The 72,089-nt window shown below is 37.0% G+C and overlaps 1 long non-coding RNA gene across 1 annotated transcript; it reads right to left on the bottom strand.

Moving 5' to 3' along the window:
- Positions 1 to 49,144: 49,144 nt before the first annotated feature.
- On the bottom strand, positions 49,145 to 51,967 carry LOC122836812. Its single transcript, XR_006371615.1, has 3 exons — positions 51,855 to 51,967; positions 51,490 to 51,596; positions 49,145 to 49,550 (listed from the first exon to the last, which is right to left on the bottom strand). It is a non-coding gene; the product is annotated as an uncharacterized LOC122836812 (long non-coding RNA).
- Positions 51,968 to 72,089: the final 20,122 nt, after the last annotated feature.

The following is a 72,089-nucleotide window of genomic DNA, read 5'->3' as shown; positions in this document are numbered from 1 at the left end:
TTGGGTTTTTTTTCAATTATTTATATTTATCATGTAATTTGAACATTGCTTCAAAAAAAGACTCGAAAGCGCTTAAAATTCCAAGTTTTGATTTTGGGACTTGACTTGAGACTTGACTCTGACTTGAGGATAAAGAATTTGGACTTTGACTTGGTCCCACCTCTGCTGTAACGACAAAACCATGAATTCTCTGCAAGAAAACTCTTGGAGAATGCCAAATGATATATCTGGGCATGTCAGTTTGCCAGGAGGTTAAAGGTTCGGGAGTATGTGGGTTAAAGTCAAGTTTTAAATCTCATTGAGTTGCTTAGGCATGGCATTAAAAAGGCAATTTATTCTCAGACACCCTGTTGCCCCTCACTGCTCCATGAGTCTGAATTAATGGAAAGCAAAGAAGAATACAGCAAATTAATCTACAGTGATGTAAAAGACTCATTACAAGATATTATAAATAATGGATGGGTAGCTGTTGCTGCCAAGACTGGCAAAACCATCTAGTATGTTTGAAGGTCAAGTAGTTTTAAAATATTTTTCCCCTTCATGAATGATATCATTAAAACATATTAAATTATACAGAAAAGCAAAAAAACAACACAGCGCAGCAGAAGTTGCACTGTACAACTTTTCTTTTGTTCTACTCCTATAGACAGGATATAGAGCTTTATAATCCAATGCTCTCTAAACAAGATATATAAATGGATCTTCACCAAACAAGAAGCGGGTAAAATGATCTTAGTCTTTCTCTGTGTTGAGTGCTGACTCTATGTTAAAGACTATGAACACCAGCTTTTTTTGTGACTTTATTCAGACAAACTGAGCACCACAATCGAAATTACAACATAATTGACTCAAATAAGTGGTGGCAGGGATTTAAAGGAAACCAAACAGAACTCACCTTATCGTTTTAATGCTTTGCTCTGCTGGCCTTTGTCAAAAAAGGGATTTAAGTGCTTTGGTTCGATGCGCTGTTGCAAAACTGTGCAATTTCTCATGAAAAATGAATTCCCAGCACTCCACCGCAGTCCTTTCAGTTTCCATTCAACTTTTACCATCTCTTTGTGCAGCAAACAGTTCACCCCGATGCTTTCTGAACCAAAACACTTTGCTCACCCATCGACTCGGCCTCTTCTCTTTTCTCCTCCAATTCCGTAACCTCCACTCTCACTCCACCCTCTCCATCCCATCAATTGGAAATCGCACCTTAGACACCCAATCCCAGGCAGACAACTCCACAGAGTATTAAACAAACATAAGCAAAGAATGGAGTGGCTGCTGGAGAGGGAGATGGTCAGAGTGATAGGATTGCCAGACAGAGGGAGCAGAGAATGACGAGTGCTCCAAATTGTAGGTCTGGAAGTGCTAGAAGAGAAAAAAAACAGCTCCAGGTGATGACACTGAATTGTTGAGACACCTTCTGAGTGTGAACAAAATAATTATGGTAGAAATTGAAAACAAAAAAGTGAGGGGGGATGATGGAGGGAAGGAAGGACATACAGGACAGGTCCTCTGATCCATTTAAGGGAAACTGGAATTACTAAATCATGAAAGGACTTAATTGAAAACATTCTCCCACTGTTGCTGGATGATGAAAATGTTTCAGTAACTTAACATCATTGGCGTTAAGCCGATGTTGTTCCCCTGCGGTTCATTGCGTTTACCTTCAGATGGACTCGGCTGGACGATCGACACGGCAGGATTTATGTGGAAACCCAAGATATCAAAGGCGGACTGGGTGTAAATAATGGAGATTTAAAGTCCAAAATGTTCTCTGGCAGAGACTGCCACATACTACTCCCCTCATTATAGGAGCTGAATTCATTTTCTGAGAGGTCTTTTTGAGTCTCTGTTGATGAAATTGTTCTCACGAGGGTCCATACTGAGGCAGACATGAAGCTTTTAACCACATACCGCTAACCTTCCACCCTGGGAATTTCTCTTAGGCTTCACCGACAAATTTCTTTTCTTGTGCATTTCAGTGAAAGACTTTAAGCTGCAGCACGAAAGAGTTTCAAGTTTAAGATTTGCAGTTTTGTGGTCTTTGCAGCGCACTACACTGTGCAGAGTGTAGAAGGAGGTCAGCGCACCTTTTCTTTTGTTAAACCAAAATAAGGCTGCTTGCAGTACTTCGGTCAAAAAGGTTGGACATTTTTTCTGGTTTGACCAAGGAAGCAGAAGGCTCTACAAATGCATTTTTCCTCCATACATCGAGTCTCGGCTTTTCTGAAACATTGGTGTAAAAGTTCCAGAAAGAAATTCCAGACATCTCTCTTTTCCAGGAAAATATAAAACGAGTCAAAAAAAGAATCGTCATTATTCATTTTTGTTATTACTGAAAAATCAATTAGGTTCCAGGCTTCTTTGAAAATCTAGCAACTGACAAAGAAGCTTCAAAGGATCTTTATTTTCTTCACTCCTTGTTTATTTATTTTTTATCATAAATTTCCAAGGTTTGAAGTGTGTTTGTTTAGTTGACAGATGCATTATTTTTCTAAAAGATGACTTAGCCATTAGTAAACTTGTCTTCCATTGATGAAATGAGGACAGTGACCACCAAATCTTCTTATGTCAAAACAATGACAGCATCCATCTCCGTCTACATTACTTGCAATCTACTATTCAGTAAAACTTACATCACACTTAACATAAAAAAACTAGCAAGTGCAACATCTCCTTGACTAGTCATCATTGTTGTGTCATAGGTCAATAATCCAACAAATATTGGAATAGACAAATGCCCAGTTACCTCACTTTACCCTTTAGTTTTCCCGTTTGAAACATGGAAATAAGTCCATCATCTGTTTTGGCTGCAGAATTTGACAACCTAAAAAAAAGCAAAGATAATGTACCCCGCCATCATACCAATAGGCTCTTTCAATAGAGGCATGCTCCAGACTTTGAAAAGTAATGTATTAAAGGAAAGATTATGGTTGAGTCTTCTTGAGTAGTGCACACATGTTTTCTGCTTAGCAAACAATAACAGAGAAATACACTATTTTATTGACTTTAAAGGGCTCCCTCTGCATCGATTTGTTACACAACCAGTTCTGTCAAACAGCAGTTTGCAACAATGTTGACTGAGAATAGGCAGTTGTATCATGTCGGCTTTTTCAAGACTGTACAGCTTTATCTGCCACAACATTTTGGAGAGGTCTGACAGGAAGCCATTCAGACCATAAGCAGGCACTGCTTTAGGCCATAGAAAGAAAAATTAAAATGAACTTTTATCCAAGATTTGAATGGTTGATCTTGTTGTTATGATCTGTTTAAGTGTGGTAAGACCATGTGTTCATAATTTCATCATGAAGTTTGTTAAACTGAGTGAATAAACTGAATTTCTTCTTCATGCTCAAGAGAAGCACAAAGTTGCAGATAGTTGCAATGTGGAAGGCAAAATATGTTATTTTTTATTTTTTTTTACAAGTAAAAATCTGAAAAGTGTCACATTTATGGTAACCTTGCTCTGCTGATACCACTTGCTATAAGGGTCAAAGGTCACCAAACAAAACTGTGGAAAGTTCCTTAATTATTTATCTCGTAAAAATAAAGTTACAATCTAAATTTTCCACCTATGAGTGTGAAGGTAGGTGAATTCAGTGGTCTATGATGTGCATGAGTGAAGAATGTTTAAGTGCTATTTTGTGCAAACAAAATGCAAGTGACAGAAATCCTATAAAAGAGAACAGAGAGAAGTTATTTTGTAGTCAAATTTTAAACTGAGAACCTCTCTAGCTCCTTGGTTGTTCTAAATCACAATAAGTAATACGATGTGTGTTTGAGTGTTACAGAGCAAAAGTAGATTCTCAAACCTACTATAAGATAACCTGCTAGACTTGTAGCAACCTTAAGTAAAATCCAGTGCAATTAGTTGCAGTTATGTCAGATAACCATAATATATTCAGATGATATCACTGCTCTCTGAGCTGTGGTTATCATCTGAAAGCCCAACAAGACATATCTGTCCTTCTAAACTGATGAGTCGAGTGTTGATCAGAGAAGCAGCCAGGAGGCCTGTTTTTCAAAGAAGAGTAGATACAAAATTCAGTCTAGATGTGCAAAGGTGCTAGAGCCATACCACAGTTTGGTAGGGAAAAAAATGAGTAGAAATTCAAGCTTATTAGAATTCTTTCAATGCACTAAACTGACCACCAAAAGTAGATCAACTGAAATTCTGGGGGAAAAAAAAAAAAGAAATTGCATTGTTGGTACATTTTAGCAGATGAAGCAAGCATGTGCACTCTGCAAGAATGTGTTGTTCTCCATATACTGCAGTGCTCCACAGAGGCTGGCTGGGAAAAATGACAGTGAGAGCATGCTGAGAGATTTTCCAGGCGTATGGGTCCATTTTCTGGTTCAGATCAGGTTAGCGCTGTTGTAAAATTGAGTTTATTTGGGCGTAAAAACCTCCAAACATGAGCCTGAGAAGGCAGCTCATCCCTCTGCTGTTATTCTGAGCAGTTCTCGTCTTCTCATCTACTGTTCGACCTTCAATGATTTCTTTAGATATTGCTCATGTTTAGAATAATCAAGTGAAGCAACCTCAGAAAGGCCGACAGCGTATGCAGATTCTTAAAACAGATCATCTATGTGTCCAAGATCACCAGCGGTAGCACTTTCATTCTTATTATGTTTTCCTTTGCATATCACTCTAAATAGTTTCTAAGTGCAATCTGAGACGGGGCCTCTAAATGTTTTATGAGTTAAACCTCTATATAGTTCCCATCCCGGCACTGGCTAATATGAATTTGCACAGAGTTGTCAGAGTGCCGGCACTTAACTCCGGGTCAGCCTCCTGCTAACATGGCTACATCTCTCAAAGATGGTGCAAATAATAAAAGGAAAGACTTGGCCTTCTTTCAAAGAGCACTTCAGAACTTTATAATTTTTTTTTCTACCAAAGTGGCTCTTTCTAACTCTTGGCTGAATATAATTGCTTCTGGGGGTACAATAAAAATGTTCTTTCCCCAGCAGCAGGGACCTTGTTCGCTTTGCATTTACGTTCCAGTGAAAACGTCTTTCATACAAGCTTTATCAATACTTTAAGAAATCCTCTTCAAAATAAATAATAAACCAGACCCTCAACTGTCCTTCAGTGCTTTTATTCTTCACAGACGCAAACTCAATCAGATGAATAAGACTGTTTGGCTTTTTCACCAATGCAGAGGAAATCTTGAGCAGTTTGTTTGTCTATTATGCCAGTAATGACTAAATTACCAGGTTAGGTTGAATAAACAATTTCATTCTGCTTTCAGAAATGCTTAGTCAAGATGGATGGATAAACAGCAGAAAAAAAGTAAAATGGTTTTGAATAAAAATGTACACAATTCATGTCATGTTTACTAACACTGTTTCTTTTAGATCCTCTGGAGTTCAGATTTTAATTCTGGTAATCTTAATACCTTCTTTATATTGATGCCGCAAATTTGTCTTGCACATTCAATTTCATTTATTATTTCTTTACACCTGATTCCATGAACCCATTGAAACACACCTGCTTAATATCATTGTTCACTATCCTCATATCAGGTACTGATGGGTTCACTGTATCATTTTCAACATAAAGAGAACTAAAAGGTGAATGGGGAAGTGTATCTGAACTTGTCATTTAAAACAACATGCACAATTTGCTTTGATAAAATTTTGAACAAGTTTGGACTTGATAATCTTTAGTTGTTTTAGTTACCTTGGCTATATTTTCCAGAGGCTACATGGCACAATTCGGCTAATGTTTAATGTCTGAACATTGCTTTTATTGGAATAACAGGAGCTACTAGTGCATTATGCAATGGAATGGAAAAGAAGCAAACAAAGTAAAAAAAAAATAAAAAAGAAAACTGAAAGAAAAATTGAAAACCCATGACATGACTCAAACGTAGCAATCATGGCAGACAGGGACGACTGTTACAAGTTCACAAGTTCAGAGGAGGAAAAAAATGACTGACAACCAGCAATATCTTATTTTACTTTCCATGTTATCATCAAAAACAGAATGAAAGAGACTGGTGGGATGTTTGCCTGCTGAATTGGACCAGGACTGAGAAGGGGGAGTTCAGTGTATCCATCAACAGTACATATTTCCTCACAGCTTCGTACAATTGGTCCTCAAATTCTATCCATCCAGTTGACTGAGTGAGATGATATTTAGCTATGATTCCTTTATTAACAGAAGTAAAAAAATGTCATCCTATATAATAACTTACTATAAAAATAACATATTAAGCCTTAATGTTTTCAAGTTTTGCATTTATAGGGGCAATATTGAAGCTCTTTGTACATTGGGTCCCAGAATATCCCAGCATTGATGTAATCATCAGGGTAAGCTCAGGGAAGGTTATTGGATTTCTACTAAAAATAGGTAAATAATCTCTTTATTTTCTCACTCAATTTAAATAGATAAGAGATATTTAGTATTTCAGAAATGATTAAATGTCTCAGAAAAATGGTAATTTTCTCTGGACTGTGCTCCGAGGCAGCTCGTCCTTTTCCCCATTTTCCATCTTTTCTACCCAATAATCCTCCATTTGCCCATCAGCCTTTGCACAAACCACAAAAAGGAGACCCACTGCTGTTTAATTTCAACCCACGATCAATCTCCAATCAAGAGGACTATATAGGTAATCACCAGAATCTTCTGAAAGAGAAGAAAGCCAATTTTCACAGCCTATATATCTGTGTGTGGGATCCCCTCATTGATTGCTGTGTGAATATGGGCCTGAAGCAGAAGCAGGAGCAGCAGCAGCCCCAAGAAGCGAAGGCAGGGCAAGTTTGTTTATGAGAATCAGGTATTTTCAGCAGCAGATGGCAAACAGAGGGGCTAAATTTCACATTAGTCTTCATGTTCAGAGCCATCGTGTTCAGGGGAAGGTGTCTGACTGCATCATCATCATCGTCAGTATCGATACATCAGAGCTGCTCGCCACACTGCAAGCAGACAGCAAACGCCTAATTAAAGGAGCAGGCTGACATTTTGGGAGACGCTGTTGTTTGCTGTCCGGCTCAGAGTCGGAGGAGAAGGTCAATATTGGGTTCATCTGTGCCCAGTGTGGCGATGATCTCACAGCTTTGTAATTACTGTAAATCTTTAAACAAACACTTCTCTTGTAATTCATTAAAGACTCCATTAAAAGTGTTGTATCTATTTGTTTTGGCAGCTGTGCATCTTCAATTAACAAGCTGCTGATTGACTGGGGAAGAAATGAAAGAGAAACAGTAATAGAGCAGAGAAAAAAAAATGCTAAACTTTCAGCCTCAGTTTCCCGATTAAGTGTACTCAGAAAGCTACATTTCTTATCAGATCAGCAAATAGCCACTCCAATGCCAGTTCTATTTGCACAAGTTAATCTTCACCTTTTCATTAGTGAGAAACTGTTAATTTCAGCTTTATTTAAGTGTCGCATGTTGATCTTCCATTCAGCAGTTTCAAATGCACCTAAAGTAGCTTTAGCACCGGCTGAGAGAACATTTAAATTACTGACTTTGTTTACAACTCCACCCTTACAGACCCATTTGGGTTCAAAGGTCAAGTGAGAATTTTGTACAGCAAATTTCAACAAAGCAGTTCCATTTGCTTTGAACCAAAAACAATATTATAACCAACTGTGAAAAGAAGCAATAAACATTACATTTTGTCAAATGCCATCATCAAAATCATCAAGCAAATATATTGATCAATGTTCCAATTATTAATCAAAGGCAGAATCCTTCAGGAAGGTAAAAAAAAAAAAAAAACTAAGCCTCAAACTCAGAAAATTATCATGTAATGTGCACAATCAAGGCATAATATAATGACCAAATGTGGGTTAAAAGAACAGCAATTGTGTCTTTATCATTGCACATGTTAGTATCAGATATGTTTGGCATTAATTAAACATTTTTTCCATCACAGACATAATGTAAGAATCTGGCCTGGAATCTACCAGCAGGATAATGATTGCTGGAACAAAGCAAAATACAGTTCAGAAATGATTTGGGGAGGTCATTTGATTTTCAACCAACAGAAAAAAAACAGGAATGAATAGCTGACAAATGCCTTATATATTGTTAGAATATTTAGAAACATGTAATAAGCCTATAAGTGAACAAACAGCATTTTACAGTTTTACAAGATTTGAACTGCAGCCAGAGTCACCACACATTAGCAATGGGTCGCTCGTGAATGTTTCGGACTCTTTAAAGTGAACAGGTGTTGCCTCCTCACTAAGAGCCCTTGATTTTTTGGTTTGGTTTTGGGGTTTTTGTGAAAGTTTTATGATAATGTGTGGGAGCATAAAGGGTGAAACAGCTGCTGATGTCTGCACTGAGTGGGAGGGGAATGGCTACAGTGCAACCAGCACTCAATCAGCAGCAGCACACTGCACCATAGTGGCAGGGCAAGACTCCAGGTATGAGAGAGAGAAGTACACTCCATCTTAAAAGCCACACTGCTGAATCTCACACTTTCACAACATTTCAAATAATTTTGTTTATTTCATCAATAATTCATTTTAAGCTTATTTTAATAATTTGTGCAACAAAATCTGAGGAGCTGTTTGGGAGCCAAATGAGCCGGCTCTTTTCAGTGAGCTGATCCAAAAGAATTGGCTCTCTTAAAAGAGACAGAATTCTCATCATTACCACTCAAACATGTATAACTTTCACTTTTCTCGAGATAATCCACCACTGAAGGAAAGAAAATGTTAGAACCATATTAATTAGATACAAAAAGGACATGACTGTTGCTTATTGGTCTCATACAATTATTAGTATGTGCAGAATATGAATACGCCTACAGTACATTACATGGACACGTTTCTCAGAAAACAGATATTGATGGTTTATTGAAAAATTGTTTTTAATTGATCTTACACAGGTGGGTAGTGATTAATTACACTGTTGCAATTATTTGAGGAAATGTTTTGAAAAAAAAAACAAAACATACTTTTAGGAGTAGTTTTAATACACTGTACTTTTTACTTTTACTTGACTAATTGTCACTGTGAGGCGTCACTGCTCTCGTTTGAGGAAAATTTATGGCTACTCTGCCAACTGTCAGTAACTTACAAAGCAATAAATGAAGAACAAACATGTTTTAACTATGACTTCGGCATAGTTCAGTTTGTGAGAGTGAGAATTCTTGTTTAAACACAGGCTTTGTTGACATCTGCTGAGCCTGCTGAGACATTTGAAGTTGAAAAAGATGCACTAGACATTATGCATTGTTGATGGAAGCACTTTACCCTGTTGTACATACATATGGGTACCTTTTCCTACTGTAAAAGGTATGTACAAAGTATCTTCTTCACCATGCACAGAACTGTTGTTATGTAGGATGAATAGTGGAGTTTTCATGTTTTCCCTGTAGGTGCTTGGGTTTTTTTCCAGATACTCCAGGTTCATTACACAGTTGAAATACATGACAGTTAAGGTAACTGTTCTCTGTATATTGTCCTTAGGTGTGAGTGTGTGGGTGAATGGTTGTTTGTCTCTGTGCTGCCTTGTGATAGACTGGCGACCTGTCCATGATGTCCAATGACTTGTAAAATGGCACCCCGAACCTCAAAGGATAATTGGATTTATGTATTGGATGAATGGAGGGTTTCTCTGCCTTAATTTGTAATTGTGTTATTTGTACTTATTTTATTTTTATTTCATGTATTTATTTTAGCTTTTAAAATAGCAAACTTTGCTTTATAGGCTCTTGTGCAGAGCCTATAAAGGGACATTGAAGGACAAAAAACAAAATAAACTTTCTTGTGCGCACCAGATAATATGTGGTGCATACCAGATAGTATGAAGTTGCACTACATACCATAAGGTGAACAAAATAAGTTTTTTTTTTTTTTTTTATTCTTTGTCCCTTAAGAGGCTGAGTATTTTTGTCTAACATAATTTTATTAAATCAGACTTTCTGATCAATTACTCTGCTTGAGTAGCATTTGTACCAAATACTTTTTTTTACTATGGTATTATTTTTACTCAACAACATTTTGTGGGTACTCTGCCCACTTTTGATTTTAAATAACATTCTATATCTTTAATAAATTGATATATATTTTATAAGGTTTTCAATGATATTGCAACTTATTGAGATGCACATAGTCTATATATTTGGAAAGATAAGATGTTCCATTTTAATCGAGGATATTTTTTTATTGAGTTGAGCCTTTAGTTATTTATTTAATTTTTTCTTTATTTTTTGCACATTAGGGTACTTTTTTTTTGTTTTACTCAAACGGAATCTGAATAAAATAATTTAGTTTGGCATAAACTAATTAATTCCCTTTGCACAGACTGACTCCATTACAGTCCTGGAAGTGATAAAATCTGTAGTGCATGTTCAAAGAACTGACTGCAGTTTTTTTTCTTTGTGAGTACGAACAAAGTGGAAATACATTTATAGAGTTGTTACCGGCACGGTTGTTAATTAAGAGTGCAAACTCAGAAAGATGCTTCATTAAAACTTCTATGAATGAAATGAACCGAACCTGTCCCACGTGAGGTGCCTTTTTTTTTTCTTTTTTTCTAAGACTAGGCAGGATTAACTAGATATCCCTGCTCCACACAGCATTGCAATAACAAAAGAGACTGAGTTATGTTATAATAAATTACACAAGGAGAATGAATATGACAGTTGCCCCTGATGCCACCTAAATAGCAAAATAAATTACCTTCTTCTAGAAGCTTCCAGCTCTGTGAACACAAGGCTGGAACTCTGACTGTCGCTCTGAGTCTGACTCATTAACCCCTCTATAACAGATAGCATAAAACCAAGCAGCAGGCTCCCTTTTGAAACCATCCCAAGCACACACTGAACACACACATACTCGGTAAGCTTCCTCCATGAATTAGAGATGGGCTTATGAACTTATAATGTGAACAGTGACAGCCGAGCCCCACGGATGGTGTTTCTCTTCGTTAATGAGGGGGTTGAATCACGACTGGGCCATGTACTACAGCATCGACACCATGCTCGTGTTGCTCTGTGAAACACAAAGAGTTTGGGAGGATTTGTGTTAGAAAGAAAAAAAACAATAAAAACTGTTATTAGCAGCTTTGGCTCGGATGTGACACAGTTGGACAAGATGACGCCTTGTTAGCAGCTAAAAAAAGTCCCAGATTTTGCATAGTTAGCTGTGCAGAGACAAAGCAGGGGAGGAAGAAGGTCCCAGCTCCAATCTTTACATTCTGTCTCCATGTAGGGACAACATTCTGCACTTTTTAGCCAAATTAGCTCATAGAATTTTGACAGTTTGTCAAAAAACTTGCACCAATTCCCAAGGGGAAGTTAAACTAAAAGAATTTTTGTCAACCCCCAGTTTTTTTTTTCTCTCTAGCCAAAACACAGGTGAAAAAAATACTGATATAAAAATATGTTTAAGGCAGAATACCTTCAAAACTTTAACTAATTTGTGACTGCAACCAAGAATATGTTCATGCTAATCAAGCTGTGGATAAAATACTACTTGGCCTCATGTTGGAACCCCAAACTGTTTACAACCAAATAAAGTTTTTTAAAAACCCATCTACACTGTCTCAAGATGATGGAAAGAATCAGGATCACATGATACACACAGGGAGAAAGCCTTTCAACTTCTGTTTTAGATTTAGAATTTAATAATCAGAATGTTGTGCTAAAAGGCTAAAATGATTTTGCACACAAAGAAAGGGTGTGGCTCAGGAAAACTAGTCATCCAAAACATGGATGTGCATCTTGCCAAACCAATGCACATTTTTTCATTTAAACAGAGTTCAGATTCTTGATAAAATTTCAAGTGTAGGATCAGACCTTGTTCATATGGATCAATACTCAGATTAAAATAGAGTAAATGTTAACCATTTCAGTGCTACAGTCCAGAGACTCTAATTAAACGTAATATTGTATATTGAAAGTCAATGGCATCTCCTAAGAAAGTTCATGTTTTTATTACTATTACATAGAAGTGAAGTATTCTTTAGCGGTGCTCTTTTGATTATCATTTGATTTCTTTAGTCAGCATCCATATTCACATTTATTATTAATAAATAAGTCATTAGTGGGTTATGCTGCCAAGTAGGTCACATGCACATGTGCCAAGGCGTCTTCTGGTCCCCATTTTGGTGAAAACTGAGAGCTCAAAGTATATTTTTCTGTTTGTTTTGTGTCCAATTAACATACTTTTATCCCTGAATGATGTGTTTGGGCCCAGAGAAGTCTCAATGAGGAGATTTTTTTTCCACATTTTATTTTGGTAGGTCTTTAGCAGTGATGCACCATACAAGACCTCAGGTAGTGGGGAATTCCTCAGAGATCCCAAGTAATTAACTAATGCGTCCGACATATGTACAACACAGAAAGTGACAGTACACTGTAATTTAAGGTAATGATCCCTCTGTTAAGAGGATTTATTATTCATCACATTATAAGTCAGTCTAAGAGTAGATGTTGTATAACACAATTTCCAGACTGATGTAACATTAATGAAATCAAGGCTGTCAAAGGTTGACCTTTATTAGAAATGGTGGTTTTAAAATATATTTTACATACATGGATATTGACAAACTTAGATGTCTTTTTATTAGAATTACTGGTATATAAAATTCAATGTTCGGAACATTGAGGTTATAAATAGAGTTTGACATAAAAGTAACTTCAAATGCAGTTTGTGATATTCTGAGGTTTTGTATCTAGCTGCTGTATTTGCTGATGCTTCATCAAATTGCTTGGGTAATGAGCATAATAACTGTTGGCTTTCCACAAATACTTATTTTAAATTGGTAGCTAAATTATAATAGGGTGCATCATTTAACCTAATTAATTTTGTTTTCGTCTGCTCAAAAAACTAAATTAAATTTTAGACTGTTTTGGTGTTCTGTTCTAAACTAAATGCTGACTACTGTTTTGACATTAAATTAAACAATACTTTCCAAAGGCATCAGTTTCTAAATCTGTTTAGCGAAGACAAACAGGTCGTTGATTTTGATGAATCATCTTGCATGATCAAAAGACACATCAAGGCAAAACGTGCGGCTCCAGAAATATTCGGCCCAGAAAGAAACAGACGCTCACTGTGTGCGTGCACCCTTAATGTGACGTGCATCAAGGAAGGAAGCCTGAGCTGCTGAGGTAATGTGGTGTGCTGGATCTTCCCCGTCTCAAACAGGGCCAGGCGAGCCCTCCTGGGATGCGGGTTCGGTCCCTGGTAATAAAAGGGTAATTAGCTGTCCCCCCTTCCCTCCACCCTCTCATCACGGAGCCTCACCCCTAGAGTCTGCCTCCCGTCTAATACCATCATTTCCCCCGATGGATGTCGCAGCCCGATGAGTGCCTGTCAGGGGATGCTGCAGTATTCATGATGGAAATTACCAATGCACATGGTAATGATGTGAAAAAAGATATACCACAGACCTCTCAATAGACTGTTCATTCATTTGGATGTGTCAATCAAGCAACACATTGCTACCAAATGGCGACTCTCGACAAAAGAGATTCTAAAAAGATTGCTTAAGAACAGTGCAATTTTCTCCTCTCATTTAAGATGTTTAGCTTAATGACTGGTTAGATCACAATGAACCGAGTTGCACCTGAAAACTCTCTGAAAACTGACTGATAAGAGCACTGAGTAACTGAAAAACTCAAAGAAGCTCATTAAATATACCCAGATTCACCCTTTTAAAAGTGGCTCATACAGTTAAAAGAAGATGTTTGCGTACACTGTATAAAGATTGAAGATTTGCTGCTTTGGGATACAAAGCGGTGCAAACCTAAGACAAACTAAACAATCCAGCATTCCAGTTTTATTTTCAGAAATTTTGTTTGATGATCTGCTATATGCACAGAGTGCCACTAGATAAAATATTTCTTCTTTTAAAGGTTTTATTGGCCTCATTTGAGAGTGGTCAGACTCTCACATAAAGAGCCTGACCATTCTTTACTTGGTCAGCGCACAAGCGCTTGTGAGAAAGCAAAACATGTGGATGAATACTAAGAAAGTGAGAAATGGGAAAATAAAGATGGAGCAGGGGTCAGTTATAAAAATGGTTTCAAACAGGTGCCGTAGAGCAACAACAATACTACTATGCATCATTTTTTATATGTTTGTTCCTTGCATGGCTAGTAACAGTCACTTTTACAAAAATTATTTAATTACGGCTGTATTTATTTTTATATATTTTTTATCAAAATAAAACTTTTGGTTATCACTCAAGATAAGAGTCAGTATGGAGTTCATAGAATCTGAATGTAGGACATGAATTTATTAAACTGTTTTTTGTAAGACATGATTTTCATACAGTTGTACTTTTTAGTAGGTTAAAACATGTAATTTTATTAAAAAAAATACAAACGAAAGAAAAACTTTTAAAAAGTTGAGAATTTCTTTATGCCATCTGTAGTCATGTTGGTGGCAGAGAGTGAGGCTTCTGTAGCCTTTTGTAATATTTGTGTCATCTGTGGTCACCTCTGTGCCGACAAACAAAATAATTACATCGAAAGCATTGTCTGTTGTATGAATGGTGTTGTAACTCAAATCTTGGAGATAACAGATGCATCATTATTTTTTGTTTTGCTGCACAGCTTTGAGGCCTGAAACGGAGGCGGCAGAATTACAGAGAGGAGGGTGACGCAATTTGGAAAACTTTATCTGGGCCTGAGCAGACAAGACGGAGGAAAACAAGATAAATCTGAGGAAGTAAAATGAATTAAAGAAAGTGTGTGCGCGTGTGTCTGTCTTTGCACACGCGCGCGAACTGCGTGCGTGTGTGTGTTTGTGAGCTTTATCAGTAGGCAGTGAACCCTCAGATCTCACACTCCATCTCAGACTCAATCTTCACCCAACACCCAATTGCTGCTACGAAACACATAATACACTGCAGAAGAAAAAGGCTCAACCAAAGTTCAACCTTAAGGTTTTTCAAGTAGTGCAGGGACACATCTAAAATTTACGGGACACCAGACCTCAAAGTCTGCATTGGAAGATCTCAGGAGTAGCGTCTCTTATATTTTTGGATTTGGTTCTCTATTTTTCTGTCAAGAAAGCTGTTTTAGTTAGGCTTCAGCAAGAGAGGAGGCAATTGTGCTAGGTGTCCCACTCTCATGGTGGATGGGCAAAAACTGGGCTCTCTGACTATCAAATTATGGTCAATGTCGATTCCTTGTGATAATATATATATTATAAAATTTCAGTATTAAAAATACTTTTCTTATTGGCTCTATGTATGATCTCATTCATCTCTTTTTATGTAAAAAAAAAAAAAAAAAACTTATTTTCTGCAGGTTATTGACTTTTTAATGATATTCTGCTTTACTAGAAAGTAAAGCAGAACACTTGTCTGCTTTACTTTATGTTTTTTTTTGACTGTGAATGTACAATGGAAAAAGCAAAAAAACATGAGAAAACAAACTTTTTTCCAAACTCATACCAAGACTCAAAACAAGGACCGAAGGCTGAAATCAATTTCTTCTTTTAGGCAGAGATTACCTGGTCCACATTTGTTTGTATAAAACTTTCTTCAATTGATCACTGCTTTGAGTGTGGGTTTTCTTTGTTTTCGGTCATTATTATTCCATTCACTATAAGGCTATATTGATTATTTTGAACATATAATATTTGGGTTACAGGGCAAATCAACACTTTTGTTGTTCTTTTTCTTTTTTCTTGTGAATTTCTCAGTTCTTCATTTTATCTGTAACATTTCTGATTTTGCTGCAGTGCATATAAAAGGTCAAGATCTAAGAAATATTCAGGTAAATTGCAGCTTTGCTAAAGCTTGGTAAACTTTACAACTTCGTCAGTAAACAAAAGCAGAAACAGATTTAATGTTATTATGTAGAGGAGATTTTGGATATGCAGAAAAGTGATTCATAGCACCAGGGTGCAAGGAGTTATTCTGATATGCTAAAGACTCTGTTGGGCTGTCAGGGCTAACATGACTTGTGATCACTTCCTGCCCTGAGTGACCTCGAAAGTTCTAAAAACTCTAAAAAAAAAAACTGTATGACCTACAGCTACATTTATTCTAGAGAAGACTAAATCACTTAAACAAATCGTGTCGAATTTAACACTTTGAAAACTTCAACCTTCATTGTACTTTATTGGAAGTAGTGAATGGTTGGAAGTAGAAATAAAGTGCTAAATGTAATATACTTGTTTTTTTGAAAAGTGCATTTGCATTTAGTCTTTGATGTATGAATAGACTAATAGACTACAAAAATGTGGTTGCAACATCACAAAAATACAAAAGAAGTTTAATATGTATAAATTTTCAGTATTTTTCAGTGTCAGCTAATAATTTATCAAAAAAAAATTTTACTCTTCACTTGCTTTCATTTATGTCCTTTGATATTTCAAATATTAAAATAAATAGTTTGGTGGGATTTTTTCTCGAATGTGTTGGCGGGGGGGAGGGAAAGGACTGAAAACCTTCATGCTCAGAACTCTAATTTTCAAAAATGCAAATCTTTCAAGTTTGTAAAAAGCTTAGGCCTCATACATATGCATGTTTATGTAGGCTGCGTGAATTCATACACGTTATAAACAATCTCTTTCACTCACTGAGTATATACAAGCATATGCACAGTTGAGCATTAGCATGCGGTTTTGGGAGGCGCGCCCACGGAGCCACTCAGCTGCGTCAATCTCCCGTTGAAGCTTTTCAATTTCGTCTGATCTCAAAGATTTACGAATATGGAAGTCAGGAGATAACACATCCACGCATCTCACCGCTAAGCCTGTCACAGCATGGCGTTGGAAGGGTGGGGGAATATTCTGCTCCCCTCACAAGCACTGATATGCAGCGGTGACTGGAGGACGAGTCTATCAACCAATGAGATGCAACATAGTTACAAGCAAATAACTATGTGGCTCAAGACTGTTAAATTTTCAAATTTTTCCCCAGCCTTTTTACTTTTATTAATTTTATTTTAATCATGCTACTTTCCATTTATACATTAACTGCAATCATTCCTTCGAGTGTTTTAATGTTCTTTCTCATTTTCTTTCTCTTCATTGAAGCTACATGTGATAAAGTATTTCTGTGTTTTGAAGCGGCAATTGGCTAAGCTATTACAACCAGTATCTTCATCATTTCTCTCTACACTAAGACCAGCTTTTCTGTGTCCACTGTCATTGTATTTCTTGACAGAACCATTGAGGGAGTTAAAAAGAGGCTACTTGCTTCTTCAGGAGAGATTTCTTCAAAGTCAAAGACTTGACCAATCCAGCTGCGCTTTCCTTAGAAATACCCTTCTACCACTTTAGAATAATAAACTGTGCTCAACAGTTAAGTGTTATTAGTAGGATCAAAATGTATATAACTTTGAGTCACTTAGTGTGAATATGTATGACTACTTTTTAAATATATGTTAAATAAATATAAATATATATATATTATATAAATATATAATTTTCTTAAACTCTTACTGTTTCCTCTATATGGCTTGTGTAATACTGCAAATGGGACATCATGTAGCTTTCTTTGAACAATGTTCTGATATTACTATTCCAAAAACAACAGGGATCTCATTTATAAAGGATTGCATAGGATTCATACTTAAAGTGAGCATCCACTCAAAAGGCAGAATTGGAGTGCACAGCTAATTGATGTCTTGTTGGTGGATTAGACTCCTGATCTGTGCAGATCTTCCACCATGGGCCTTTGGCTGCTCCTGTGCATAATGCTCACAGATAAAAGATAGCATCTTAGGGAAAAGGTAGTAGAAAAAAAAAGATTAATAAAGTCGTATCGGTGCTATGGTTACAGTCACCCTGAATATATTACATTTTTGCAGTGATCTGCTCAGGTTTTGAAACATGTAGATCATGCAACCATTGCAGTGCGATAATCCAATCTAAGTAATAACACTGTGAAGTGGTCTTGAGGGGATTTAATTACAGTACTTTATCAGATGATCTGATTGTCTATTGAAGTCTGTCCTTACCGTTCTTTAGACACTTTTCCACTTTCCACAATTCACACTCTAACCGGTTAATGTGCGTTTCGGCTCTGGGGTAGAGCTGAAACACGTAATGGGAAAGAGAGCTTTCCCATTACACGTTCTTTTCCGGACACACCGTCGGTGCAAAACCTGTCAGAAAACTGACCACAGCTTCTCTCTTCTTTATTGCTGTGTGTTCTTCAAAGATACGTGTTGCTAGCAGCGCTGCTAAATCACGGTCATTCTAAAGCAAACATGACCACATTTGCTCCTGTCGCTGCTCGTGATTAAACTTATATTGCTGTACGAGGCAGCTCCTTGATAGCAAATGGCATTCACATATAATATTTTCAGTGATGTAGATCATGAACCAATCAATGATGGTGGACAGCTCTCAATCAAATTGCTACTGTGCCATATCTGTCTTGGTGCGGCTAGTACTATCCTTGAAGTAGGTACAAAAATCTGAGAACAGCCGGGCAGAGCCGCAATGGATTTACTAATGGAAATTGAGTCTGGCTGAGGCGGACCAGATCGTACCGGTTAGAGGTGGTTTAGTGGAAAAGCACAAGACTGAGAAGAAAACCAGAGGATGTATGTACAACAACCTATGCTAGATGTGCACATAGACTGTGCCGAATTGCAGAATACAATCTAGCAAACTGGCCTGCCAGAAGCAGTCAGTGCAACTGAAATCAATTTAAGTCAACAGCAAATTGAAGAAATTGTAATGAGTTAAACAGGTTATTCTTTTATAAAAAGGGAACTTAACCTCAGAAGAATACAGAGCATGAAACAACTAACAACTAAGCAAACCTGACAGCCAGACAATAAGCTACATTTAGGTAATCCTGAACATGTCAATATGCATGATGTTAGAGCTCACCCTTCCCACTGTGACAAATGTTTCAACAGAAGGTTGCCTCGTTCTACAATTACTATTGACAAAGAATGTATTTGACTGGACTCAGTTTTCAGTAGGTCCTATGCATTTTCTTTTTTGAAGTTGCAGTGAAATAGTTCTGTCTGTTGTGTCCTTCACCTTCTTTTCTTTTTACTGTACGTTTAATTTGATATTTTTTAGAGCAAGTGTACTGATTATATCTCCTGTACACGTCCACTGCCTTAGGTGAAAGTCCTGCTGCCTACTGTAATTGGAATATTTTCTAGTGTGCAGGTCAAGTAGAACAGTGTCATTAAAGATAGATAATCTGAGAAGTTCAAGGGGAGTTCAAGTCTGTGCACTAATTTGAACATATCCTCACGGAAAATACAATTGTTTACCTATACTGATTATTTCTGCTCTTCTGAGTAGAGTTAAATGTTTGTTGTGGTAATTTTCTGCAAGGGGGAAACAAAAATTGGATTTAGACTGTGTTGAGTTCTATCTTGGAGCTCTGAAAATGTTTTTTCTTTGGATTTGTATGCAGCCAAACACAGCATTATTCCAGAAGTCATTCTAATTGAAATGTGTAGAATAGGTAAACATAAACAAAGCATCCACTTAGGAGGGGCACTTTGCTGGCAAGGAAGGATGCTTGGTCCATCGGAGGTCCCAGGTTGGAACTGAAGTACAGGGACTCATTGCCAACTTTGTTCTCTGACTTGGACTATGCCAACATAATATTGATGCAATAAAGACTGGGAAAGTCTTGGCAATTCTCACCCAGAACACCTCCCAAATGACACAAATTAGCAAAGGATGAACCAATAGTCAGTTTAAAGAAAAATTGCTCATGTTTTATCTTACATTGCATCATAAGAACTCAATATTACACAGATCAATGTCTGTGTACTAGCTTCTTTTATCCAACACCCTGCAGAGAACACTTCATAGAGCTTCATTTACAATGAGCTGTGTATTGATGAATATTACGGCAGACAATCAGACGCAGGAAGTCTAAAACAAAGTGTCTGTTGTTTGTTGCCTCAGCTAATGGCTTCACTGCTAAATAATTACAGTCCAACCCTGCACTGCTAATGGAAGCCCGCATGAAAGAAAAGTACACACATGAGCGAACACAAGCGTGTGCTCACACACTCGAGTGCAAATGCACACAGGCGTATGCAATTACAAGACGACAAGACACAAATGTAATGTGTGCCGCACAAACACGAATAAATAAACACACAATTACAAAGAGACAGGATGTAAATGAGTTTTCACACACAGACACGTGCGGACTCAAATGCACGTGTGTGTGTTTAGATGCAGGCAAACATCTCAATAAAAGGGAGGTTTAAATGAGCTTTACCTCACATACACGCATACACACACACTTGCGCACACACGCCTGCAGAAACATATGCACACACTCTTCCTGCTGGTGAGTGAAGTGTCAGGTTAAGCAGAATGAATGGCCTTGCTCTGAAAACACAAATTGCAAAGTAAACAGATTAGAGTGAAAACAGACTCCTCCACTCATCCACCCCCTCAAGCCAAACCATCTCTCTATCACTCCATCATCCATACTCTATGACTTCATTTCTCTCCATATCGCTTTGAATCTTCTCTCTCCATTTTCCATTCAGTTTCCCCAACTCTTTTACTGTCATGGGAATATGTATTGACAGCATCAACTTTGAGCTGTGATTATGGGATCTATTTGAGGAGTGGTTTTACATGCATGAGTGGATACCACTGAGAAGACATGCAGTGTGGTGCTGCACCAGTAAAGACTCAATAGTTTGAACACATCTGCCAACTAAAATGTTACAGCTTTATTTTAAAGTTCTCATATTCTGGGAAGATAATTTTTTTCCCGACAATTCTAACATAAATCAAGGTTGAATACTAGATTCAAACTAGATTTTTCTTTACAAGATAAATTATGTCAAATGACTATAAATAGCCTGTTTTCAGAGTAAAATGATCCATTATCCATTATCCAATTATCCAATTATCCATGACAAATACAACCAAACCTTTGCTGCCTTTTACCTTTACATCTACCTCAACAATTTTAAACTCTGTGCCATGTGCCAGCCATGCAGAGCACAGAAAATCGTGAGGTTACAAAACAGTGCACCTTTTCTAAATCCACATTTAAAACGTTGGTTTGCAATTTAAAATACGAGAGATGTTCAATGTAAATTACAACAAGATCAACAACACAATTTGTTGTATGTAGGTAGAGGGTGTTAAACTTGTGAATGGACAAAATTGGGAGCGCTTTTATTTTGATACTTGCAGTCAGAAGTGTCCCTTTTTTTCATAGAATCTGATATCTGAATGCTTGAACTCAGCACTGGAATTCTTTGGCTTTTATTAAAGAAGTCAAGATTATTTTTTCCTTCTTCAAAACAACTCGATTTTTTGCTCCTTAATAGCTAACGGTGATCTCGCTGTGCAGACCATACATCATAACCACATCACACCCTTGAGCAATAATGGTGGCATGCTCTCACCAGTGTGGATGACTTGAGCTTCCTTGCTTGAGCTCCTACGCTTTAGCTCCAAGGTGTATGTGTGGCAGGTCAACTTCAACAAATCATTATCACACTACGGTGGGGAGAAAGCATCACAGGCTCCAAGTGAAGTTTGAAATGGACTATTGCTACAAGGTAAAGTGAACTTTCTGAGAAAAAAAATCCCAATAACATTATATATATATAAAAACTTTAATTCCTAGACTTTGTGGCTTCTATTACAGCCACAAAGTCCAGTATTGCCAACAAATATTGGTAACACTGGGACACAGAATTCAGTAGGTAAGACCAAAATGGAAAAGTTTGTTGGACGTTCACTTGAAAATACTAGATGCATATACAAATTGTTTAGTCAAAATTAAGTGAGTATGTGTCGGTTTTACAAAGAATATATTTTGGTCTCTTGTCTCTCTTGCACTTTCCTTTCTGGCTCATCATCAAACCTGGAATCATGACTGCCTACATATGCACAAACTTTTGGACTTCTGCTTGTCAACACACACAAAGATGCCAAGACAGCAATCAATACGTAATTTCCACTTCTCTGTATAAAAGATGGACCTACTTGGAGGCCGTCCTGCTGCTTTTGAGTAACGACTAGTCTACATGAAGTGTTGCTATAATTCTCCTAACTGCACCTCTTGGCCCCTAAACTGTGACAGAAAGAATTTCATCACTTGGGCAGATGCACACATGCTGCTGAGGAAACGAGCTCTGATTTATCCTCAAATTTCTGTTTCATCGCTTTTCCTCACACAGCAAAAACATGAAAGGGGTATGACTTATTATTTGATTGAACACTTTAGCAAAAAAGTTAATCATGACTTTTGACATTTTAAAGATACTGAATCTTTTTTTTTTTCTGAAAGAAGCTCCCTCTGCTTCATTCTGCTCAGGGGTTTTAAGGAAGGCTTTGGGGTTTGATTTTACTGATGAGGCTTGGTCTGACTCAATTTCTGTCTCATACTTTGGATTCATGATCTTCAGTGAGAGGGCATTAACAGCACTGATGCCTTCTGAATACAAATCAATTACGGTGGTATCAGAAATGTTTTGGGGTTTTTTTCCATTTTGTTCTTCGAAGAGGTTTCGTGGCGCTAGTGGCTTGTATTTTTGCGACAATAGGCAGACAGGAAAGAGGGCGAGGATAGGGGGAAGACATGTGGCAAAGGTCGTCAAGACCAGGAGTTGAACCCGCGACATCCGCCTCAAAGCGTGGGGCGTGCTAACCCCCCGCACCACCACAGCACGCCCGGTATGGGAAATGTTAGGGCTTTTCTTTTTTTAACACAAGCACAAACACATTGAAATTTGGAATTTTAAATCATGATTAGAACATCCTGCTAATTACTCAATTTGTGCAGTTATTTCGACATTTACAATTAACCCAGCTCCGCTGCACCATGGTGTGGCCTCCTTAGTAAATCCGCATCCATTATCCTCTATGAAAACATTTCAACTATGTCTGCATGGCTATGCGCCTCCTCAATGCCAGCCACCAAAATTTGCTCAAAATAATAGCTACATTAGAAACAATATGTGTACATTTATACATATATGCTGTCAGCATGTATTGGGTATGGTTATGCATGCACAAAAACCATGGATTTAATTCTGAAACTTATAAGTAAAGTCTCTTCCTTGAGCGACCGGTCAAGGCAGAAAAATTGGGAGAGCAATGGAGGGAAAAAATATTAATATTGGAAGTTGAGAAAAGCAATAACTTATATGACACCACTCATTCTTTTTATCATTGACTTTATCATGTGACTTCCTCATGTGACTTCTTGCGCCTGTGTCTTGTAGCTTCTCCGCAGTTAACAGAGGAGTGGAGCAGAGATGGGGCAAAAGCAGTGTAAATTGGGGATCTTCCAGAACGACTGCGGTCCACCTGCAAAGTGCACAGCAGAGCAGATCGCAGCAGAGCAGAGCGCATCGGGCTGCAGTTTAAATTAGGAGTAAGTTGCATCGGTTAAGTTGTATCATTATGCTACCTATCACTACCTATCAGTGGGTAGTGATAGGTTTGGGTTCTCACCAAACATGGCAACTGTAGAACGATTGAGTTAAAAAAATTTGAGAATAACTCATTATCCTTCCCAGATTGCTAGACATGTTCCCTAATGCCCTTGCTGATGTCTTTCCACTCTGGCATAAAATAAACCAGCATGTGTCAAGAGCAGCAAACTGACAAAACTGACTTTTTTTTAGAGTTGGTCTTACGTGATGCATTAGGCATCAACAGTTTCTTCGAAAAGGATGAATTTTCTTCTTTAATGCCTAGTAACTTGTAACTCAAGTGGGAAATGGTAACAGTGTCAGTGCTGCATAAGGAATAATGATGATTTGTGAAAGCAACATAAAGTCATCTCTTTCTATGCAGCAGAATCCAAACCAGTGGAAGCATTTAAATGAGACAATTAAACAGTAAAGCTCACTCATTTGTGAGGCGCCCGCAGGCGACAACAATTCAATTAAACTAAACAGCCTGATGCACGGCACCATGTGTTTCTGGCACAGGGTTGACTCTATGATTTAGAGACGTCCTGCCTGACCGGACGCGCCTCTGGGGCCAGGCTTTAAGAGCCCAAAGTCCGCTACATTACATAATGGACCTGGCCATGGGGAAGGCGCCATTCTCATCACCGGGGCAACAGGTGAATTTCAACAATGTTCATTTGAGAGGCTCAGATTTTTCTGGAATACAATGCTTCCTCCTGCTGCCAAGCATTTATGTTAATGCTCCATTCAGAGGAAGAATGGTGGATTAGTGCAGCAACGCAGCTGGATGAGCTCCCTGTTCATCCTGCTTCTGGAGGAGCCGCTGCTAAATTATGGCCCAGGGCCAAACCAATGGTAGGAGGGGAGGGACGTTGCCTCAGGTCTTTAAAAAAAATTGAGGGTATTTTTGGACTTTTAATTAACAATTTACTTTTTATATACCAAGTACCTCCTCAAGTTTCGCAAGTACTTGTAGAGTTTGTTTTGGTTATGTGTCTATCAAACTATTTTAAGCAGAGAACCTTGTTTTAAAAGCTTGGAAAAGAATGACTCCCTTTTGACAAGAAGAAACCTCAAGTAAACGTAGTTCAGTGCGAGTCGGAGAACACAGAACAAACAAAAAGGTAAAGGCACAACACTGAAGAACTGGACCTTGGTTACTTTATATATTAAAGATTATCAGCGTTATTGGCAGCTGTGGCTCTTACCACAGCTTCAGGAAAAAGGTGTCATTATATTGATTTTATCTATCTATCTGTCAATCAATCTATATCTATTCCAGTTAGACAGAAACTGAAGAAATGTTGTAAATGTCACATGGAAACTTCCTGGAGCTCTGTTCAGAATTTTTTTATTGCATGGCCAATGAGCATAGCTGCAAATATTATGTGACTTTGCTTAATTTGCATCATTTTCTATTTCTAGAAATGAACTTTGATTAGAGCCATAGAAATACACATAAATTGAATTTGACAAATGTAAATAGCTTGGACTGTGGTCTGTGCACAGCTCATTAAAGAGATTCAGTTTTTGTCTAAACTGATTCAGAGTTCAACTTCTGTCTGCCATCTGCCATTTTCCACTTTTTTTGGTGTGATGATTACATTTATTCCTTTCTCTAACTGAAAAACTGACTGATGTTTCAAACTTTTAGCAAGTTACTATTTGCTGTTCTTGTAGACACACTGTTAGCATGGTCCTTGAAGACTGGCAGCGAATTGTTATAATGGCTGTTTCATACAAAAAAAAGTTTTTTAAATTATTTCTAGAATAAAAAGGAATAATTTTAAATAATGAATATACACAGTTTGTAGAAATGTCAATAATGGACAATGTCAACATCCATTATGTTAGTGTGTGTGGGCATGGGGGTTGCAAAAGAGCACGTTTCTTGAAATTAGCTAGATAACCAAGCTAGCTAACATTACTGTCTGTATTTTATTGTGTGCATCATGCATGTGAGTGTATGTGTCTGTCCGTCCGTTCATCCACCCATCCATCCACCCATCCATCCATCCTCGGGTTGCACGGGTAACAGCCTAAGAAGGGAGGCCCAGACTTCCCTCTCCCCAGCCACTTGTTCCAGCTTCTCCAGGGGAATCCCAAGGCGTTCCCAGGCCACCCGAGAAGCATAGTCCCAGCATGTCCTGGATCTTCTCCTGGGTCTCCTCACGGTGGAAGTGCTCTGAACATCTCACCAGAGAGGCATCTAGGAGGCATCCTAACCAGATGCTTCTCTCAACATGAAGGAGCAGCGGGTCTGCTCGGAGTCCATCCTGGATATTTGAGCTTCTCATCTTATCTCTAAGGGAGAGTCCAGACACCCTACGGGGAAAACTAATTTTGGCCGCTTGTATCTGCGACCTCGTTCTTTCGGACATGGCTCAAAACTCATGTTCCTAGATGAGAGTAGGAACTAAGATCGACCAATAAATCAAGAACTTCACTTTTTGTCTCAGCTCTCTCTTCACCATGACAGACTGGTACAGTGCCCGCTTCACTGCAGTCGCTGCACCAATCCACCTGTCGATCTCCTGCTCCATTTTTTCTTCATTTGTGAACAAGATCCTGTGATACTTAAACTCCTCCACTTGGGGCAGGACATCCTCCCCGACCGGAGAAGGCAGTTCTTTCTGGCTCATTTATTTATTCATTCATTTATATAGCTCTAAATTTTATTTTATTTATTGAGATGATGAAAGAAAGAACCTTGAACACATTGATCAACATGTTTTGCATGTCATTCATCACACTCTCTCTCGTCTTTCTTATCCAGGGTGTCAAGCACACAGAGACACGCAAACACACACACACACAAGTAATACATATGCACAATGAAGTATAGGCGGTAATGCTAGCTAGCTTGGTTAGATAACTAGTGTTAGCTAACGTTGTAGAAAGCTAATATGTTGATTTGTGACAATAACACTATCTCAATACGCATGATTGACATGCACACACATATTTGTAAGTTAAAAATAAAGATAATACTTATATGTACGAGTTCTTGCTGTATAAAATATTATTATTCAGGGGTAACACTTAGGATTTAGTGTGAATGGTTCACAAAAAAATGTGTTCCAGACAGTCACAGTTCGTAAGAAACAAAGATTCCCATTAAATTCCATAGGAAATGAATGCGGGTAATTTTTGACCCACTCACGGAAGAATGGGGTAGTAATATAAAACAAGATATTTCTTAAAATGTAGAAAAGTTAAATTAAAGAAATTGAATTGCATCATATCAGTAACATATATTTTGAGGAATACCTGGAATATGAAGTGATGAAAACTTTTCATTACAAAGACATTGCAAAAAGATGACCTCGCTGGGTCAAAAAGGACCCACTTATGCACTTACAACTGCAGTTTATCATGATTTCTTTAAAATACCCAAAGATTTTTTTCAAGGAAAAAGGCGTTGCAATTAACCAGTTATTTGAAAATGAGTCATAATTCCATGTTTTATCATGGCCAGTGTCGGACTATCCCAACCGGGCCCTTTTTGAATTGAATTTGGTTTGAGGTTCTTTGGTTCTCTGTCCTTCACCTAAAATATACAATAGGTTAATTGGTCTCTAAAATTTATAAATTTTACTTTTGCACATCTTTACCAGGGATAATCAATGTCTTCACCCTCTGCTGTGTTGAGACAGTTGTTAATTTAGAAGCAGAATATCCATTTCCCTCATATCCCCAAATTAGTCAACTACTGCCAATGCCACAGAATGATTGCCTCAGCTGGCTTTCACCTACATCCTTTTGGAGGTGGAGCTGTCACCAACAGCTGACAATAATTCCTGTATCTTCTGTTTCTTCATCCTTGTTGCATCACTTCCCTCAGCTGACTACTCTGACACTGGCCACGATGCCTTTCTTACTTCTATATCACCCACAAGGCATCCAGCTGGTATTACGCACCTAACTAGCATTCAAAAGTCTAAAGTTTTCTCTCCCTCATGATCACGCCCACAGAGTGTCTTTCTTGGAAGATTATTCTTGGTGTTTAAATGGTAAAAAAAAAAAAAAAAAACTGCAGATTCAGGCGAGTGGGGGGAACCGTCAGCAGTTTTTCAGTGTCATAAGTAATAAAGAAGGCATCAGGGCTTCGGGGTGAAGATGTCACCCACAGGAGGAAACTTTCCCTGCTGTCACCTGCTGCCAGCCACTTCCTATCACCCGTCACCAAGATGTGTCTGCAGCGGCAGGGGGTGAGGCAGGAGCTGAGGGGCTGCTGGCCTTATCACAGCAGGAAGTGGCCAGAGGGGGAGTCAACTGCAGGAAGTCACTTGGACTCCAGCTGGTCAGACCTAAAGGTTGGTTATAGGATGATGGTGTTTACAGGGAGCTGCCCTGTTTGGTGTTTATAGGCTGAAGGCCTTTGGTATAATTTCTCCACAGACTCTCAGAAAACTCTAAAAGTTAACTGAAAGTTTACTAAATAAAGCATTTGGTCTTTTTATGTCTAACAAAATGAATCCCTCCAATCTGAATGTAGCTGTTTTCATTTCAGCTACATTAATGGTTTTATTTTTTTTGTTTTGAAAAGATAAAACGTTGCTCAACTAAACATTTATTTATTTTTTATTCTTTAAGAGCGACATCTTCAACATTTAACATGCGAATTAAAATATACATCAACAACAGTTTTAGGTCACGATAGGTTGCAAAGATTTAATAATAATGAGATACAATGAATAGCATGCAAATATAAGGTATATCAAAAGTAAGGGTAAATATGATCATACAAAATGATTATATTTAATCATTTTTAAAAAAAGCATGCATACTGAAGTAGGAGGAGTATAAAAGGTGTGTGCAAAAAACAATGAGGTCAGCAAATGTGTACTTTAATGCAAATTGTATGTTGCATGTTGTTAACCATTAAAAGTTCTCACATTATATGTTTTCTGATTAGTATTTTAGAGAAAATGTATGCAAACTCGTGCTAATGCATGAGGACATGCACTTTAGGTATGTGTGTAAAACTTACTGAGAAAAAAGATCCAAAACTGGTAAATTCACTTTGAACTTCAATAGCACGCTTTTTGAAATGGTTCTCACACTGAATGCCATTGTATTGGTCGCCTTTTGTTGTATAACGGAGATTTTTTGTAGTGTATTGCCAGAACCTGAAACACTAGTAATGTGATTCAAGTAGTGGCTGCCTGTAGGAGTTTGTAAAGAGAGACACCATTAAAGGAGTGTTGCACCTTTTAGGTTTATTGTTGTGAAAGTGTAGTTTTATTTATTTATTTTTCATTTTAACATTTTTGTCAAAACTGTCATGTTATGATAGTATAATAAAAAACAGATTTTCTGTGAAATAGATTGAGCTCCTCCATGTCCTCCCAGTCCTACTACTGCTGACTGTAGAAATCTACTGCTACCGGTCAAAAACAACCAATCGGAGCTATGAGGAATCTCTTGGCGTCGTCAAAGAAACATGTACTTACTGCTCAATGTGCTAATGGCAGAGAAACAAAATACCATTCCAGGAAAATGGTTTATCTACAACATTATTTCTGAATAAAAAAAAAAAAAAAAGAAAAAACATGTATTCCATGTTTTTTTTTTTTACTGTAGTAATAGTATGTAACCGCAGTTACTCATTGTAGTTTTAAGAGGCAAGCTGCTATTATTTCTGTTAAAACAATAGAAACAGTTTAATGCCAATCCCAGTTAATGGAGTAAAGAAGCTTTTCCAAATTTTTGTCTCGTCAGCTCAACATTTTAGGTTGACATACCAATTTGAACACAAAATGCGTCATAAAAGAAACACTGCCTTTCAGATTTAGAGACATGGATGGTCTGTCATTCCCATTATTTGGAAATTCAAATCAAATCCATTGGTTTTCCCTCCTGCATTGAATTACCCTGAAACATCTGTGTCTTACCTGCCATTGCTGCTCAGCGTCTGCAGAGGTGGTGCAGTCGCTAAATCACAAGACGTCATAAATAAGCGCTGTGGGCTCATTTGTTCCGAATGAAGCAGTGCAAATCGTTACAGTGTGTGACATGTCATGTTTATGACAGCATTACAGAGACTTTATGATGTCAGGTGTATGCGTAGTTTCTCACTGCTTCGGTTTATTTACCAGGGATAACAGACACTTCTCATGCGGCGCTCCTCCGGGACAACACGTTCATGGATGAGACACTCGGCTCATTTCACGGGAGAGGTGGATAGATTGCTACTCTCCCTTCCAACTATCCAATTGCTCTTTGTTAAACAAGGCACAAACCCAATTACAAAGTGCCACACGCTGACAGTTTATTAACATCATCGCTGCAAGAGAGAAGCTTGGGCCGCATAGCAGTGGGAGGGGGGACGAACTCAGCTCCTCCTGCTTAAAGCGCGCAAATGAAAAATTGTCCAATTGTTCTGTTTGTTTTTAAAGGAGCTGGACAGGTAATCAGTTATTCTTCATATTGTTTTTTCACAGTTTTTTTAAACAATGGTAGAAAACAAGCCAAACGCCTCAGGTCAGAGTTTCCTGTTTCGCAGAGAGCTCAGAAAGGCTAATGGAGTAATATTTCTGGGCTGTGTCTGATCTCAGCCTCTGATCACTTCATTAAACTGATGTTGATGAATGCACAAAGCAGCTGGAGCGCAAGCAGACACAGCAGATGCATCTTAATCACCGAGAACAGGAGAGGAAGGTGGGACGCATGCGATAGCTCACTCACGTCCTACCCACCTCCCTGCCTCACTGTAATGACCTCGTCCGTGACTGAGCCTTTCTGGAACTTGTGCTAAAATGTGAAAGGGAAGTGGAAGCAAACCATTGCTAAAAACACAAAGAAGATCCATGTAATGGCTGGTTCTATTAGATCTTTAACTTCCGTTGGACATGGATGATTCTTTTTATGGATCGATCCAAATGAACCCCACACAGGACACCATTAAGGGGAATGTCAAGAACTCTCTCAAAGTAACCAAACCACAGTGCTTTGCAAGCAACCTTGCAAAGTTAATCAGCCAGTTTGATGAACTCTCCACTTCAGTACCTTGGTCTCCAGTTTCCCAGTGAAGCTAATGAGCATCATACTCAAACAGTGAGAACTTAACTTATGGTCCTCCAAAACAATCGCTTGTCAAGAAAGACTAAGAGGTTTGACATTCCTGCATAGAAAATCATTCCCTGAAGATTGAAATATCATATTTGTTTGTATCCTAATAGTTTTGGTCTTCTGAACAATACAAACTAAGCAAAGCTGTAAAGTAAAGTCTGCTCTCATATTAGATACTGACAAATTAATTTAATCTATAAAACAACTATTTCAATTTGTACACTTATATCAAGGTTTTTGGGTTCAAAAGCAGGCAGTACTTTAAAAACAAAAACAAAAAAAAAAACAGGCTGTAGTAAAACAGAGGTGTTCTTTTTTGTTAATTCAGCATCAGACATATCCAAATGGACCACTAGTCCCTGTACTTGTCCTCCTGTCATAATGTGCTTCGTTATCGTTACAAAATGGGCTTTTTGGGGGTTGTAGCATTATTTGTGTTAGTATTGTTACCTATAAAAAAAGCGTTACTCTAGTTGTACTCAGTTGTACAGCAGCATGTTGCTGTCAATGAGGTAAAAAAGTTAAATTTTTTTTAACTGTCAGATTATAACTTCATAACTATATTGTACAAATGTGACAACATATTGTCTAATTATGATAACTATATTGAACAAACATGATAATATATTGTGTTTTACATGGTATCCTCCCTCCGGTTAATAGCTTAATAAAATCATCATAGCTTTAACTAGAGGGAATTGTGAAACTAAAATAAAAAAAGGCCTTAGGCAGTAAGATTTCTATAATTGAACAACATACACTGGAAATACCCACATAAATAAGTAACAATTCAATTTAAAGTGCAAGTTTATAAAACTGAGCTTATAAATTAATTATGCCATCCAATTAGTGATTTTGCCCACTTATTTTTCATATGCTTTGGTAATTCTGAAACTGAGTCCCTGATGTTTTAAGCTATTATTTTGTCAGAAATGGTGGTTGATATACAAATTATATCTGTTGCATTTACATGACAGTCTTAAGAATTGATGTTATCGAATCACTTTTTAAAATTACAACCTGAGCTACAGTACTTGTGAGGGGAAAAAAAACTGGTTAATATGTTTTTTCAGTGAAATGAATGTGGTCTTTATAAGTTGCACAAAGTTTTCTATCACTGCCTAATATCTGCAAACGGCAATCTATAGAAACACAATGACGCCTTAAGTGTTTGAAATGCAACGGTAAAATCAGGTGTCATTGCTCTTACAGGTACATAAATGCGGTGCTCTCTCACTCAATGGACGTTTATATGCATAAAGCAATGCCCCCTGGGGGGGATCCCTTTTCACCGTACTCCTTGTTTGGGAAGCTAACTGTACCGCAGCCAGAGCTTCTGTCACTTTCTGCTGTGGTGGGCAGAAACAAATGTGGACCATAAATCTAGCATATGACTTGCCTGGGGCAGTCGGCAGCTTTACATTCACTGCGAGGGGTGGGCAGAGCACAAGACGGTAGGTGCTACACTTTGTGTGGTGCTCCAGCCATTAAAAAGGGACACATTGTATTAGAGTGGACAAAATAATATCTTATGTTGGACAATGTTCCAACATTATTACATCAATTATTCATTTGATATGCAAGCTTTAGCTTGAGAATCTGGAGAGCAGACAGTTGGTGTGTATGTGTGTGAAAGTGTTAACAGCTACAAACGAATTAAATGAAGATAAACAAAAATCTCTTAGTTGATTTAGAAACTTTCTAAGATGAATGCTATCTTAGTTTATTGCATGTCATTCTTTAGGCAAATTGTTTTACATTTTTGATCAGCTAATGAACAACTGAATTTGAATTTCGATCCCAGTGCACTGGTGAGGGGGACACGAAAATCTCCTGGTGATGCAGAGGAATCCTTTTGAAAAGCATTAAGAGCACAGCATCATCATGACTACATTCAAAATCAAAGACGTTCTCCAAATATTTTGCTATCTCTTTGCAAACCGATGCCCATAAAGTTTATCTTCATGGGCAAGAAGGGGGTCTTGCTCTCAACAAAATCAGTTACTACCAATCTCTTAACATTTTTGGAGAGACTTGCTGATTACAGACAAAGCTGCTTTTGGATGACCTCAGTAAAACATTCAGGCTGCTAAATGCACTTTATAATGACAAAGTAGGAGATCAAAAATTTTATCTGTCTGCCCTACGACATTATGTTACTTCCAATTAGCAATATTTTTGTGCAAAACAACTTTCAAATAAAGAGCACACTGGGATCAATGTAAGCGACAAAATTCTGTCTAGGTTCAATTTATCATTTTGTTTTCTGTTTGAGAAAATAACTGGCAATGTGTAGATCCCTTGGAGAGGAAGGGATCACTGTCATGAGGTGGAAGGCAGGAGACAGGGGCGCTCAACGCTTAGCTCAAGGAGACTAGCAGATCGGAAAGAAGCCAGCTAATGTCAGCTCTTAGCCGTTTGTCTTTTTTACGGAAACTGGTTTTGTCAGACGGATTTGTGTGGATACATTTTGGCAGGTTTTCACCACATTTCTCCTTTGGGAAATGTTTTACTATATCAATGTAAAAAACAGAACTATTGTGAGACTTTCATGAAAGGACACTTAAACATTTACATTTTGCTTCTCAATATTTCAATACTAATGAAACCTACAAAAATGTCTGAATTTAAAAAAAACAATTCTATTATTTTAAATAAATGTAGATATCTGGATCGCCTGTGAGAATCTGCTCCCAAAATCTGTAAAAATATATGTTTCAAGTTTGATCTAAGTCGTATGGTGTTTTTTTTTTTGTTGTTTTTTTTCCCAGGAATTCTACTTTGTTTGTTGAACTCATAGATTTTAAAAGGCGTTGTAAAAAGTCCGCTACTGGGCTTGGAGATGAACAATTTAGATTTTTTTGATACACATATAGGTCTGAAATTGTAACAGGCTGTTGCATGTTGGATCATTTTTTCCAATTCTTCCAGGATATTTGGGGAGTTTTTTGTTAGTGAGTGTAAAGACAGACTTCTTAACCAAACTTTGAAAGTCAGAAAGAGACTGAATACATAGAAAAAGGAGAAATTCACATTAGGAGTTACTCACGATTAGAACAAATAAAAGTTTGCCGTTTTGTAATGTAGTTGGACAGAGTTTCCCTGTATTAAAAAAAGTTCTAATTTAGAAGGTAAATTGAGAGAAATAAACCCTGAGAGACGGGATTGTGTGCAGCTCTACCATCCAGTCTTAAATAATATGGCAAGTGATCTTCCGCCATTTCAAACCTCTGAGACTTACAGTGCTCTGGCTTTTAATCCTCCTGAGAAGGAGGGCTGAGATGGAAGGAATGTGCCAGATCAAACAACCCACCCCTCATCTTTAATCCAACTGAAAGGCTGAAACAATCAGTAGCTCTGTTTTGAGGGGGATCCACAGGTAACTTGAGCCCTCCGCCCCCCTGCAGCCATACAAACACTTTGCCCTCTACAGCAGGATCTCTTCTCCAACCTGAAGCCGAGCCTTGTCCCGTGCTAAACGACGGCAATGTAATTAGCCTCAGGGACACAAAGACTTCAACAGCCCCTCTTGGGCTCACACAACAGGGACAGCCATCTCAATGACTCATTAGGAGACAACAGATTAGATAAGAGAGGTTTAGGATGTCTTTTTCCCCGCTGTCCACCTGCTGACAGGTGAGTTAGAAGAAAGGTCTACCTCCCGTCCTCACGTATTTACATTACCTGTCCGGAGCAGGGGTCAGAATCCCTCCCATGAGATGCTGCTAATGGATGTAAGGAAACGGGTGGTGGGATGTTTTTGTGAAAGTTTCTAGTTTCTGGGGAGTGGCTGACTTCCCCAGAGCTCTGCAAGAGATAAAGGAAGCAAATCGGGAAGAAAAAAGTGCACCCACTGCACATATGCTGACCCCTGCGCTGGTGTTACTTGTATTTGATACAATTCATCTGCATTTGTCATGGAAGTAATTATTCACCCCCATACAACCCAGATGAATGAAGCTGAATATTTCTCAATAGGTTCGATTTCAGACCATTTCAGGCTTTACTTGTCCTCCTATGAAGGATTAAAGTTTAAATAGGTGTCTTTTTTTTATACAAACTCCAAAGGAAGACCGAAACAATGGGGTCCCTGCTACTCAACTGTTTAAAAGAAAAATCGAATGCATTTTTGAGAGTGGAAGAATCTCCTGATTCTTGCAGGTTATTCTAAGGTGCTTCTCAATCAAAAAAGAAGATAATAGTCACCTCCTCTCCCCATCCTCCTGTGTTCTTAGGATATGCCCCCAGTTTTTATTCAGGGTAAAGGACTTGAAAAGCCACCAGAGAAGAGGCACCCAGAAGGTATCTTGTTCAGATGCCTCAGCCACCTCTGATGCGTACTTTAGATGTCGGTTGAATCACTACCAGAGTTAGAAATCCTCACCTTATTTCTAGGGGAGAGTCACATCACCCCCCATAAGGAAGCTTGTCTTAGTTCCATGTTCTTACCCGAGTGAAATTGCTCTCCCGAATTTCTTCAAATCAGACAAATATGGTGTCAAACATTTGTGCAGCAAGAATTTAAAAAAATGTAAAAGTCAATCAGTCCCTCGCCACTTTTGCAAAATCTGATATAAGCTTTAAAATTTCATTAACATCTTCAAAGACAAATCACCACAAACAAAGAAAATTGCTGCACAAACATAGTTGTAGTTGATTGACACCAATTTTGTCTGATTGGCAGAAGGTGGGTTTGGGGGATGGTTGACCTTTCACAGCCTCTGGAAACATTTATTAATACCTTTAAAATAATAGCAGCACAAACAAAAAATTTTGCTGCACAAGCCAACTCAAACGTAGTACAAACGTTTGACACTATTTTTGTATGATTTGAATTAGGTGGGGCAACTCCACTCAGGCCATGTTATTTCAGTTAATGATACCTCTATAATGACAGGAGGTGAGGGCTGGAACATTGAAGGACCCGTAAATCAGGACCTCATCTTATTTTCTCAGCCATTTGTCACCACAGAGGCTGGAAAACACGCACATTACTGCAAACGTTGGAACAACTCCATATCCTTTCATTCCATCTTAGCATCATTGGTAAGCAAGACATAAAGATACTACTGGAATCCCTCACTTGAAACAGGCACGAACCCATAAGGAGTTACCTTTTTTTTTGTTTTATTTTTTCATACAAATGATACTGCGAATGTTTTAGAAAGTGGTTGGATATTGCCAAGAATTAAGATTATGCCACTTCTGCACAACATTGCCACAGGGGAAAGGTCAGTGCTAGGCTCTTTCCATGAGACCGCAATCAAAGCTATGCGCCTTCTCAATTAGTGTATTTTTTCTGCTTTGTTTTTTGGATTGCTTAATGTGCTCCTACTTTTTAGGCAAGAATGGGACAACAAAGATTTCCCCCACTGGTGTTTATCTGCATATTAGGTTAGACAAGACAAGAAAAAATAAACTAGGTATCTTTTCTCTTCTCTTACTTATCTTAATCAGCATCTGTTTACATATCATCCAAAACTTACTTTGCTAATGGACAGTATATCAATGTATCATCAGAGTCTATTCCATATAACTTAATAAGAGTATCATAGCATGGACAATTCAGCTAGTTCCAAGAGCTAACATCATGCTCCATTATACTCCACTTAGGACATTGGTTCACTCCCACCCAGATAACCCACTATGATATAACCCACCCATCACACTCTCATGTATAATGAGTACCCAACTTAATTCTTAATACAGAAGGAAAAAAAAAAACTCCATGATTTTCCAGCCTCAGAATTGATTGCTAGGTGACAATATCCTAGTACCAATTTGTATTCAGAATCTCTAAGAAAAATTATATATTTTAAAAGGGAACATAATCTAAAAATCTCATTCCACTTCCCTCTTGCTTCTGTTGACATTTTATTCACATTTTTCAATAAAATTTTTCCTTGTTTGTATTTCAGTTGCTGTTATACAGTACATTGTGAGGAATGCAATTTAATCAACTCCTTCTTGTACTTTGTTAAATAGCTAAGTTCATTGTGACTTGCATTTAACAAAGCTTTGAATGCTATAAAGGTCAATAAGCCTCTAATAAAGCATGCCTGACACCCTCTTGGTGAGAAAACTTTTCAAACAAAAGAAAATAGAAAAATTAAAGCCCTCATGTTGTAGATTTCACTGCTTCTCAGTTTCTGAACAACTTTATCTGAAAGTAAAAACTAAACTGTGCATTTAAGTTTGTACTTCATTAAATTACCCAATCTGTACCAAGACCTCTATTTAGCTCGCACAATATATCCTAATTAATGTAAAATGAAGAAATTTATTCCACCAACATTGAAAAAATAGTGAGGAAAAAAAAACAAAATTTTCACCATTTTTGGTGATTTCTATCCTCCAGTGATGCTGTGACACGAGTCACTGTTGATGGCTCTGTGGTTAAAATATGGAGTCTAATCCGTTTCCAAAATGCCGACCAGGTCGAGCTCATTTAAAACTTTCTGACACTGTCAGGACTGACAGCTGATCCTCCGAATAAATGAAGCGGCTCGACGGATGGAGACGGATGGAGAGAGTCGAGTAGGGCATAGACTGCAGCGGCCACGTCTCTCAAAGCCCCTCTGTTTCTGGCTGCAGGCTCTGAAACTCACAGGAATCAGCAATTGATGACAAAATGAGTTTTGGAATATGGAGTGAGTCTTTTTTATACCTAATTCCTCTTGGTCTTGCCCCAGAAATACAGATCTGACATGTTGAAGAGAGAAAAAAAAAAATCAAGGGCAATCCAATCATCTCCTGACAGGGAGGAGGGGGTACAGGGCCATGACACAGAAGAGGAACGGGTATCTGAGGCTGATTACAGTATGTCCTTCATCTACAGCTTTCTGTGTAATAATAATTTCTTTTTAATAATTGCCCCTGACTAATGTGTTATATTGTTTGCGGGATGCTTGTAGAGCAAGCCAAAATAAAACAATCTGCTCTGTTATTTTGACTGCAAGCAATTTACTAAGTGGTGGCCACAGTCTCTCAGAGTTGACAGAAAAAGATATCACACTGTTTACATCCCTAATATAAGCACATGTTGAGTGGCTGCTTTAAAAGCATCTACAGGGACTGAAAAAGAATCTCTTGCATAAACACATGATTTCAGTCCATGTTTTCCAGTCCCAATGAATACTTTTTTTTCCCAAAACAATTGAATACAATATGGATGAAGATTTTAAGAGATCATGTTAGTTTAAAATCAAACCAACTCCTCAAGGGAGACATTTTTTAATAATAATAATAATAATGTTATCTTCTTTATGAAAGGGGTTGAAAGAAATCTGGCTTTTTTCTAATTTCTGTCTTACTGAATCAACTTCAAACAGTGAGATTGCACTTCAGACGTGAAAAAAAACTTACCGTATTTTTTGGACTATAAGGCGCACATAAAATCCCTATATTTGCAAAATAATCAGCAATGTGCCTTATATTCCACTGCGCATTATATATGAACAGTGCACCATATGTTTTATTATGACTTTGGTAAGCGATGAAGCCACTCCCCTTGATTGTCGAAGCATAAACGCTGCTGGTCAGAAACCTCGTGGAGTCAGCTTTCTATGCTGTTTAGACAAACTTGTTTTGGGGTGGTGAACCACTTCTCAACTGTCGTTCGAGCTTTAACGAAGGCTGGAATCATCAATGAACAGCCAAGCAACAGCAATGAGGCTGAATTGGATGATGACGAGAGGGATCCGGGCTTGCTTGATGCCGCTATCGCCCAATTGTTAAATTCCGACACTAAAGACGAGGAATTTGATGGATTCGTAGAAGATGAATGATTGAAAAAGTGAGTGTACTTTTTTGGGTAATATCGACAGTTATTGTTAATGATTTGAATAAAGTCTGACCTATCCGACTATCGTATTTTGTTTTGCTTTATGAGCCTTATAGTCTTGTATATGAAAATAGATCCATTCACTGATACTGCGTCTTATAATCCAGTGCGCCATGTAGTCCGAAAAATACGGTAGTCATAGTTAAGATTTAACACATTGTGTTGGTCTATTCACACAGTAGTCCAAAAATATTCAGATTTAAGGAGAGACTCAACAGAATATGAAAACAGTTCAATGAGCATCCAAACGTTTGTTTAATTAGACAAGAATTTGATGCGTCATCCCTAATCTGTCAACACCTTTTAACCAAAAAATGAAGTTCACAAACAAGAGACCTGAACAAATGAACAGACATGGATTTTGTCAGATTTGTATTTAAAGTTGATAAGAATTATTTGACCCGAAATTAGATTAAATATTCCTGAATAAGTGCTTTGAATAATACGTTGTGTCAGAACTATTCCTTCACTGTAGCTTAAAATGAATGATTGGAAACTAAAACTGACATTGGAAGCAAAGTTATGCAAGACTTTAACTAAATCTGTATAGGACTTGCTAATTTACCTATTTGTACATAAATTATGGATTCAATGTATTATACTACATACTAATTGTGACTCCAGTCTTTATTGAATCAGTTTTCATTTTCTTTTTCAGAGCGAATTTTAATTTTTATTAAAACAAGTAGCGTTGGGCGTGCTGTGGTGCGTATTGAATGGAAAGGCACTGGATTTCTAGCTGGTGAACATAAGAGATGTGTTTTGAACTGTGACTAATTACTATTAGTTCTCCAAAACAGGAAGACTCTCAATTCCCCACCTGCTACCCCATTGTTTCTTTGCCCACTGTCAAAATCAAATAGATGAAAAAAAATTCTCTGGAAGGAGTACATCATGCAAATTCATAAGAAAAATTAAAATTCTTACATGTGGCTCCAGCAAAAGGATTATGTTGGCATAAATGAGTCAATCCCTTCTGAATATTTACATTTTCATGTTTCTCAAAGTACAGGGTGAGGTGGAGGAGGAGCTGCAAACATCTTTGAGTCAGATTTATTGATTGATTCTGGGCCACTTAATAGCTACCAAGCTTTTAAATATCTAACCCTTTTAAGGAATTAGTTCTACTTTAATTTCCTCAGTATTGCAGAAAAACAACAGAGAGCAGTCATTTAATTTCTACCCTTTCACAAATTGATGTTTTTATTCATAATGTTATTCCATCATTAGGTCTGGGATTAGACTATGTAGCACCCTTGAAAAAGAAGGTAATTCTTCATTGGAGGCCGGCTCTCAGATTCACTTGTGGCATGTTTTAAAGCACAAGAAACTGGAGTCACATCTGAAGGAGTTCCACTTAATCTGGGAAAATAGATTGCTGTTTAAAAAGACCCTTCATCAAACTAAAACAGTCTTTTTCATCATTAATAGGGGAGAATAAAAATAATCTTATTATTTCTTTTTAGCAGAATTGCCAGTAGTTACAACTTTATAAATATATATGACTGTATAAAAGTTAAAATTGCCATTTTTTCCAAACATGATTACTTTATCTCTAGTAAGTGAGGCAGCATTGAGCATAACAGCAGAATCTGATGTTTTCGGGCTATTGTGATTCAGTTGAGTTTTCTGAATTATTCAAAAATAAATAAATAAATAAATAAATCTTCATCTAAACCTTCAGGTTTCATAGTATACCCAATCTAATCTCCCCATTAAATCCAGAACAGAATTGAAAGGTGTTTCTCTTCTTCATCTCTTGTCTCTTTCCCTGGAGCTTGCAGTGATCTCCTCATTGTTTTACTCTTTTATTTGTCTGCTGCCATAATGAGCTTATTGTTATACCCTGCAGGAAAACAGACATTACCAATTATCTTGATGTTCACACCTGTGCATAATAGCAATTGCATTTGCAGTGAATATTAATATATATTTTGAGGCTTTTTTCCTCCAAGTTTGTAATAAGACAGACTAAACAACATACATATGATCTAAAAGTGGCTGGCCACATCTTGAACCCAGTCTCAATTGGAATATATGTGATAATTACTGAAAATAATTAAAGTTTTTAAATAAATTATATATTATGAATAGTAATGGATCAGCCTGCTTCATATGACATAATGGTTTTTATTCTGATTACATACAATCACCACATGCAGATTTTTTGTGTGTCGTTTAGTCTGTGGATCCACACAGATTCGCTGTCTTGGAAGACCAGGAACGATAATTTTTGAATGGGTTCCACAGTGGATGCATTTAAGAAAACTGGTTTTAGGATTCTTTGGGCATGTGAGCAGGGGTGGAGCTAGAGAGTGGGCATGAGCTGCATTTTCTGAAAGCTGTTATATCTGAAATAGCTGAACTGATGTTAAAACAGTCTCATGAGAGCACATGCTGAATGGTTGTTAGACTGTAGAAGAGGCCATATTAGATCAAAAAATTAACTGCCTGTCTAAAAGGCAGCAATACCTTTTAACACCAAATCATGAGGTTAACAAAGTATTTTTAAATTTGAACGCAAAAGTTTTTTTATTTGAACTTTTCATTCATGTCGACTTCTTAAGTGTAAACAGAATTACATCTGCTTAGTTTTCCTGTCAGTTATTTTCCTTTATTTTCAACGTCACATAGAAAAATAATTTTGTTAATATCTCTATTACTGGTTTAATTATTGATCGTTTAATGACTTGATATCAGTATGTTAGAGTAAACCCACATGTCAAAAGAGTGTGACTGCAAAGAAAGACAACTTTATCTCCTGCATATTCAAAATGTGACTTAATGCTGCCAACACATCCTAGAGGCACAGTTTCAGTGCCAAATAACTATCAGATGCTCCAGTAACTAGCAGCAATGCATCTGTACACTCACAATGCCACAGCTTATACAGCTCATTGCAAAAACAAACAAGCAAAAAAAAGAAATCATCCAAACATTTTTCAGGTAATCTAAAAACAAAGCTTCATAAGATTTCAGGAACACATCTGTGTGTCTTACAAGGAAATAAGGGACTAAGACAAGAAAGTCCAGAAAGCTTGGGTGCCTTTTTCTTGAGAGAAAACTATGTGTGATGCACCTCATTGAGTAAACAATAAAAAATAAAAAATAAAAATCAGGATAAAGTACTATAAACTTCAAAATTTCTGAAAATGTCTTCAATGTTTGTAGACAAAATAGAGCTAGGAATAGTAAAACAACCCCAGATGTCAGAAATAGGCAAAAATAAAGGGATTCTGACAAGCTCACAATGCTTAGCTTAAAGCTGTTCTGGAGGCTGAGAAAGCTCGTTTCACTCATTCTCTAAAACTTCCAACAGTTACAAGACCCAAGCTGGCAGACCTATGGGGACTGCTTGAAAAGTAAGTCAAAAAGAGTTAAGATATCAGTGCTGCCAGACCAAGTTAAATCCAATCATCGACGTTGCCTTTTAACAGATTCTGATTGCGGCTGGGAGCTACTGCACTGGAGCCAAAAACTTTGTGGTCATTGTCCAGCAGTTTGATTCTGGACAATTTAGTACAGTTTGTTGTATACAAACTCAATTTGTTGTTTTATTCATCAATGAATACTGTCAACGTTACCAAAGAGGTAATCCTAATACTAATCCAAAATTTCTCCTGATATTTGTCTTACACACATAATATCATTAGAAAATAATTCTGACACCTTCTTTCAAACAAACCAAGAAAATAACTCCAGAGTTGGTACGTTTTTGGCCAGTGGTTATTGTCTCTTCTCTACTTGATATTGCTCTGTCTCTATCTACTTAGCATTAAAGTTACCATTAGATTCGCTTGGTACCACCAGAGCTTGTAGGCAATAAAACACATTGTTAAGTGACATGTAATTACCCAGCCTGTCTTTTGACTAATTAAGTCTCTGCTGCCTATTATGTGGAAATGTATATGGAAGTCAGATGATCAATAATAGTGAAGGAGTGAGACAAGCTAATTTCTCAATGCTCGGATCGCTGATTCCAGCAATATTCTTGCCTCCGCAGTGTTTATTATGGGCAGTTTGGTTTGTACTGACATCATCAAGCTCGTCACTTAACAGTGCACGACTCAGAGGTGAGTTTATTAGGTGGAGAGTGATTTCAGGCAGCAATAAAGTAGGTTCTTTTAATTTCATGCTGCCATAAACTGCCAGTTGAGTTGATGTTGAGAGCAGTGCTTGCTTAATCTGCAGTAAACTGCATTTCATGGTTTGTAGACAAAGCATGCCAGTTTAGAAGTGTACTGTGTGACAAACAGAAAAAGGAAAGTGGTCTGTCCCAATGGTGTGTCCAACAGGTTAACACAAACTACCCCAGAACAATGCACCAGCAGTGACAATTGTGATTTTGCATGACTTTAAATCTGTCACCAAAACACAGATGCTACATAAGAGCCTAAGATAACACAGCTGATACAAATGAATGCATGCAAGGTACTCACAGATTTTTCAATGTATTGTAATAACAGTAAAAAAACAAAAACACAATCATAATTGAAACCTTACAGCATATAGCTTCGACTAATGTACAACTCATTGCCTCGTTGTGTCCATTGCATTATCTTGATTTGAATTTTCACCATCCCACTAGCTTTTTCTCAGAATTCTACTAGCAAAGAATAAATCTGACAAAAACAAAAATGTTTTGGATCCTCTCTGTTAATATATTTCCGATCCTTTACGTTACGGAAAATAAACAGACTTTCTTTTCAATTATATTGGGCTACTTTAAGCCGTCTTGGGGTCAGTGATTCCTACTGTTGGTATTATTTTAAAATCACATTTGATCTACTCAAAGTGAATTGTTTGTTTATGTATGTATTCTCACTGTAAGTAATGGGTTCTGTTGAGAAAACGAGATATACTTGCTACCTTTTGCTCATTGTTTTCTCGTCTCCCCAGGTCCGTTAATGTTGTGTGTAAAAGTGAAACCACAAAAACAGCAGTCACTGTTTAACTTCACAATCAACCAGAAAATTATTTAAAAAATCAAGTGCATAAAATCACATCAACAGCTCAGCATAATCATCAGAAACCAAAGCCACAAAGAAGAAATTAATTACCTTAAAAAAATACAAAAATACGAAGACGCGCCTTCGGAAACCACTGCGTGTGGCAGTTAAGACAATTCCACCCCAATGATCTGACTAGCTATTTTAGCTCAATTACTTTTATATCAAGGTGTGTTTCTACTGTCTGATGTGTTCTAAAGTACAGTTTAGAGGTGGTCTCAAACAGCCCATAATGATGCGTTGCTGTTTGTATCCCATAGACCATGCAGGTGTTACCAAGGCCAAAGGCTGAATTTATCGCTGTCTAAGCTATCCTCCCTGTGCACTTTCCCAGAGCACGGACAATAGATGTGTTTATTTCATACAGAAACTTTTTACTCAAGAAAGTGAGACCAAAGTTTATCAGCTATCCGTGTTTATCATCCCTTCAAACTGCCTCAAACTGGTTCCTGAACCGCAAACGGCTCCCCTAACTTCTCCTCTGACCCAGGGCATCAAACAGCAGATTTTGACTGTAAAACTTAGCACAAGTTTCATATAATATCCTCAAACTCTGATAAAACAGACATGAGCAGTTTCAATACCATAAACATCTGTTACTCTCAATATTTTCCAATTAGTTTTCAACTCCTTTGGTTATAATGAACTAAAACATTTTCAAATAAATATATGATTTATACACTCTTAAGAATGTGATCTAATATAAAAAACTACTGATTAGACTAGTTTTAATCAAAACATGCTCATTATATCTAAGAAAAATGTTCTACTAATTAAGTTATGTATTGATTAAACTATGAGTATAAATCTAACCTAAACTGAGGCCTACTCAAAACAATCATGATCCATCTAATATTTAAACATGCCCTGAAATTAAAGCTAGCACTAAAACCAGCATAATTAAACTAATATTTCCAACAGTTCCCTCACTGGTTTTTTGTTTTTAAAAAAACTCAATAGCAATGACGAGAAGTAAAGTAAGAGTTAAAATCATAGATCAGTGCAGTCTGAAATGGAGAAATTACCATGTTTACTGTCTCACACCATGCAATTTGGAACACACAAGGCTGCTGTATCTCAGTTTGTTGTGTTTGCAAGCCCATCTGTTATCCGTTTTCTATTCATGGACAAGAGCTGGGTTCATTATTTAGAAATGATGGAATTCTAAATGTATATCCAGTCACTTAAGAAAAAAAAAAAAGTCTAAAACACTTTCCTGACCAGAGAACAAATTGGGGTAATTTTCCATCAGTAAGGTGATGTTTCGCCAATGTGGAGGACGGATCTAATCATGATTTACCAGCATGATTAGATCCAGCTGTTGGATAAATTATGTTACAATATTTAAGTTCACAGTGTGAAAAAGACATACTTTAAACAACTGATGCATTCAGAAGTACTTCAGAACCAACTCCATCTTCCTGAAGTTAGATTTTGTTAACTAGAGGAAATAAAGACCCCTGATTACTTGATCTGAAATGCCTCAGCTTTGTTTACAAGCGGTTTGCTGGTGATCCAACCTTTTCTTCTTCAGAGATCTTTCAGGGGGAAAAGCAGCTCTTGTGTAAGATGGATTGAACGGAGATAATTCACATCAGCACCACATAGCTACAATGCTTCTAGTCCATAAAGACCAAAAATCCAATTTCAAAATGGGTGTTCTAAGTTTATACAAACACTCCCCCTAAAAATTAGGAAAAAAATTGCCTGGAACAGAGGAGCTGCAGGAAGATGCACTGCAAATCCCGAGGGTCTGAAGAGAGACAGTGATCTTCAATTACCAGCTGTTCTCTTCATTTTAGACAAGAGCACAGACAGGGAAGGAAGGAGAGTGCTGGGAGTTGGATCAGGAAGATGTGGGAGTGATATTAAAGAAGAAGGCAGAATCAGGTAGGAACTGTGATAAATCACAAAAGGAAGAGATCTCTTGAGATTATAGAAATATTTTTATTCATTGCATCCTATTACTAAGGACTCCTTTTTTTCTGGACTTCATCTCAGCTTGAGAGCATTGTTATTGGTTCTCCATTTATAGATTGTATCATTTGTAAAACAAACTGTTTGCTCTGTTATATCCATCTGACAGTGGGACATTTCTGTCAGAAATCCAGCTTTCCCACCTCATTTACTCTAACCCTCCGCAATAGTTGCTCCCAATGGAGTTGTTTGCAATTCAAAACGACTTTCTGCAGGCAGATCTGTGTACACAGGACAGAACAGTGACAGTAGAGGAGTAGAGTAGTCAAATCGTGGGGAAACAAACACAAAGTCTGATTCAACATTGTGCTTCACCGCGGCGAGCATTGACATGCTTGTCAGAAGAGCAAACAAGGAAGGTCTCGCTGTTCTCCACCTTCACTCACAAGCTATCAGGTACAAAAAGCTATTTTTTTCTGATAAATTAAAATGGAAGCAAGATTGATTTTCAAAGTCACGTTGTTTACTTCTGCGACAGACTGGCAACCTGTCCAGGGTGACCCCGCCTCTCGCCCGGAACGTAGCTGGAGATAGGCACCAGTAACCCTCCCAACCCCACTAAGGGACAAGGGTGAACAGAAAATGGATGGATGGACGTTGTTTTCTTAGTATGGATTCTAGGGTAGTTTACTCAATTTTATTCTCTTATTTCTCTCGTTAATTAAATTCCAAGCATCATCAGAACCACACAAGCTTCATTTGTGAATGACTTTCTGAAGCTTGGAGAGATCTGGCTTTAGTTTCTGCTCAGCCAGCAGGAACTCCGTCATGGCAATTTAAAAGGAGTCGGCTCGACCAGTTGAACCCTGCCTGCAGGAAAGAAATAAACTCACGCCTTGGCTTGTATCCATCCTCAACTTCATGCATGAGGTTTCAAATTTGCATTGTTGACCGTAGCTGAGCCTGGAGCCTATGGCTACCAAAGTTCAAAGAGGAAAAGGCCAATAACAAAAAATAGATGCAGAAAAATACAACGTCACACTGTGTTATGATAAAAAAATTTAAAAAAATAAAAAACATGAAGAAATCAGAGATGAATAGAAGCAAGTCTGAAGGGGCCTCTTCAGGTACCTATGGTACAGGATAAGCTCAACACAAATAAAAAGATTTTACATGGCCCTGTTCAGGTGGTAGAAGCCAGACACGGTAAGCAACTAAAGTTGCTGAATAATATTTGGTGTCAAAGCTGAAAATTTCTGACTCCTTAACACAATGGCCTACATGCACAAAAAATACATTTTGATCCAAATGTGAGCAAGTCAGCCATGTGGTGCACAAATGTGTTCAAATAAGCATCTTTATAAGTGTTGTTATAGTTTTCCTTGAACTTTAGATGTTAGAAGGTGAACAGCTATTTCAAGCTGAAAGACATTTACAATAATCCTTATCCAATGCATGATGAACATGTGAGAAAAAAATATATTTTCAGATTTTAGGTTTATTGTCATGGACATGATTTGTCATGTGCACACAGTGCAGTCAGACCTACACACTTGGCTGTTTACTGTAGCTTTCCAATAAAAGTACAGCACTATCAGTTCATTTCTATCATGTCTTAGCAATTCATTTCAATAATATTTATGGATTTTGTGTAATTAATATTTCTTGTTCTTATGCATTTCATATTTTATGTCTCATCACTGTTCCAAGCCATCGTTTTTTCCCACATGGCACTTTGTGCATTAATGGTGCTTTACAAGTAAACATGTCTTGTCTTTAACAAATAAAATGTTTGCCTTTTTCTCACTTTAATTCAACAATGCTAGTTTACTTGTCAAAGGTGAAAGCTTGCAGTTCAGATTTTAGACTTTAGCATCAGTCTAGTAATAGCTTGATTGTGATTTTAGCTATTAATCTGGTAAACATATCAAACAGATGTAGAAAATCTGGAAGACACCAGATTACAAATAGTTAAAAAGGGTAGAGTGATGAGTTATTCACAAACAATAAATAACATCTGTTGTAAGATACTTGATTAAAAAAGGGAAGCAGTTTATATTACATCTCTACATTGAAAGGAATTACTGTTGAAAACATGTATAAAGTAAAGTTTAATCTGAGCTAAAGTCGGGTGAAATTGGATAGTGCTGAAAGTCTGTATTATTTTTAGCCATATACAGCAACAGTTCTTTCTGCTGCTCCAAAATTCAACACAATGCCTATCAGGGAGGAGGATTACTTCCCAGTGCTGATGAGAACAAGATGTGGCCTTCTTTGTCTTATAACGTGAAGCACCTCCAGAGATTGTGGAGCGAGTAATCATCTTCGCTGTAAGCAGATCTGCATTGTGGATGATTAGTTTCTCAGTGTAAAACATCTTGTTTGTCTCTGAGCCGTTCTCCTTTGTGTTAGCATGTCTATAGTTTGTTTTCTGCATCATTTTGCATTCTCCCTGCTGACTTTATGGTGCTAATATATTCACTGATGGAGTCATGCTGAATACAGGCCAGAGATGCAGGACTTGGCTTGCTAATTGCTGACAGATAAACACCATAGTGTCCTTTCCACCATAATACAAAGGCTGTTATTTGTTTAATAATTTACTTAGCTGAAGTGGCTCCTGTGGAAGCTTCAGCACCTGAAGGACGGTGGCTCTGCATCCAAACAACAACAAAAGGTATGAAATATGAAAGGCTTTGTTTACTTTGAAAACTCACAGGGTCATCATGGCCTAATTAAACCAGTAGTACTTCTACATTTCTGAGAGCCTGTCAGACTTTGCCCCGGAGCATTTATCAGAGTAACAAACAAACATTTTGAGAATTATTGTCAAATGTCATGTTAACTCTCCTTCTGGCTGCGGAATGAAAGTCATACTGGGAAACTTTGCATGAACAAGACTCTTCAGAAACACCTTTAATTACTTTCTATTTCTCCCTCTCTGAAGCTCTCTCTCTGTTAGGACGTCAGCTCACCTCAGTTTATAGGGAATCATCTGGATCTGATTCAAGCGTTCTCCCCTGCCTGTACATCCTTCTTCCCTTCCATCGTCTTTAATACAATCAGTCTGAACTAACATGATGGTAGACAAAGTTCTAAACTAATGAACAACATCCATCTGGAAGTTCTTCTTCAGTCAGAGAGGATGTAAAACAATTCATGTGAATTACCTAAATAGCACAGAAATGACCAATCTCTTGAAATAATGAGCAATTCTGGATACTTAAAAGTTAGTACAAAGTATAATTATAATGGTTCAACCATTAAGCATTAAAAAAGGTAAACTCACTTTACCAGCTGCAATATCACTTCATCTGATTTTGACTATTCTAGTACAATATCAGATCATCTAGTTTCCATCCATCAACATCCATTTTAAACACTTCAAATTAATGGGCTTTGTTTATTGTTTATCATATTGTTTATAGCACATTCCAACAATGTGCTATATCAGATAAACAGATCTTAGTTTAGCTAATTTCTCATCAAACTCATATGCACATTTTTATTCACATTATTTTATGAATGTTGATCCACCTTAATTTCTCACAAAAGACCCTTTTTCAATAAGAATAAACAATCAAATAGTTTTTCCTGTTCATTGTCACTCTATAAAAAAAACTTACATAAAACCTTTTTTAAAATGCGTTTGCCTACACAAGCAGTAAATACAATTATCTTAAAAAGTAAGCCAGTCTACCCAAAAGACTTTTTGGGTAGACTTCTTCCACTCTCTCAAGAGTGGAAGAAATCTAATCTTTATAAAATGCTATCACAAGTGAGCTCAGGTCATCTTTTATCATTTGGAATTAAAAGTTAATTCATTGAGTATGGCTGGATGCAGCGCTTTCATTTGACTCTAGACATATAGTGTACATTTTAAAATTTGTTTTTGCAAAAAAATTTTACACATCATTTAAACACATCAGAGACTCCAAAATGAAAGCCATTTTACAAATTTATTTCATTTTATTAGATTTTACAGGTTTTGCTATAATAATTTCTCAGTTTCTTTGTCTGTGATTTGTATCTCTCTATTCTGTCTGTCTTTGTCATTTCTACTGTTCGCTCAACCAGGAGACCCAGGGGACTCAGCTACTTTAAATTGATTCTTTCTTCTTCACATTGGGGCATTAAATTGAAACCAATCCCCGATGCTTAAAGCCTCAAACTGAAAACCAACTTCCTGCCTGTCGCCCCCCATCTCTGTAGCAAAGGAGAGAGAGAAGACGACCAGCGGGAGGATGGATGAGGGGGAGAAGGTGGGTGGAAGGGCGTTCGATGCTCACACAATGAAGCGACAGGGTTCGTTTCGTCGTCTGAGGATTTGGCAAATCCGGAACTGTGTCGAGAAGCTTTAGACAGAAAGGAAAGGCCCGCCAGAGCAGAACTGCCGAGCATGACAACCAGCTTTAGTTTATGTCATTGTATTCAAATTTACAACATCCCCAACACTTATCACCTCGCCGCCACCCTCCTCGGCATGTGTAGGCCCACTTTGAAGACAGATCACCGTGGAGAAAGAACACATTTTCCCCTTTTTCCAAAGTCAGATTGGCACAAATTGAAGCAGAGGAAGTTTATACGTGTGTCGGCAAGGCACAATGGGAAGCACACTGTAAAAATAGAAACCTTAAGCTGTTAGTTTTGCCCAAAAAGCTCTGAAATCTCTAATTTTGATCAAATAAAGCAATTTGACAAAAACAATAAATAAATAAATTAAACATTAAATTTTATTTAAGGCCTTGCTTCATGGCATTTTCATATCAGCATTTTTTCAAGATGGATTGACAATGCAATAAAATTTTTAATTAGCATGATTTGTGTCTTACACACTGTGTCAAAATTTATACTGGCAGTTGCACTTCAACTATGTAGTCATAAACAGGAGCATGGCATATGGTAGAGTTAATCCACATAAAATGTTTGGATTATTGGAATTAGTTAAGATTTTAAGCAATAGTCCACAAGTTTTCAGTAGTGCAGGACAAATGTCTACACCAATGTATAATTTTCCCCTGCTGTGTCCACTTCCCAAGTCAGAAAAAGTATGCATACTACAGTCAGCATTTTCTGGGTATTCTTTTAGGCGTCTCCTCTTAGTGGAACATATCCAGGTTTCAGAGCAAGAAAAATTCAATCACACCTTCTCCAAAAATTCCTTTGGGACTGAGTCCAGACGCTTTAATTACAAAATCTAGCCTCACTACCTGCCTCACTGGGCCTGACAACAAAAACAGTGCGCAACAAAATTTGGTGGTGGCATACACAAAGCGATGGGATCCACTGACACTCGCAGAATCTCCCAGCGAAAAAAATCAGCAAAGGAGAGTCCTGATGTTCACACACATACAAGTAGATGGCATTGCAGAAATGGTTCTCTCAGACAGACTTCTATATTGTTCACACCATCTCTAACACACCTGAACAAAGTGCAGCTGATAGTGCAGAGTCCTGCAGGACACACTTAGAGATGACATTTCTCTCTTTCCCCAAAGAAAAGCACCTCAACAACACCTCTTGGTAAAAGCAGCATTTAATCTTCTCTGCTAAAAACAGCTGCACTTGGGATCACAGCGTGCGAGTTCCACCTTCACTTGTTATTTAGATCCAGGTGGGATGAGTCAGGCAAAGAAATAAAGAACTTTCCCCTAGTCAATTTCTCCCTAAAAAAAATAAATAAATAAAAGAAACTGTCGATGCAAACATTTTTTCAAGTTCAAAGACTCCATCATGGAAAGGACAATAGTCTAAGCTTGCCATTTTTTAAGAGAAAACTATTAAATTGGTGAAACATTGTTGTAATTTTTACTTGATGGAAGACCGCATGGTTGTTTTACCAATAAAGCTTACTGCAATCAAATGTTCTGAGTGTATGTCATTCATGAACAATCTATTCAACGGAACTAAACATTTGAGAGAACAAAGAGAAATAAATCACTTCTTAAACTAATTTGTCAATTTCTTAGTACAGATGAAGTTGAACTTCTGTGTTCTGTAACTCATAAAATGTATGACAAATATTCACCCAATGAGAGACCCAGCGCCAATCCAGCACTGTAGCTGTACTTCCATTCAGGACGTGAGTCTTTTACACCATGTGGTTGGTCTCTGTTAAAATTGCAACTGGAATAGTACTGTAACTTAAAATACCATCACAAATATGTATACAAACAAAAACATGACAGTTCAAACTTGATTAAATCCCCACACATCTTTTCCCTAACCAAGGCAAAAGGCTAAACAGTTCAACTCCTTGTTAAGAATAAAAGGATCCTTGTCAGAATCCAGTTTCAGTCCAGAGGGAAAATGAAGATTTAGGCTCTTACCGCACTGGAAGGAGTTGTCAGGATTCAACAGATCTCCTGGTTTGGAGTAGGATTAGCTCGACGTCAGCTCAGTTGGCACACCAACAGGCATGGAACAGGAACCTGGCCTAAAAACAGACCAAAAAATAATTGCAGACTGGGTTTTATTAATATCAAAACCATTAAATAAATATAATCAGTATTTTTATTAAAAACATATACATGTTTTCAAATATCTTTACTATAGTAAAATAAGTTCCTAATATAAATAGAATGACTCTCCTTCAAATAAAGTTTGTTAGCATTAGCACTGATTTAACACAAAGTCCTAAACAACAGCCTGGAGGCTAGCGCTAGCATGCTATCCCCAGAAACAAAACACTCACCAGTTTTAGCATAAAGATGAAGTATTTTTTCCCCCCACAAACACAGATATCTAAAAGTTAAGAGGTAGATCAGTCAGAACGTAAGCAACAGATAAAGGGTTTACAAACGGTTTGAAGCCTAGCTGCAGCAGATAGCATCTCCCGCACTTGGTGAGCCTTAGCTTTACTATAAGTACTATTCGTTATTATGCCTAAACGTATAATGAAGCATAGCCCGAATTACCACGTGACTGGTTATGGTACGGCTACCAGCTACCAGTCACGTGACAACACAGTGAAATCACATGAGAGCTAATGAACTTGGTGGCAAGAAACAAAATACTTGAACAAAAGGCAAATGGAGGACCTTTTTAAATAAATCTTTAAATCGGTAAAAGAAGACAAAGAAAATACAAATAAATAATAAATATTTATTAGTAAAAAATAACTTGGAAATCTAAACTACAACCACAAAAATATGACGATAAAGAACAAATCAGCTACAAGGACGATTTAATAGAAATGGGAAATTCCAATGGAAAAAATTTAGCTTTAAAAAAAAAAAAAAGTAAAACTGTACTCATGGTAAAAAGAGCATAGGCTGCAGAGCACAAAATGTTTTTTTTGCTCAAAGGTAGTCCAATTTAGTCAACCAATACATGAGTAAAAGGTTATCCAAATTTGATGAAAATTATAGCAAACTAGATGCACGCTAAAACCAAACTTTAGGGCATATATATACTTTGCTTATTAGGGTACATAACTCACAACTCCAGAAGAGAAACCTATATATGCTTCATATCATCATGAGTGAATAGAATGTATTGCCAGGCCAGAAACTAAATATATAGTGATACAGTGAAACAGTATAAAAGAGTCTTTTGACTTCAAGAGAAGTAGAATAAACTTGACAAAAATAGCATGTTTTAAATGTAAATAGTTTGTATTCCTGTTTCCCAAATTCCTTGGGGAGATGTAATGCTAATACCAACACTTAAATCAAGGTTCTGGTAGTAACAAACAGCCTTGTCCTGATTAGCACTTTTAAAGGAATTCTTTGTACTTGGTTAGTGTTTCTACTCCAAAGTGAGGAAATGAAAGTGATCACATATGTTCAATTGTAAGTGTTCACAAAATATTTTTTCTTCTTCAGAGTTCCGATAAAGCAACCTTGTTTTTCAGATTTTTAAACTGAAAACAAATTTGGAACTTCAGATGTGAACAAAAAAATCAATTGCTTGCAATTCTAGGTTTATGTGTCCTGTCTTGTGTGTAAGAGACAGTTTAGTTCAGTTCCAATGGTTGAACCTCAGAATCCCAGACTTTGACTTTTAATAAAGTGCTATCTCAAAGTGGTTGTGAAACTTCTCTAGAATGATTCAGACGTCTGGGTTCACCTATGCACCTTGTTACGAGTGCAGACTCAGCAGCGTCATCAGGCCTCTCAGAGATTGCGTACAGGACAAGGAAATCTCCCTGGTCTGAGTTTGGTGTAAGATGGAGTTTTAATGATCCCCACAGGGAATTGAGGATGAGACAGAAACTTGTGTTGGGAGTCAATTCGAGGATTTCAATCGGCAGCGTCATCCTGGATGAGCCAGCAAAGTGGCAGGAATACAGTCTTAGAGAATGACTTACAGCAGAAGGTGTCAGTTCAATAGCAGGCAGTGATGGGTTTCCCACTGTGAAACACTGTGATCTATAGGCACAACAGTGCATAGACTCATGAACAAAGCACTGATCCACACTCTGTACTGTCCATAGCAACTGCTAAAGAGATAGTACAAAGAAAATATTGTGAGGAAAATATGTTGCATCATTTTGTAATCGGGCAATGACATGACCATTGTGGTACAAGAAATCAACAGTCACTGGTAGGATCAGTACGAAAGGGTAAAAGAAAAAGAAACAGTTTGCCTTCTCTTGTTGCACGTGAAATTTCCAGGAGTCAATTACTGAAGCATACTGCAATTGGCCTTCAGATATACACAAATCATGTCAAAAACTTTGTGTAGTGAAATACACTTCACTTCAAAAACAAACAAATAACCAAATTTTTTAAATCCACTTTTTAATGATTTTACAGTTTTTCACATATTCAACACTTTTGCGCTACTACTGAAGAATGAACAATGTATATTTCTCATGCTAATAATTTTGATGGAACAAAGAGGAATAAAACAGCTTTGTTCTGTGCTTCACCTTCAGAAAAAAATATTATATTTTATACCACCAACAACAAAAGGAAGTATATATTTAGCTTTCTTTCTGACCTTTCTGTCTTGTGAGTTATATTATTCACAGTGGGAAATCAGCAGACATGTAAAGATAAAATGTTTTTCTTACTCCTCTTTATCTACACCTTTGTTTTGTTTACAAACTGTATGTTTGGCGCCACCCTTTGACCTTTTCGGGATTATTATTGTACCTCCCTGCAAGTACAGAAATTTTAAGTGAATTGGGACATTCAGAGAACAACTTTTCAGGCACTTAAGGACACATACAAAGGACAAAATTAATGTCACACATGCCTGATGGTTATAGAGAGGACTGGACAGGATTAAATAGGCCAGTTGTGTCACTGTATTACATTTTCACTGTGCAGAAAAAAAGTGTTATAAATGTTTGGTGAGTTCAAAGATTGCATGCAATGCTTTTTCAACAAGATTTCTGTTACAACTTTACAATGCTTCAACTTTGTATTACAGTTTCATCACTAATATCAGATGCACAGCATCTCATCTTACTTTATAATGTAACTGTAATTATCCACAGTATGTTTGCTTCTCGTTCGCAAACTAATATGATGAAGATGCTGAGCACATTCACAGTTGTATTAAGACTGTTGTTCTTGTGTAATTAGCGTTTCACAGGAAGTCTTCATACATTCACAGCTTCCTTGTTTGAATAGTCCAAATAAAGCCGTGTTAATCTTGTAGCACAGAGTGTTGACTGATGTCTGAATCAGCTCTTTAAGCCATCCTGTCAGCACTGAAGGAGGAAGAAGTCTTTTATCCACCCTTGGTGTTACTGCTGTGTGTGTAGCGCCTCACTATAAAGACTTTTCTACGCACTAGCGTGAAGATTCACTACGGTAAGCCCCAACACTTTGTTTTTGAGAGTACAGCTAACTGAAACCAGATAAAGGGTGAAACAAACACAGTTCTGGGTTATTGGGGTGATATGTGTGCATATGTTGTAGTAGAGAGATGTGAAAACTAACATGCAGAAAAGGCAAATATAATCATTTCTTACTTGTTTTCTTCCAGCTTTACATTTTCTTTCAGTCCTTTCAGGTCATGTTTGTTCATTGAAAAATATCCAATAAAGTTATTTCTAAACTGTCATGGAAGCCAAGTGTACATTTTGTAACTTGGATTTATATTTCCGAATGGCATGTTTAAGAAATTCAGCAAAGCACTCTTTAGTAAAGTGCATATCTCTGTCCATATGGCTTTTCATCTTCTTATTGAAACTCATGTTTTCAACTACATTTGATTCTATTTGAATTCTACAATCTCTGTTGTAAAATAATACAGATTTCCACATTTGCAGAACTGTGAAAAGTGTTTGTTTCTTTTTAGCTTTCTTCATTTTTTTTTTTGCCACACCTAAATGTTTCAGATCATCAAACACTTGAGAATATAAGAAAAAGATAACCTTAAGATAATAGCTGTTTTCAAATGATGATTGCATTTATTAGGTACAAAAAATTATCCAAGCCAAAATGGCTCAATATGAAAAAATAATCATTGCCACCTTGTAAAATCAAATATTATTAAAATCAATTTGTTAATTAAAATTTTTATTTGAAGAATTTGAATTAAAAGACCTGAATTAAAAGACCTGTTTCACAATTACCAAAAAAGACATTTAGAAAAATATTGTGTGAATTGATGAGACAGAAACTCATCAATTTAAACCATGTTTAGCTGTCAGAATGAAAGCTAAACATGGTCGTTTAGGCTGTTGGTGGTGTGGGGTTCACATGCTGTGGCAGGGCCCTGAAAAACAGAATTTTGATCACATCCAAGAAAATCCTGAAAGAACATTCATATGTAGCAATGAGTCCATGTAGTTAAACTGAGGGATTCTTGTGCCATGCACCAGAACAATGATCTTCAGCATTCCAACAAGTTCACCTCTGAATGTCTCCACAGACACACAAAAAATAAGGATTTTGGAGATCCCAGGTCAAAGTCCTCCCTTGAATCTATTTGAAAAGGTATAATGAAATATTCTACATATGCATTTTCCAATGTGACAAAATTAAAACAATGCCACTGAAAAAGGTTGACCAACATTTCTCTGCAGCAATGTAAAAGACTAATAGCCAGGTAATGGTTAACACCAGTGGTTAACACCAGTGGTTTCCACTGTGGTTGATACAATCAAGGTTTAGGTTTAGGGACAGATACTGTTTTGCACAGGACCAGTCTGAAGAACTTTATTGATTTGATCTAAAAGCAATAAGGAAAATAAAGATGAGCAAGTGCGAAACACAAAGTTGCAGCATTAACAAAAACGTACACATCAGTAATTTTATTGTTTTTGTATTATCATTTTACAGTTTTACAAATCCTGAGGCTTTCTGGTAAATTCTAATAAGTTATCAGTAAACTTAAATTGACAGTAACACCAATGACTTTTAGGTGGTAGTCTTCCACTTGACAGATAATGTTGTACTTATATTAATCACCTATGTTCAGGAAGAAGGGGTCATTTGAAGGTGGATTTAGTGATTGGCTGTATAGTGTTTAGAACAAGGAATGCTCTGTTTGAACCATCAAAAAGGAAACATTATCCTCTCAAATTACAGCATTGCCTGACAGGGTTAAAGTTTGACTCATAGGCTAAGTATACTAAATGTATTTTTAAAATAGTTTATTTTTTTCTGTAGTAAATTATTAATCATTTTATATTCACACAAAAGCTAAGAGTTCATATGTCATACAAACTGGTGAGTTAAAAAAAAGTAAAACATTTTATTTTCTGAAGTCCACAAACTCTAATGAAGAGAGGAAAGTATTTCAGCTAACACAAGTTATTTTATAATTATTAGAATAACTAATAGTGATGGATTCTGGGCAGTCATATTTTTCTGGTAAGTTTTAAAATAAATGTTGACCTAATGAAAGACTAAGGTGAAGAAGTATTTTGCTTCAACTTTTTATGAATTAAAATAAGTCTTTGTAAAACTTCAAAAACTTTGGGCCCAAAGTGTTGGTTTACTGTAATTAGCTGAAACGTTTTTACTAAATGAGTAGTTAGGACAGCACGAACTCAAAAGTATGCAACCCAGCTGAGTCAGAAAAATGACAAACATGTTTTAAATATTTGGATGAGCTTTCAGAAAGATGTACTTGTAGGGGCATGACATCATGAAGAACGACGCATAATGCCTGTGGGGATATCTGTATTAAAAGAGTCTTTTCTGGAAGACACGGCAGGATAATGGGTCAATAAAGATTACAAAGAGGAGGAGAGTTAGAGTCAGGACACCACTGTCTCGATTCACAGCTGAGCACAAAAGGATATTTGGCTGAGAATAATTACAGACGCTCATGGAAAATCACAGAGGGTTTGAATTGAGCAGGTGATGCCCGGTCCAAACCGCGCTCTCAAGTAAATCTTTATTATCTCTGAAGAGCAATTTGTTGGACAGCCAGTGGTCAATTAGGATCAAAAATCACAAATGTGAGAAACAGCAAGAACAGGAACAGGGCAGTAACACCAGGGTGTTTTCAGAGAAGACTGCAGTGCTGATAGAATCTGTAACACCTGCTTCTGCAAACTCATCTCATGAGAAATTTGGATCTGATTTGAAAGCCTAATTTCAACACTACTTGTAGAATGGAAGAAAATGAGGGAAACCATCATCAAAAAAACAGAATTCAAGAACATTTTAACTGAAGTAGATTCAGGTGCAGAATTTTTTTTTTTTTTTCAAATTGCAGGAGAAGTAAATCCTCAGACCTACTCTAACCGTCCTCTTTTATTAAATTGTTTAACCTCATATATGCCATTAACAACACAACCAATAAAGCAAGCATTTAGGCATCTAAAGAGGTTGATGCTAAAATCAAGCACCAGAATGCTGAAGAGAGAAGGTTTAAGTTGCATTTGTATGGTTGTTTGTGAAAGAAGCATATTTCCTGGTCTATTGAGTCTCCATTTCAGCATCAATATTCAGATGATGTGGAAAAAAAAAATGAGTGTGAACAAATTATGGATCCATCTCACCTTGTTTCAAAGGCTCAGGATGGCTGCGGTGGGATAATGATAACGCTATTGAACGCAACTGAACAAGGTCTATGGCCATATCAATCTTTTAATGAATACAGCGTACTCATCTTTTTAGAGCTATTATGTACAAGATAATGTCATGTCACAAACAATAAATAATCTCAAACTGATTTCTAAAACATTACAATGAATCCATTTCACTCCAGTCACCATGCTGAAAACCAATAGAACAAATTTCAGTATTGGTAAAGCAGAAGCCTTGAAACATGAATAAAAAGCAAACAAATCAGCACCAACTGCGTGATTTTGCCATTTTAATATGGGTAAAAGTGCCTTTGGAATGTTTGTCATGCATTGTTGAATTTGTGGCATCAAGAATCAAGGCTGATTTTTAAAGACAAAATGCAACACTAATGTAAAGATTCTCTATCTTGGGAAACATTGAATAATCTATATACATATATATATATATATATATATATATATATATATATATATATATATATATATATATATATATATATATATATATATATATATATATATAAAGAGAGAGAGAGTAATTCTAGATAATGATTCCTAGCTTATTTGCTGCTACAGTAAGTCAACAGCCTCGCTTACAATGGCGGTAGCGCCACAGAGTTGAACAATATCTAAGTGCATACTTTGTTGTTGGTTCCCTGGAGATGATGCTGTGAAGATAAAAGTGTGGCTTATACAGCAGAATAATTCTTTAGTCAGACTGAAAAACTGACTTTTCCTTTTTCCTCGTCTGTTGTCCTGCTGATCAGTTGTATCTCTCATCATGTCGATTTCATTTCACTGCGCCGAGGCTATTTTCATTTATTCCTACGCTTTGTCATTTTCTGCACACCTTCGTCCTCTCGACTTCCCCACCACACTGTGCTCTCTTGTCATTTACCTTCCTTATCAGGCTGAACACCACTGTTGCTTGTCATCAGACTTTTTGATGTTTCCTCACTTTCATTTTAGCATGAGGTTCGCTGATGTTTTCATATCTTCTCTGCACAAATTTGTAATTTTCTTCTCTCAGTTTGTTGCTGTATTTCATCACCGTGGGTCTTTATCACCTCCCAAATCAACTAAAACAATTTCAAATGGATCAGCGTGATTACTTTTGTTGCTACCCCTCTACAGTGTTGGGTAAGTTACTTTAAAAATGTAATCCGTTACAGTTACAAGTTACCTTGTTTAAAATGTAATTGTAGTGTAACTTTTTAGATTACTTTTAAAAAGTAATGTAACTAATTACTTTTGATTACTTTTTGATTACTTTGAGGTTTTAATGAGTATTGACCCATGTTCAACATTTTATTTTTCTTAGTGCACTGCAGGTTAGTGCACCGCCACAGGCAGTGCAAAAATATGATTCTGCATTATCTGTTTCTGCACAGCAAGGCAGTTTATTAGCATTAGCCTTTTAGCTTAAATAAGCTATTACCTATTTTTCTGACTTAATAGCCATGGTTAGTATACTGAATGGAGTAAGTAAATTATAGAGAACATTCTAATGATACCCCACATGCTACTGAAAGTATTTAGGCTTACATTAGCATTTTGGCTAATTTCAGCTTATAGACTCGTTTTAACAGACTGAATGGTGTACGTCCAGCTTACTTAACATACTTGTGACTTTCCACAAGCTAATGACTACTATTCAGCTAAGCTTAGCATTGATGCTAATTTTTAGCATCAGAACCCTGGGTCCAAACCGACGGGCACACTTTGGCAGGCCCCAGTTAAATTTCTTCAAGAATTTTCTAGTTTACTTTATGTTCATGAAAACCATAACACTAGCACATTGCATACAATGTCTCATGGGAAAGAATAGATTCCAACGTTTGTCATGCATCAACACCAAACAGTCAAATATTTGTAAAACAATACGTTTTGTCTATCAGTGAGCTGCAATTACCTCTAAATGTTTCCTCAGGTTTGACATAGTTTGCTTCAATGTGGAAAAGTTCTTGATAGCCGGTGTTGAGGAAAAATAATTATTTCTAGTGATTTAAACAGTTAATTTTATGTCATGTGTAAAAGGTATCTTGAACAGTTTGATTTTGAACAAATTTCTTGGGATTTGAAACTAAATGATGAATGTATTTGAAAATTGTATTATCTGTGACAATATCTCAATCAAATGAAAATTGTTTGAATGTTATGTTTTATAGGTTAGAAAAGGAATTGTACCTCATTTTGTTCTGTTGATTTTATGTGACAAGGCAAGGATTTAAATCTTTGGAGAATGCAGAATGCAGCAGACCACAACTAGGTTTGTGAAGGTAATCTTTCCTTAAACTAAATTACTTGATTTGGCTCTGTTCTGAGAATGCCTGTAAGGACAAGATAACGGGAGGCACTCCGAATTTCACAGGTATCTGTGAAGTCTTATTTTATGGTTTTATTTGTCCAGGTGCCCCCAGAGCCCAGGAAAATCAGGAAGCAGCTGCTTGCTCCTTTGTCTTACAGGAGACCAAAAGGGCCTTTGATCTTAGCATGAAATTAGGGTAAGTTCTAAGTTTTATAGGCGACCAAGGTAGCATCTGATTGGTCATACAGAGCTACTCCTTAATGAATACATTAACAAGAGAAAGCGCCTTCACTATAAGAGATCGAACACGATAATAATAATTTAGATAGCTGTACTATTCTGCCTTTTTGGCATCGGCTTTCTCCAAAGACATGTCTTTGCCTTTTCTTCTCTGTCTTTGTCCCTTTTTCTTTTAATTCTTTTGTCTTAGGTCTGCAGTTTTCTTGTTAATTCATGCGTTGCTTGTTTTGAGAATTAAACTCTGTGACGTCATCACGCATTGTTGTCTCCTTGTCGCCACACGCGGCTCGCAGGAAGAACTTGGGACAGAGGAAAAGAGAGAGCCAAGCTTTTTCCAAATTAAGCTAATTTTTATATACTTTTCCTCAATACCGGCAAACACTTATTGCACTGCACGGTTAAATTTGAGCCATTTTCACAGATGTAAATGTAAAGCAGTGCATAAATGTTACAGAAGAGGGTACTATTGTTTTCTGTAATTGCTGGTATTATCACAATTCCGAGATGTTTGTCCTGCCGGGGACACCGTAGTGCAGGGGATTTTTGCGCACGAGCTGCTGTATTCCTTACAGTGTGTTTACTGCCTGTAAGGTAAGCAGCAGCTCCGCTAGCCCGGTGTAAAATATACATTGCGTTGGTATGCCAATCTTTTTTTCTGTTTGTTCAGTGTGCCAGTTGGCTGCAGATTGCATCTTGTTTTGCACCGAACACACCCCACTTTCACGAAAAGAAACACAACGCAGAGCCCATAGGGTGTCCTCCACCAGCTGCAGGTCTGAAGAGGGAGAGCCTGGGTTACATAAATAAAATGCTCCTTAAATTTCCAGTGTTGGAAGGCTGTCATTTTTGATGCGCTGCTTGAGCTGAAATGGAACCGTCCGCTCGCTTGCTGTTCCTCCAGGAGGCTCCACCAGCACAGGATGGAACATCAGAGTGGCATTGCGGCTATGATAGAGACAAGGAGCCGTAGCGGGAAACGGCGATAAAGACCGCAAAGCAATAAAAATATCATTACATATTTCGCAAAGGTTTTTGTTTATATTTTTTAAAAAATGTAACTAAATTTGTAATTCTTAATATTTTCGGAAGTAACTGTAACTGGATTACATATTTTCTCATTGTAACTGTAACGAATTACAGTTACTCTTTTTTTGTAATTAAATTACGTAACGTCGTTACATGTAATCCGTTACTACCCAACACTGCCCCTCTATCATCAATGCACTTGAAGGCTTCTGGATGCAAAAGGCTTTTTTAGATTGGACTCACTTATTACTACAGTGCAGGTAAATTAGCTGATAAAAAGAGAAAAATAACTAGATGTCACACCCATTGTGTGGACCTTGATTATTTTCAGCTCAGTGTGACATCTCATGCAGACAAGCTCTACAAATGTCACAAGATTGACCATTAACTTTAAAAATGTTTTGTAACTATCTTGATAACTATGGCGTTTTAAAAAAAAGTTATATGTCAAATCTAAGAAGTAAAAACACAAGGCTTTGTGAGACATAAAACACTTGTGAGGTTTTCTGAAGGTTGAAGTGCACAAAGCAGTTTGTAACCAATCCAATGGTCTCCACATTTCTGTGTAACTTCTACTAAGCAGCTCTATAAAAGAGCAAAGCCAATATTTTTTAGTTGTTTGCAGAGTACTTAAAAGTAATTTATTGAAAAGTGCTGGATGATCTTTTTCTGAAATTACCTATTTCTTTTATACCTCTGGAGGTAATCCAAAACTGAATGTGGATTTCTGCTCCGACTGTACAAGCAGCTGCTATACATTACCTTTGTTCCTAGTTTTGAAACAGTAAAAGTCTGCCAAGTGCATTCAAACAATCCTGTCCACTCAGCACTGAGTACTTTTGGCTTTGGGAAAATCTTTTATTCACACTACAGCCTAATTTGAATGCATTGCCTCATGTATCAAAGATGGCACTATAAAGAGCTCAGTCCTGCAGAAGCTGTGAAGTTTAATGGTGTACAATGCCCCAGTGGATGAGTGGGAGTAAATCCCAGCTGCCAAGTTCCAAAGTGCTGTGGTGGAAAGCCCAACACCAGAGTGGATACTGTTCCTAAGAGCCTTGTGCCTACTTTAATCCATGTAAATGTAGAAGCTGTGGGAACTTCAAGAAGTTCTTTCAATTTATAATATGTTTATTCACTTTTATTTGCTGTTCTGTGACGTTGGACTTCATAGCTTAATGTCAGCATTTATGAAGCTACTAGTGAATAATTGGGGTCTGCTGTGATTGGAGGGGAGTCTGTAGACATTAGCCTATTGCTAAAGTAACATCACCTGACTTTAATTTTATTGACAGCTCGCGTTTCCTTTATTAGGTGAAAACTTTATTTTATTATTTATCCTTTGTTGGTGACAAACTTGAAAAATTTAACAACCATAAATTGGGTGGTAGACTGAGAAGAAATAAATTAGATTATTTGTTGTTTTTTTTCTTTTCATTTGTTGGAAGTTGTTAGTTGCTTGTATTTTTTAGTAAAGAAGGAATTAACTTTTTCAGCAAGGAGAAAAAATAAGATCTTAACAATTTTACAACTACTGAAGTCTGGGGTTTCAGTAGTTTCAGCGCAAAGTAAGTGCCCAAGTCAGTAAATTCGAATTTAATATATCATAAAAACGTATTGATTTGTTTTTGCTTTGCATATTATTATGGACTTGGGGTTCAGTTTTATCTGAGTTCTAAATTCTGGATGGTATTTTTTGAGTCATTCCTACTGTTTTTGATTTTATTTTCTTTTATTGTATGCCAACAATTTCTTGTGTATCATATTTTCCCCCTTTTTTTATATCAGTTAGATATTTTAGTGCGCCATATGTATGTCCTCTGCAGAGCTGCATGCATTGTACTTACCTTTTATCCCACTTCACTAATCAATCTTCTTCCATATTTATGTTAGTTTTCTGATATTCAGTGCCATGTTCGTGAAGATGTTTGTCTTCACTTGGATTATCCTAGTTTCTCCATTCCTCCAAGTTTCTTTGTTTGGATAGATAAGACAGCTGTCCATGATTTACCTTTTTCTAAGACAAAAAAAAATACTCCTACAGCAATATTATGGTCATATTCATAAGTGTGACCTTGGTAGACAGTCACTAACATCTAAACAAGCTTTATCCAAGCATATTGATGGAAAGTGCAGTGGAAGAAAAAACTTCCCCAAGAAAAAGTGTGAATTTCAACTTCGATGGGATTGTCAATGGAAATCTGTTTGGTGAGATTTACAAGCTGTGGAGTGTGGCTGCAGTCAGTTCTGCAAGAGTCACCACAAAAGGGCTACAGCTCTTACATTGCTTCTCATTAGCCACTGCTGAAGAAGAGACAACAGCAGAAGTGTTTCACCTGCGCCTAAAGGAAAAAAAGAAAGACTGGAGTTATACTTAGTGGTTCAAGGTGCTTTACCGTTACCGTAAGTTAATTACTCACTTTTTTATTTCTTTTCAGTGCATCTATCACCAAATGTTATTAGACAAGAATTTTATTCAATGTGTAAGTAAAAAATCACATTACAAACTGAAACTATGTGTTCTATTTTTGTAATTTAATTTTGCTCATTTAAAAATATATTCATCTTGGACATTATTATTAGGCATTATTCTGAACAAATATGACTAAATTAAATCCCTACATGGCTCACATGCTTGGCTAGGCATACTGTATATTCAGGATGATCATATAACAGTCCACATGTTGGCAGTAATTAACCTGACATGTGGTCCAGTTAATTTTGGCACAGATTCATGGCATCAATACAGATGGCTTATTGTAATTTGACTCAAATGTGATCCGATGCACACCCAATGTTAACCTGTGGCTGAGGTGAAAGACCTTCAGATATTTTTGCAAAACGTTTTTAACGCTCTTAGTTTATATTTGTACTTCTTTTTGTGTCGTGTTGTGTTACTCATCAAAATGAATGTGTGAAATTCAAGAGAGTATGGTAGTTGAAATCAAAAATAATGGTGGAGAGCAGTCTGAGAAAGAGACATGGAGACAGAGGAATTCATTAGGAAGAAAATAAAAAATATGTTAGACATAGGAGCTTGACCTGACTTTAACATTGATTTGATGTAAAAATGGGAGCTGGTCCGTGCGTGCTACTAAGAATGATTGTTCCAGAAAATCCAAACCTCTGCCTGGTTTTCCACAACTGTCCATCTGTCATGGCAAAAAGTTTGGGCCTCATTTACTAACTTATTTCTTTTACTATAGAAGTTGATTCATTTTAAGAACCAACTTCTTCAGTCCTAGATGTCACAGCGTGGAGTCAACGTTGGTCCCATTTTCTCATGGCTGTGTGAGAACACTCCACAGTGGGTGGGATTCAGGGATATTTCCACAGTTTGTTAAAACACTGGACGCCTCCCCAAAGATGTCTCATACTTGTTCGTGACACAAGCACTTAAAGACAAGGGATCATTAAAAAGGAGTATCTGACTTTATTGTCCCACACTGTCACTTATTGGAAGCTGTTCTTGTACAACATGAGCCAGGATAGGAGGTTATTTAATTGGGGTATGCTGAACATTTTTCAGAAACTAGGTTTTTGTCCAGTTGGCTTCGGAGATCAGGACAAACAGATGTTTTTTTTTCCTCATTAGTGTCATCTCACGGAGACTTTTCTCTCCAAGAAAGAAACATCTTAAAACAGGGAAATAATTAACAACAATTTGTTTGAGAAAAACTCGATGTGATATGTCAGAGGGGTGTCTGATACATGGCACAGAACAAAGAACTAGTTTCATTTCCTAATCCAAATAATGTCAAAGTCAAATGTTAAAGTCAACATGGGCATGCTGAAAGACCTGCAAAAATTACTGAATACTAAAATTTAATCATCCCTCTGACACCATGCTCAATTGTGTACCTCAAACAAAGTTTAAGCATATGCAGCTGTCCGATGTTTTTTTTTTTTTTTCTTTTCTCCAGAAAATAAATATGTATGTGTCACATTAAATTTGAGGAATGTTTTTGCATAATTTATGATGCCCACATTGTTACATCTGTGATGTGTACAATTTTGAAGGGGACCTATTATCTAAAATTTACTTTCTGCACATTTGTATACTTTCATTTGGGCCTCTACTGCTTTTAGAATCAGTCCATGTTAACTCACTTGTCTTTCATCGCACTTCTGGTGAGTCTATTTTTGTAACAAGCAGCTCACTTGGTAATCAATCAGTAACTTTTGCAGCATTTTAACAGTCCTTGTGACGGGGTTCTATTATGAATTAGTCACTTAGTTACTCCTCCGTCACAGTCCTGCAGCTAGTCTTGTGAAAAGATTGAAAAAAATATGTTAAGCTAACAAAAAACAACTTTTATGAAGTTAAACATCATATCTTTATTTCATTAATTCCAACCTGGCATTTTAAGATTAAACAAAAAAGGCCATTGATATATAAAGAAACCTTAGTTTCTTAAAATTTTCATTTAGGAACATCACAGTTGAGAAAAAAACATTTATGGCAATTCGATTACAAAAGTTTTACCATCTGATTATCATTCTTATCATCAAACTTGAATCATGCTTTGTTTATTTCTTTCAGTAAATGTTTTGGTTTTAAAGTTACAGAATACATCAAACGTGTTGGATCAGTACATTTCTCCCAACCTGACCTCCATCAGCTGAGAGGAGATTCTGCTGAACTAATACCTGTCCATCGCCGTTTGAAAAATTTACCACAGTGACTATTTTATACTACAGGCCAAGAGAATTGAGGTATCCATTCAGACGACAGCTTTACAGCGGCTGTGTTCACTTCACATTAAATCCGCCTCTTGACTAAGAACTAACCTTATTTTCAGACGGAAAGCAGGAAAGCAAAAAGGAATGGGCTGGATCAAATTTACTGTTTAATTTAGTTAATATCGTTGGTTCGCACTGTAAATTTACTGCAGCCCCTCCATTTAAATTAGACTGCAGGGAACAGTTAGAGAGAGGCAGCTTGGACATGAATAAAGTGTGTACACAAACGCAAATGCTCGAGTGCTGGATCAATACTGCTGTGTTTGCTGTTCTGTACCAGTGTCTGTTTGCGTATTGCGTGTGTGGGCGCGTGTTGGTGTGTGTGCGTGAATACTAATGGAGTAAAATGTAAAAGAAAATGTGAACATATTTCCAACTCATGTCACAAAGAGCTCATTTTAGAAAAGGGAAATCCAAACACAATAGAGAATGATTGAATCAATATATTTATTTGTAGTTGACATTTCATTCTTCCGTGTGCAAGACATTACCAGTGTGGAAAGAAAACTGTAAGTTCAAGTACTTTGATTATTTCTGTATGACAGTAAAATGTGAATGTAAGATAATATTCCAAGCTGCTGAAGCATTGCATTAATTTAAGTAAAATACGGTGGACAATGCCCATAAAATCACTTGCCTTTGTTCAAGCCAACTTGTTTGGGGCCTGCAAACTATTTATCTGGTTTGCAGATAAATAGACAAACTACAAATGGGAACAGATTAAGTAAATGTACACTTTCTCCATGTCAAGTTTCTTACTCTTTCATCACCATGAAAAAATGACCATACTCCTGACATTGCCTCACCGCTTCAGTTGAACATCCCTAAATCCTAAACTGCATCACTGTTACTGTCACATGACCAAACAGATATTACAATACCAACCTTCTCCCATTCCTGAAACACATCCAAGTGCCAAAAAATGACTAACATCGGCCAATACCAATATTAATGCTGCTATATGCTTTAGCTGCTACATCATATTTTTCACATTTTTCATTATTTAGTTGCGTCTTTCAGTTTTTGTCTATGTGCTGCACAATAAGAAACTATAGAACGAAACAGATATATTTAAAACGGACTATGTTTGCACATTTATAATTCCTTAATATCTATAATTAGTTGTATAATGAGTACTTGTTTTATATCTTGACATTGTTTTCATACATAAAGAAGCACTGAACAATTCAAATTCACTAATAAGCCTTCAGCATTAGCCAAAGCCTTCTGGAGCTGCTACAGTTCTCAATTTTCTCTGACATTGATAATATGCCACTTGTTATCTGCAATTACTTTGGCAGATTTAACATCCAAACTTCAAGGGAGTTCTTGAAGTATTTAGTACTAGATTTCAATCAGAGGAGAGCAAATTTTGCTCTTTAGTTTGACACCTGCTGCCGGCAGATTTAAACAGCTGTAGACAGCGCCTGCAGCAAATTGATATATACTCCATGCTGCTTGAAACTGTGTCCAACTGACACATGTATGCTGCTAATATGACTCACCTATTACAAATCAAAAGTCATCTGCAGTCTGACTGTATTCTGAAATAATGTGTGGAGCAAAGTGTAGGTTGTGTGATTAAAAATAACAAAACATCCTTGACTTTGACTTTCAGGAAAGGTTCACCCAGTAAAGGCGATGAGCCATCCAACCATTTCTAAATAACAAGTCTTGCAGAGTAAAACCAAAAGGGTTATTAAATTATTTGAATGATCCAGCAAATAATAAGTGGTTCCCACCGAAAGGTAATGGATCCGTTCTTATGGTGGTCCTTTGTTTTCATTCCCATTTTTCTGATTTAGTTTCCAATAAAAAGCATTTGAAATTATTCTGCCGAGAAACCTATTATTTCTGCCTTTCTTTATTTGTTTTTCCATTTCCAATAAACTCTTTTAATTGTTTGCTGTTCTTCAGAAAAATGCCTAAAGGGACTCATTTTACTAAGAATTTCAGAGAGAAATCCCCCATAATTAGCATGCACTGTCTGTCCTTAAGTTAGGGTCTCCTGACTGAAGCAGTTGGTAAGTGAATTCATTTTAAAACACATGGATCCCAGAGAGTATCATCCCTGAATAATTCCTACATGTCGATTGATCTGTAATAGCACACAGCCTACCTCTTCAGAAAACAACTAAAGTATGAGGGACTGATTAAGGAATTTTATACACTCACAATCCTCTGTTTCAGGTTTACTTCATTTTATGTATTGTGGATTAAAGCTAATTAAAGAAACAAATTATATTTTATTTCCTTAGTGGCTCACGTTTCTGGCAAAGATAGGTGTTTAGCTTTTACATTTCAGACATTATTACAATACAGGAAGAAATAACAGATTGTGCAGCATTAATCTTCTGATTAAAAATAAACAGGAACGGTTTGTCTCAAGCACCGCAAATTGTACAAACATCAACAACAATAACAACAAAAAACTTCTGATGAATCACCTTTCTGATTAAAAGACGTTATCATCAATCACCCCCGAAGTCTCTAATACTGGACCAATAACCAGCTGACTGGGTGGACTTTTCTCCAACAAAGAATCACTTTATTACAAACTTCCGTGTTTCTTCAAGGGAGATGTTTTTTTCTCCACTTGAGAGACCAAAAAAAGACGGGTTTCTAAGTGAGCACAGGGCTCAGGCTTCTCTTTCATATGAGGATTTATTCGGGAGATATTGGATGCTGCGTTGTGCAGTGTGTTACTTTCTTCATTACATAGTGTTTTATTATTTCCATCCCATATCAAAGCCATCTATTCCCGAATGTAAAAGTATATTCTGCCAAAGAAATATCATACTGTCTGGGCTTGTTATATCAGCTCAGACTCCTATTTCTCCTTTTCAAGGGCTATTCCAAATATTCTTTATTTTCCTCAAAAAAAAGAAGAAAACACATAAAACAAATAAAAGCTATATTGTTGCTAAAATTTTAAAATATTTCAGGAAATATAAGCATTTTAATAAAATGTGTATGGACAAGAATAAAGTTCATTTTGGTTAATGTAAGTTCCAAGCTACTTTAAATCACTTCTTTAACAAAAAAAGTTAAAACTCAGAGTGCACTGCTTAACATCATTGATATCTTTTCCCAGATAAATGATGAAGCATCAGTTTGAGGGAATGCAGTATGTATTATATTACCAAATAAACAAAAAACAAAACATCCAGTTTAATGTAAAAGATCCAGTTTAATACTTAGATGCTACCTTTTGGAGAGATGTATTGAGTAAAAATATACACTTGGAATTCAGTTTGAATTTCTGACAACCTTGACAACTAGTCAGGGCAAAAATGGGCAACAAAATGAAGACAAGAAAACTGGGCTCTAGACCTGCTGGCAAACAAATTGCTGCAATTTTATAGTGTACCAGATTACTGTGCCCTGGGATTAAATCAGTTTGACCTGTCAAATAGAGTTTGCATTTGTAAGTTTTTCCTCTTATACATGGGTTTTTCCCAGTTACTTTGGCCTCCTCCCAAGTAAAGCAACAAACTTGTTAAATTAATTAGACATTTTAGAACATAAGTGGGTTTGCATTTGTGAATGATTGTGTCTTATGTGTGACTGTATTGGCTTCATCATGGACTGGCAATATGTCCAGATGCCCAATGCTATCACCTATGACCCCAATTGAGATTAAGTAGTTGTAGAAAATGTGACAGTACAGGGGTAGTTGTGCTTTCCTTTTGTTGTCTTCTCCTCTCATCCTCATCATTCCAGTGCTGTTCAGATGTTTCTCATGATCATCTACAGCATAAAGAACAAGTGTCACTCTAGAAGTGGTGAGACTTGATTGGATGATTGTTGCATGATCAAAGTGTTTCTCCTTGTTTGTTTGTGCTCTTTTTTACCAATCACAGTTACCTAAAACCTCCAGTAGTGCCTCCCTTTGTAGCTAGACTTCTTTTCTCTTCTTGATTAACGATTTAAAATACTATTGAACTGTTCTCCGTGAGTTTTTATTCACAAAAATAATGTAATGTAATTTTCTAATGATCCTATTCTAATTTTTCCCTCATCATATGAGTAGCTGTAATAAAACATAGACAACCTTATATTGTCATGTATAAAAAGCTTTTTTTAAATGGTGACAAGAAGCCAAAAATCCCAAAGAGAACTAATGCTTGCACGGGAAGAAAATGAAACGTTCATGCAAGAAGAGGCTGGGTTTTTGGCTTAGTCTTTCTACAATGCAACAACAGCTCTAGCAAAGCTGCAAAATTTTCACATCTCCATAAAGGAACAGTGCTTAGAATTAAAACACGACCGGTACACAGCTGCTGATTTGAAGAAGCCGGGGTCAGTCATTATCGTGACCAGTGCAAAAAGCTGGATCTGTCACACATCATTGATTCTAAATATGAGCCTATTTAATTTGGCAGAAGGTTCAGAAGTCCCAAATGCAAGCTGAATCATTTTAATAATGAATTTGTCCCTGCCTCAATAAAGATTTTAAATAATAGGTCATTCAATATGTCTCCTGGGCCAGTAGAAGGGATTGTTCAGTTGCAAAATCATTCTAATCCTTTTTTAATCTCTTAATATGGAAATTGTTTAACATAAATGAGTAGATTGTGTTTCTATCCACTGTTTTCCGTCTACTGTTTATTTATTTGTGGTGAATAAGTCTATCACGATAGTTTTAAGTCCAAAACAAATTTCCCCAGGGCAAAAAACAAAGAAAAACAAAGTGTGTCACAGTCATGATTTATTTATTTTATTGTGTCTAATGTCACAGCTTCCCTGTTGCACTGTTGAACACCCTGGCAAAACATTGAAATCTCCCAGTGTCTAAGGAGGAACTACAGCTGTACCACACTTTTAGTAAGAAATCAACTTCTGTATGAATGTATGACTTTGTCCAGTCATACATTCAACTAATCTTGAAGATATACAATGGATTTAAACATTGCATTCACCTGCTTTGGTTGAAAACTGACTGATATTTAAAATGTTTTCCTGCAGTGGTCTCAAATTCCAGTCCTCAAGGACTGGTGTCCTGAAGCCTTTAGAGGTCTCTCTGCTTCAACAAACTTGGATTCAATATTAGGTCATTAGCAGAGCTTTGTAGAGCTTGACTGTATGATATTCACCATATAATTTAAGTGTGTAGATCAAGGGACACCTCTAAAAGTTGCAGAACTCTGGCCTGTCAAAGACTGCAGTTGGAGCCCACTGTTTTACAGTTTTATCTGTCTCTTGTGTGCTCAGAGTATGACACTTTTACTTCTGTGCCAAGTTCAGGGTAAGAAGGTATGCTATGCCCATACCTTATGCGTTATGGGTATAGCGTAAGCAGTGTTGGCATAGTTACTTTGAAAAAGTAACTTTAATCGGACTACTGATTACTCCTTGAAAAAGTAACTTAGTTATATTACTGACTACTTGATTTGGAAAGTAACTAAGTTACATTAAAAGTAACTTTTTTGTTACTTTCGGCAGCTGCTAACAACAACGCTCAGCCTCCTATGAAAATCACATTGATCTTTGCCAATACTTAATTGTCAGCTATTTTATAATGGTAACATCAACAATGTGTCTCCACTGATAAGATTGAACTGAAGAGGAGATTGTACAAAAAATAAAAAACGTGAGTAATTTGTGTGGTCCACTGTTGTCTGGAAAACTCTAAGAAGGATTTTAAAGCCCCTACTCCCCCCAACCTC

Source organism: Gambusia affinis, linkage group LG09, assembly GCF_019740435.1.
Source record: "Gambusia affinis linkage group LG09, SWU_Gaff_1.0, whole genome shotgun sequence".
NCBI classification, from domain to species: domain Eukaryota; kingdom Metazoa; phylum Chordata; class Actinopteri; order Cyprinodontiformes; family Poeciliidae; genus Gambusia; species Gambusia affinis.
Note: the sequence above shows the minus strand (reverse complement) of the source record. Positions and strands in the feature narration are given on the sequence as shown.